Source organism: Cupressus sempervirens, chromosome 1, assembly GCF_028749045.1.
Source record: "Cupressus sempervirens isolate cs-2001-9-10 chromosome 1, ASM2874904v1, whole genome shotgun sequence".
Classification (NCBI taxonomy): Eukaryota; Viridiplantae; Streptophyta; class Pinopsida; order Cupressales; family Cupressaceae; genus Cupressus; species Cupressus sempervirens.
In genome coordinates, this window is record NC_143118.1 from 658,389,689 (window position 1) to 658,461,777 (window position 72,089).

The 72,089-nt window shown below is 33.7% G+C and overlaps 1 protein-coding gene across 1 annotated transcript; it reads left to right on the forward strand.

The window, feature by feature from the left end:
* Positions 1 to 11,169: 11,169 nt before the first annotated feature.
* LOC149579617 (Leucine-rich repeat protein kinase family protein) lies at positions 11,170 to 38,968 on the forward strand. Its single transcript, XM_089786125.1, has 16 exons — positions 11,170 to 12,051; positions 13,353 to 13,890; positions 14,334 to 14,788; positions 14,919 to 15,039; positions 15,180 to 15,251; positions 15,377 to 15,445; positions 15,545 to 15,613; positions 16,657 to 16,728; positions 16,840 to 16,908; positions 17,019 to 17,248; positions 17,353 to 17,552; positions 24,444 to 24,570; positions 24,713 to 24,781; positions 25,324 to 25,513; positions 25,635 to 25,767; positions 38,382 to 38,968. The coding sequence occupies exons 1-16, from the start codon at positions 11,931 to 11,933 to the stop codon at positions 38,598 to 38,600; spliced, it is 2,754 nt and encodes a 917-aa protein (XP_089642251.1). The 5' UTR covers positions 11,170 to 11,930; the 3' UTR covers positions 38,601 to 38,968.
* The last annotated feature ends 33,121 nt before the right edge of the window (positions 38,969 to 72,089 follow it).

The window sequence follows — 72,089 nt, forward strand, 5'->3', positions numbered from 1 at the left end:
AAGGGGGGAAGCTAGTTTACTTCATGTCTATTTTGTTTAGGAATTAAGGTAGTGCTCCCTAGTGTTGGAATGCTGAGTGTTGGCCAAGATTTCTTCATGGAAGAATCCCAATTAGTGGACCAATTAGGTGAGAGATCATTATGAAAATATTGATGTTGACTAACTCTGTTATACTTGTCTCCAATCTTCAAGTAGCAAGTGTAGATTAGAGAGAAAAACTAGCCTCGTCTTCAACAACTTATTCAAAAGTATTTGTTGATGATGGGGAATTGGAAAGACTAAGAAATCTACCCAAATAGCCTTCCTTGTTGTGCATTCAATGGTTGAAACATAATTGCATAGTTTAACACTAGTAATTGTATAGATGATAGCAATTATAATCCTTAAGCCATGTGTTGATATTAGTGGGGGCAATGCTGACCAAGAATCAATCCAAAAATTCACCTCTTCCCCATTATTCACTTCCCAGATGATGTATTTAATAAGAACTTCTCTAGAGTGATAAAGTTCCACATTGAAGATCCATTTGGTGGGTTCAAAACTATGAAGATGTGAGTCTCTAAATTATCATTTAGGTATTTAGCTTTCATAATTTGAACCCCAAGTGAATATGGTTTTGAGTACATTTTCCAACCAAGTTTAGCGCCAAATGCCAAATTTCTGAGAAGTAGATCATGTAGGCCAACACCCCTAGTTCTTTTGTCCATATACATATCTCTAAGAGATACTAAAAGAGTCTTCCTTTTATCTATCATGTTATCTTTCCACATGAAGAGGTTATAATTTCCTCCATTTCCTTAAGAATTGAGTTTGGTGCCTTAAGGATTGAAATATAGTAATTGGGGATAGTTGCCAAACAAGTTTTAACAAGGAGTGGCCTACCAGCCAATGTAAGCCATCTTTCTTTCCAAGATGGCATTTTTTGCTTCAACCTATGAAGGATAGATTGCCAGTAGCATGATTTTTTGACCCCCATAAAGAAATGAATACCCAAGTAAGAGTTGGGAAGACCAATGTCTTGAAATTTCTAAATGGAAAAGATTGTTCTCTTCATTGAATACTTGGCATGAAATATGTACATTGTTTATTTCCTATGGTTGATGCTTTGACCTAAGGCTTCTTCATACATAGTCAACAAGTGCTGACAAATTTCACTAATTACTGATTTAGCAAATAATAGAGTACCACCTGTAAATAATGTATGTGTGAGAGGAATAGTAGAATTTGGTATGGTAATGCCTTTCCAATCACCATTGTCATGGGTGGAAGAAATGGATCTGCTTAGTGCCTTAGTCATAAGGATAAAAAGAACTAGGGAAAGGGAGTCACCTTTCTGAATACCATGTGCGCTCCCAAATGAACCAAAAGAGGGGCCATTTATGATAATAAAAATTGAAGCCCCTTTGATACAAGCCAAGCCCCATTTGCACCATCTATGATAGAACCCAAATGCTTGAAAGATAGAGAGTAAAATATCTCATTTGACTTTATCATAAACTTTGAGCATGTCAAGTTTGATGACACAGGTAGGAAGTTTATGTTGTTTGATAGTATGAAGAGCCTCATGAGCAACCATGGTCCCATCGACCGTTTCCCTTCCCAAAAAAAAACCACCTTATTGAGGAGATATGAGTTTGGGTATTTGCTATTGTAATCTTAAATAGATTGCCTTTGTAAAATTCTTATACATTGTGTTACATAGGGCAATAGGCCTCTATTCAACAAATGTTTGGGGATGATCAACTTGTGGGATCAATGCTATATTATTCCATTGAAATGACTCAACATGACTCCATTGCGCCTGGATTCCTCCATAGCAAGTAGCAAATCAAAACCAATGAAGCCCCATTCTTTTTGGAAAAAGATTGTCGTGAAGCCATACAAGCTTGGGGCCTTGTTCGGGGGAGTGAGAAGACCACATTTTTAACTTCATCCATGGTGAATTCCTTCATTAAGTTAAAATTGTCTTCTACAGTCACTAGATTTCGGATGGACCATAATAAGGCATTTGTGTTGGAAGTATCTGAGGTAGCCAGAACGGGTGTAGGTGCAAGTAAATTTGAGAAAAAATTAATACCCTCTTGCTCAATATCCTCTTGCCTGGATAGGGGAACACTCGAAGATGCATATTATATAGTAAAAATGGTATTAGTAACCTTTTTCACCTTGGGTGCAACATAAGAATAGGTCATGTTTTTGTCCCCATCTTTTAGCCAAGTTTCATGAGATTTTTGTTGCCATTATATTTCCTCTCTATGTGAGAGTTTTTCCCATTCCTCCTATAGTGCTTTTTGCCTATCAAAAATATTTTCTAAGAGACTTTCTAGTATAACTACCACATGAATATCACTTAATTCATTTCACTCGAGTTTTTTTTATTGAATATGTTCTTAAAGACCTTTGAATTCCATATTTGAATCTTCTTCTAAAGATATAGTAGCTTCATATGTAGCTGATGCATTTGAGTGCCATCCAACAAAGGAGCAAAAGTCCACCATTATTTGATGCATGGAAGAAATTGTGGGTGCCTCAACCACATCTTCTCAAATTTAAATGAGTGCTGCATTTTCTTGGAAGTAGAAGAGGCAGTGATAGAAAGAGATATCATTGAATGATTTAACACTATAAGGTGTAAAATATGTGCTTTATTACATATGTTCGATTGACACCAATCCCTAGAGAGGAGAAATCTATCCAATCTCTCTGCAATTTCATGGAATCTTTCAACAATTTTTTTTACAAAAATGTAGGAAATAGATTGAATGGCTAATAGTGATGTGACAAATGGAGAGTCTTGATGAAGTAAACGATAAATAACACAACCTTTAAGTTTTGATTACATACAAATATAACATGTTAAATTAGATTGTTAAAAAATAAAAATCCCACACATCAAAATATTATCACATAAATAATTGTTACGTATATTAGATATAAAAATATAACTTTATACTTAGAAATGAAAACTAAATATATTTCACAGAACAAAAATATAAATAATTCATTTAAAAAAATTTACGTATCAAAAAAATTAATATTTTCATATATCAAACATTACAATATAATTATTTATACAAGAAATTAAGAAATTATAATAAATTGAAAATAAAAAACAATCAACATTTATAGATAATTGAAAAAAAAAACATGGTTTTAAAACTAAGGCAAGGGCATGCAATAATATTCTTACTCCAAATGGAAACTAATAAATTAACACTAAAAGACAAAGACTTTATACTCCATAAGTGCTAATTTCTTCTATTTCAAAACATGAGCATTATCACAAACATGCCGAATTTATAATTCTCTCCCACACAAGAGTATGGTATTATTATTATTATTATTAATTTTGCTTCATATTGATATATTTAAGTTCGTTCAATTAAAAAAATAGCTAGTTATAAAGCAAACTTTATTTTATTTATTCACATTTATATGATAACATCCATGTCTATAAAGTACACACCTCAACATAGACCTACAAATTGTAAAAGCAATCATACAACGAAATGAAAATTATGTAGATCATCAAGTATACTTGCAAGCCAAGAAACTATGTGTAATTTGCCCAATAGCTAAGATAGAGTAATCATTGTGAGATCCCTTTTGTTAAAGGATTATTTTAGACAATGGAATGAGAAGTATACAAAATGCACTATAATTATCCCATTAAATGCTTGGACTTGTATGAATTTGCATGGATTTCATCAATATTAGAGTGGCTTAATTATTAAAAATAATCATACTTTTGGTTATCTTTAATGGCATCCAATATTTTGGCGGTTTCATTTCTTTTTATGTTGTTTTAATACTTTTGTTAGGTTTATTAATAATTTATTTTGATTAATTTTATTTAACTATATAGAATAATAATTAATGAATTATTGTCATATACATTGAAATAGACTAACTAAAATATTTATTTATAAATAGAATATTATTTATTCTCTAAGGATAGGGGAAGATATTCAGTATTGGCTAGAGTTAATTTCATGTATTCGATTGAGGTACCAAACAGTGTCGAGATTTCTTGATTTTTGTTTTTGTTACTGTTGTTTCTGTATGCCACTTAATTGCTTAAAGAAAATGCTTCAACTTCTCACCAATAACGATGCACTTTACAAGAGACATCTTGCACAAAAAGGGCCAAAAAATGGTCGTGAAATAGTGTACACTAATACTCAACCCCCATTGCACCAATAATTATTCATTCAATCACCAATAGTGGTTCACAAACCTCCAATAGTGGTTCATAAATCACTAGTAGTCATGCACAAATGAGCCAATCATGGATCAAAAAAGACAAAAAAAAAAAAAAAAGACCAACTATTGGTATATTCAATTATTAAAACTTAGTGAACCACTATTGGACCCTAATTCACTATTGGGTATCTTCTACTAGTAGGAGATTTTAAATGGAAAGATCATATTGAAATATTGTTGGTTGTGTCAAAAACATTAAATATATTCGTAAAACACATATATTAAGATCAATAATCAATTTGATGATTATGACAAGATTTGTGGCACATATGAATGTAAGATGAATTGAATTTGTAAGAAGGGTTTATATTATTTGGAAATGCTTGACAATGGGGTGGGAGATTTTTCTATGTTAATATTTGGATGATACTTTTAACAGTTCTTGTTTGTGGCATATCTATATAGTAGAGGCATAGGATGGTGGATTGTTATGGCTTTTTTGTCGGTATTCTTATGCTTTTAGTGTATTATTAGAGAGATAAGTAATCATGTACTAGTTTTTTGACAATACATATATGTCATTTAATTATTGCAATGGTAGTTGAGTCAACTCAAATGATTTTGTGTTAATATTATAACACTATCAATACTATAGCTAAAATTATTGCAAATCCAAGCATATAATATACTTTATCTACCATTTGCTAGATGATGTATGCATTCCATAGGATTTAAACTTGTTCTCACACATCAATGAAGACGTCATATAACTTACTTACAAGAGTTGAATGAAGGAGAGATTCATGTTATCGTATACCATGTGCGATTTCAATGAAGGAAGGAATTGTGAAAATAAACATGATGCTCACTTTGACTAGGTTGATCATACAGATATTTAGTGTGCTTTTGTCTTGCCAAACTAAAGTGTGTTAGATGATGTATGCAAGACATTTGAGGCATCAAAGTTCAAGTGATGATTGCAAATGACAAAACTTCCTTGGCAAGGATAAATAAGAGAGTACATGAACCTAATATCCTAATAATGGAAAACAAATAACACACAACTTAACTCACACGGATATTTGTAGCTTGATTAACCAATTTTGTGTCTTCTCCTTACTTGAACTCATATGTGCTTGCACATGTTTCTTCAACACCCAAAGAGTCAAAATCTCACAATCGTAGGAAGATAACTAGATATAGATTGCAACCTAGAGCAAATTTTGTTGTTGTTTGACACTTGCATGACTATTGTAGCAAATTCAACTATTACAAAAGTAAATCTTATATAAATTTAACCTACTTCCTCACAAGACAAAATGACTATGAGATAACAATAGTATTTTCAATATAAATTTAATGTACTATGTAATATCTCTTGGACATATACACATACAAACTATGGTAGCAATTGTAGTAGGGTTTTTTTTTCATTATCAGTTGGTTGTCGACACAAGCCTGATCAGTGCTTCTAGGGCCTTTTGATTTAGTTGTTGATCCAAACTTGAAAAATTAATGCATAGGTATATTGTCCACATCTCTATGACAACGGTGGGCCTTGCTATTGACATTTCATTCTTATAACCGACCTGCTGGTCCACTCAATCAAAATTGAATTTTTCCTTTTTGCGATCTTCTATTATATATCTTTATATTAACAAAACCTTATTAATCAATAATGATGTGACTTTTAAAGCTAGAGTGTAGCTATTCTTTCTCCATTCTATAACTCGTATCTTTGTCTTTGAGCAACATGATGGAAATTTAGTTTTGATGGCGCCTAGTAATAATTCCTATTATTACAACACAGATGAATATTTTGATCCTATCCTGGTTTTGTAATCTAATTATCTTGGCTTGTTGGTCTAAAAATATTGTGTTGGTTGGGGTTTGCTGAGTTTGCATCATTGTTAGCTATTATTTCATAACAAGAGACAAAAAAAATTGTATTAAACACGGTCCATGAGAGGAATTCAAGGGTGATGCCATGTTTGACATATTTGTGGGGTGCCCTAATTCTTAGAGTGTCTTAATTAGATGGCATATGTTAAATGAATTTCTTTTAAAAATAGAAGGCTACTAGAATATCTACTAGAGGTAGGAAATGGAAGAAGCGTACTAGAGTTGTTGATAAAGACATTTTTTCCCTTGTATTTAAGGAGGGAGAGGAATGCACCAAGCTTTACAATAGGCTCAATAGAAAGGAATTTTTGAAGCCATGGGGCCAAGTATGCTTAATGATCATGAAGTTTTTCACTTAGGATGGGAGATTTAAAGTCTATTATTTTTATCATTTTCCTTTTCTCAAGCATTTTCACCACAACTCTCTAATTGCCTTCCCCTTTTTCTTCTTTAAAGTTTATTATTTCTACCCTTTCCCCTTGTGCAACCAATTCTGCCACAATTCTCTAAGTACCTTTCCCTTTTTCTTCTCAAACTCTTTGAAAAGATCCATTAAATATGCTTTCAAGGGCTTATTTTTCATCTCCATCACTTCCATCTTTCTCTATTGCCCCTAATCCTATTGTTCTTATTGAGGACCCTTCATTTTTTTAGTTCTCCTTAATTTCTACTATTCTAGAATCATGTATTGGTCATAATAGAAGAAATATAAATATTGAACACCTAGGCTCTATTCAACCTCCTCCTCTACTAGGAATTCCACTGGTAAAGCTCTTCCCCAACTTGTCACTCATACTACCTCTGACCTTACTACCACTTATTACAAAAAGTCCACTCCCAAAAATTTCCACATTCGACATATCCTAGTAGTTCAAGGTATCTATGAGCTTAAACAAATCTCTTCTTCTCAATTTTCAGAAAAAAAAATGGTAAGCCAAGGAACAAAATAACGTGTCCTTCCAAGAAAATGAAGGAAAACTTGACATAAATATAGATTGATGAAATTAATACTGAGGGGATGAATCAAGAAAAAAGAGGTTCACGATGCTAGTGGTACTAACCCCAAAAGGTCCAATATAATTAGAGGTTTTCTCATGACTAAAGGCAAGGTGATGGCAAATGTTGATCTTGGTAATGAGGGTAAATCTGGTACCAAAGAAGAGTATGAAGAAATTGGCGATGATAAGTAAACCTTGAAAGTTGCCATAAAAAAACTAGTCCAATGACATCAAGTTACAAGACTCTTACAACATTAAGACTATCCAACAAACTTGCCAAAAGATGCCCATACTTGTGCATTATATGATAATATTGATGAATAACTTTAAATGCTCAAGCTTGATTCACTAGACCTAGAAAAGGATTTTGTAAGTGTATTCAAATTTACCTAAAAAATCATACATAGATTGGTCACAATTCTCCACTTTCTATAGGATAAAGAGCTTTTGCAAAATGGTGACAAGGAAGGGAAACATAAGGAATTATTCATGTCCTTTAGTAAAGATCAGGACTAACTCTTTGGCTCACCCCTTGTTGTCTATTTTTTTAAAATCCTTTTGTTAAAGGTATGTTATATATTATTGATTACGTACTCTTTGAGATTTTTTTTATATTACGATTGTCATTAAGACTTTATATGTATGGTGCATGTGTTGTTAATTGTATGTTATATTAAAAGTGCCCTAGTTATGTTACTTTTAATATAAACACAATTTTTTCCTTTATGAGAGCAAACAAAAAAGTTAAAACTTATCTTAAAATAAAAGTTAATAAAATAATTTTTCATTGCATGCAAGCCAAAAATGTCAATAAACTTATTATTACAAATTATGTTAATAATACATTAGTATGTATTTTAGAAAGTTTAAGGAAATTGTAATACAACTATACAATTGACTTGTTAGCTTTCATTCTTGTTCATATATATAGTCTTTGTCTTGGTAGAAATTTCTTCCATTAACATTAAAAAATATGATGCTTTCATTGTGTGTCCTAAATTGCATGTTGACCTTCTAATGGTTCAGGAGTTGACCTTATAGTGCAAAGGTAAGCTACAAGCTTCCCATCTAGGAAGTCCTGGGTTTTGATTGCGGAGTTTTTTCCTTCAATGTTAAAACGATCGATGTTTTGATTGTGTGTCCAAAATTGCATGTTATCCTTCTAATGATTTGGGCGATGACCCTATGATGCAACGTAAGCTGTGAACCGCCTATAAAAAAATGGTAAGCTGCGAACCTCCCATCTAAAAAGTCTTGCATTCAAATATGCACAAATCAATTAAAAAATTAAAAATTAAAATCTTGTAATGATCTAATACCATATTTGTTTAACACCCATATTCACCATAATAACATGTCATTTCAATGATGAAAGCATTATCATTGGATTTCAAAATTTTCAAAGACATCAATTTCGTGAAAACAAAAACAATAGAAAAATACTTTCATTTTATTATCTTTGTATCAAAATTCAACATAGACATGACTATTTCAATATATGAATATTATAAAGTATTTTTCAAACGATTTTAAATATTACCTTTATTTTCAAGTTATATTAAATACAGTAGAATTTTAAGAAATAAATAATAGATAATTAAAAAAATTAACACACAATATGTTTATAATAATAATATTGACAACTATAATATATACATCAAATTATTGACAATAATTATACTAATCTTATAATACAAATAACTGATTTGTTATTGCTCTCTTTTGAATAATTATTTTGTTATCTTAACATTATTTCAATAATAATTGCAGAGATGGGGGGAGATCTTTTGTGAATTGAACCTTCCGTGATAGAGAAGAGTGCTAGGAAGCTGTTGGTGTGGTACATGTTGAAGGAGGGAGGATTCATCCCGTTTATGGAGGCGTTGAATGGGTACGATGAGAATTGTTCCCTGTAGTTTGTCAATTCTTGGGAGGATTGAAGAGTCATGATTAATTGCATTTCATTTCATATCTCAAAGGAAGTCATCTCTTTGGCGACGAGACTTGCTATGAGGGGAAGAAAATGGCAAAAAGTGATGAGGGTCGCTGACGAAGCGAGTCTAAATCGCTTCTTCCTGGAAGGGGAGGAACCTATTTGACACAAAGGAGGGTTTATGCGAGAGAAGCTCCCTGAGCCATGGAATGAAGTTTGTCTGATGTTGATGAAGTACCCAACTCTAGAAGGGAGGTATGGTGTCTGTTATTACTATCATTTCCCTCTCCTAAACCATTTTCGCCATGGTGACTTTATCTCCATTCTGTTCTTTCTGTTACACGATTTAGTGGATACAATTACTGATGTTAAAGAAAAAATGAAGAAGGGAGTTAATTTTACCATTCTACATCAAGGGTTGATGTTCCGGCTTAATCAATTCCACCTTGCTTTGGTCCCCCCTAAGATTGTTGAGATTGATATCCCTGCTCACCCCAATCCCAGTCCCCAACAAGTCCCCCTTAGGATCATGGGCCCTGGAGCCCCTACCCCACATCCTTCGCCCGGTGGGCCCCCTGTTGAGTTGAAGCCCACCCCCTTGAGTAAAAAAGGGAAGTCAAATAAAGGAAAAGAGAAAGAATTGGTGGAATTGGAGCACGAGGGGAGAGGTGGTAGGAGGAGGTCGGGGAGGATTGCCAAATCCAATGCTAAAAGGAAGCTAAGATCAGGGGCCTCGTAGGAGGACTCAAATTCAGAGGAGATGGGCCATACTAAACAAAGGATTAAAGAGAAGGCTTTGAATTTTGGTGAGGGGAACATGGAGGTGAAGGAAGTGGAGGTTTCTGATTCCTCAAGGTCTAGCTCGAGAGATGAGATTAAAGGGAGCAAAGAGATGACACATGTGTCGGCTACCATTGGGTTGGGATATGTGGACTTAACTCGGGACTAGTTCCCTGATATTGTGGATAAAGTGTCCTCCCCTATTACAATTTCCTCTCTTGTAAGCGTTTCCAAGGATAATGTTATACCCAACCTCTCGATTGTGCAGGATGTCACTAAGAAGCAGGTGGATGGCTACCATTGCGACAACTAGGAGGTCTGGAAGATGTTTGGCAATGAACTAAGGGAGAGAATCTATGCTTTGGAGGAAAGAATGTGTCTCTTGACTAAATTCACTGTCAAGGTGACACATGTTGCTACTACCACGTTACATCTACTAGAGGACCAGGAGGGTGATTTGACTAACAAGGACTCCAAGATGCTATTTGACTCCCTTGTAGAAGATTAGGCTAAAATCCTCCTAAGGAGGAAGGATGCCAAGAAGCTTTAGGGCCCTTTTCTCTTGGTCTCTTATGTTATTTTTCTGTTGGTTGTTGAACTTTGCTAGGTTTAAGGCGGTAGTGCCTTTGTTTTTATGTTTTCTTAGTTTTATTAGTTCTAGTACAGGGAGTAGTTGTGTTATGCCCGTTGATACTTTTTTTGTTACGATTCCAAACAATGTTTTTGTGTTAAAAGTGGTAGGGATAATTTTGGTTGGTGGTAATCTGCTGGTGGTTCACTAGTTTCACTGTTTAATGGGCCAGCCCCCTCATTTGACTGCTTTTTAATTCAACAACATTATTTCAATAATAAAAATAAAAATAAAACTAGTTTATTTACAAAGTGCTGATTAAATTAGAATTGATTGATTATAATTTAATATGCAGTTGCTGTTGGCTTGAAGAATTGCATTGGTGAAAGACCAGGACGACGAAGACTTTGTCACCTTTGAATCCTATGCATTTCATTTTCTTTTCAGATACGTAGACTACTGGGCGTGCATGGCCGATTGGCCCAAATACCGTACTAAATACTTAAATAAAACTTAATGATGGCAGGAGCAAGCTTTGTCCTAGATTCACATGAAGTATGCTCCTTTCTGAAATTCCTTTATGAAACTTAATGTTGGAATTTTGAAATTGTTGTCAGGGGCTACCCTGTCACGGTAATATCAAGTAATCGACATTGGAGGAGATTATTTGATGGTGGCCTATTGCTCTCCAGCTGCCTCAAACAGCATTATAATTACTTTTCTTTTCTTTTCAAAATTCACTGAGTTCAATGATATATACTCAAATTTCATTTCTGGTGCTCAGAATTATGCGGGTATGGTGGGGATTTAGATGGGTCTCTCCATTGGTATAAACAAGGAATGGAGAAAATAACAGTGAAGTGTATGTTAGGAGGCTTTAGATCGAATTCTCCATGTTCGTAAAACATGAAATGGAGTAAATAGTTAAGATTTTAATGGTATAAATTGTGTGAATGGTGGGTGTAGATTTTTAATGTTTTCGATTATTTGCAGAGGCTCGTGATCAAAACTTTTTATTATGTTTGTGAATTTATAAGTATGCTCAGGAAGACCATTGACGTGTAGGTGTTTTTTCTTAGGAGGAAATGTCTGGTGTTTGGGTATGTTCTCTTGTACGAGAAGTTCAGTTCATCTTGCATTGGGTGAGGGGAAATAGATTGTGAGATCCTCTGTTTTGGGTGTTGGGTATGCTTTTTGGGTCCAAATGCTATTTAAATTTGTTAAGTTCATCTATTTATTTGATTTTGAATTGGTTAGGCTCAGGCGCCAAGGCCTATTGCTGGGTCTCTCTGTACTTCGCAAGTGTTGTGGTTTCATATGTGGAAGATTTTAATGATTTTAAGCCCAGGAAACTGAGGGCTCAAATAGCAACCCATGTTTATTAGGATGCACAAAATTTCATGATAGCAATTTGAATTCAAGGAAAATAGTCTATTCAGTAGAAAGGGGAAGCGTGTGCAGAGACTACAGTTTTTCTGAGTTAATGCTCATATGAGGTTCTCTTGACAAGGAAAAAACTTATTCATAAACTCTTCTTTGTAAGATGGAGTTCTGCAGCAAGCTGCCAGTTTTTGAGCACTGGAATCTGCTGTTTTTCTGGTTGATTCTTGCAATCAAGTCTTTCTTTCTTGCAACCGGGGCAAGTGGAATTACAGATCGAGAAGGTACGAATCTTAAAAACTGGGAGGTTGGATGCACTCTGTATTTCTATTAATAAATGTTCATAATAGGGGATTGCAGGCTTGATTTCATATGACGGCAGATTAGGAGTGGAAATCTTACCTAAAACTCTTACTATGAGTAGTATGGGCTCCAGAGTACGTGAATTAAGTTAGAAGTTAAACAAGAGGAACATTTTTTGTAGGCAGTTGCATTTGTGCACTCTTTTAGCAAATTAGCAGCCACAGCTCTGTGTGTGCGCGCGTGCGTGGCAGAGAGAGATTTGAGAAGCTTCTACTATTTCTAGAAAACTATTTCATTTCTCATAAAACGCTCCACTAGACTCTTGAAAACACACCTGCTGAAAGAACCCTAGCGCCTACAACAGTATCAAAATGATTGAAGTTTTAAGTCAGTATGCCTTACAGCACAAAATCTGTGATTGCAAAGGCTTCCTCGTTTACTTTCCCTAGTTTGATCGAGTATCTGAAATTGCGGTTTCTTGACAAGATGTGAGCTCCCAGCAGCTAATTGAATGTGAAATTTCATAGCTCTTTATCATGACCCAGATCAAGAAACAAAATGAATACAAAACAGACTAGTTTCAGATTTCTTTTTTCAGCGTGCAGTCATTAGAACTTTAATAAATCAGTTGTCAAGAAAGATAACAGTTGAGATTTTACGCACCCAATTCAACAAGTTGCTTGCCCTTTTCCCGAGCAAACGAAGAAAGTGTTGTCTGTTGTGGCAAATTGGCAGCTGCTGTATTCCATCCAAGGTTTTGTTTGGGGTCCATAAATTGGTCTCTCCATCGAAGTTGACACTTAGCAAATACAAACCCAGAAAACCCCATCATTTTTGAATTCCCACATGCTTAGCTAGCGCGTAAAATAAATTGGAGTTCGAGTATTTTTATTCTATTATTACAATTCTAGTAATTATCTATGCTGCAAAGACAAAATGGAGTAATTTTAGAAAGATATAAGCGCTCTTTAGAACCTTGACTATTGCTTTAAGTTAGCTCTGCGTCTTAACATTAAGTCAAAGTAACGAACGGTTCCTTTTCAGTATGACCAGAAATAATATGCTTCTTGTAATTATTGCACTTTAATGAGAGTAATTTAAGACTTCGAATACTTTTGATCTAATCTATGAAATTTAATGACTGGTGTGAATGTTCCGCTGTGGCACACCAAACCTGACTAAACTATTTATTGGAAAGGGAGATAGGCCTAGTTAGGATGCTTTTGAAGAAAAAACCAGTAAACAGATCGACCATAACCATTCTCCGGGTTGGGTTTTGCAGGTTTTCTAAGCTTACAATGTGGGGCAAACGAAAATTACGCAGATGCTCATAACATTTCATGGATTCCAGATGATCCATATATAACTACTGGTAACAAATCAACTGTAACCTTCCCCAGTGGAAAGTCTACGGTTACAACTACTTTGCGCTTTTTTCCCAATTCAGTGGATAGGATTTGTTACAGCATGCCAGACCAGAGTAGCAGACCTATCCTTGTTCGAAGCACATTTATTTACAAGAACTACGATGGTTTTAGAAACCCTCCTTCATTCAAGGTGTTTTTAGGAAGAACGAAGCCAACCCAAGTGAACCTGTCAGTGTTTGATCCCTGGGTAGAAGAGTTCATAACTGCAGAAGATGGGGACAAATTATCACTTTGCTTAATTGCTACTGAAGGAGGTGGAACACCCTTAATATCTTCCTTGGAAATTCGTCCACTTCCTGCAAATGCTTATAGTGGTGGAACAGGACCATATTCCAACAAAATGCTCCGAAAGATTTTCAGAATCAACTGTGGTTACACTGCCAAAATGCTACGGTAAGCAAGTTTAAATATTCTACGTAGGCCTAGCCTATTGTTTTTGAGTAGCCTTCTTTATCCAAGATTTGAGTGAGGTCTGGAAAGGACTTTTGTTCTCAGTTAAATTCTGCTAGTTGCCTATACAACTCAAGAAAAGCAACCGAGTATTGTCACTTAAAGAACCATGTTCATCTAATTTGAATTTTTAATAAACTAGTTTTGTTTTTGGTAGATATTTTTAGTAACAAGAAGACAAGAACCAATAACTCTAAACAATTCTTTTGCCCCTTTCATTATCAAGGGAATAGAATTGTGCAATGAAGTTATTTGAGCAGAATATTATCCTCCCTACAAAGCAAGAGACTAAATGCCAGACTCTAAATAGTTGCTTGTATGTGCTGGTTGAGGGATTTTTTGACTATAAACAGAGTAAAAAATTTTGAAGTTTGGATTTGAATCAGGTATCCTGCTGATTCCTATGATCGTATTTGGGATATTGATCAAAACTTTTCACCACGTCACCTCTCCAAGGGGTTTGATTTACAAGTAAATATAAATAGTTCTGGAATTCCAGAGAGCCCTCCAGATGCTGTGCTTCAATCAGCAAGAATATTGGTCCGATCACAAAATTTATTCTACAATTTCCATCTCAGCGAGAAAGCAAATTACTTTGTAATTGCCTATTTTACCAAGATTGTAGCTGTGTACTCTACATTTGATGTACTGCTAAATGGAGATATCATAAAATCTAATTTCACTCTTCAAAGAGGCGAGGCAGGCAGAGTTTTAAATTCCACTCATGATAGCACCACGGAGATAAATATCACAATCCACAATGTCAGCTTCCATCCACAAATCAATGCTCTAGAAGTATACCAGATAGCTGACATTCCCTTAGGAAGTTCACAAAGTCAAGGTTAGCTGTTTTATCCTTAACATGTGTCTGAATTATGTTTGAGGCATGATAGCAGGTTTTGCATTATAATCTGATCAAATATTATTATGTATACAAGATTCTAACATGCTTTACTCTGGTTTTATTGCAGTGTCTGCTCTTAAGGCTATTCAACAAGTTTATCATTTCAACATAGGGTGGGAAGATGATCCATGCTCTCCCTTTCCATGGAAAGGTGTTGAATGTGACGAAGCAAATGAAGTCATATCATTGTAAGCAATCAAAGATAAACTAGAAATGGTTTAAGAAATTTGTTGCTCTGTTGTGCAATGTAATTCAGTCATTGGGAATTAGAAACCTGAGATTTGTTCTCAGGTTAGTTCTAATGAGAAGAATAATTCATGTTTATTAGGGATCTTTCAAACATGAATCTTGAGGGACCAATTTCTGTTGCATTTGGAGACCTTCTAGATCTTCAAAAATTGTATGTCAATTTCTTCCTTGGTCAATTTTTATGAGCTGTATAGTATCAGTTAAATTAGTTTTGTTTTCAAATTGACAGCTTGAGACTTTCTTAAGCCTAGCAATCAATTACACTTACTGCTGCAGGGACTTGCACAATAACTCGCTCACTGGACAGATCCAAAACTTTGGCGCTTTATCTAAACTTCAAACATTGTAAGAGATCCCCTTTAATGGTATATAGATGGAACACAGATTTTCTGATCTAACTTGCATACGAAAATATGCAGAAACTAATTATATTATTCTGTACAGGAATCTCAGCTTCAACAGACTAAACGCAGAGATTCCAGATCTGAGTCCATTAACGAGCCTGCAAGCTCTGTGAGTCTTTTTTATCATTCTAAAATTTAAACCCCGTTACACATTGGTCATTTACTTTTGTGGCTTGAGTTTCAAACATGTCTCTATGCAATATATAAAATCTTAGAAGAACTAAACACACCTTGTGAGAGTCTGATCTAGTGGCTGGAACAATATGATCAAATTTTGCTTATTATGGTCTGTTGACTATGGGTCTCTGTTACTGCTTATGCCATACAAGTTGACTGTTTTGGAAAAAGAAAATTCTTACAGAGTGCTACTCTGAGCAACAATGCTTTTCTTGAATCTCTTCTAAAATTTGGTCTGACCAGAAAGAAAATTTATTACTATCTTGTTATGAATCAAATTCAGATAGGATTTATTGGCTTCAGCTTATTCAAACTATTTGTATGATGCTCCTCCTCTTCATTTATCAAAAACAAGAATTGGATAAACTAGATGGAAAACAGCAGCAGTACACAAACTTCTGTTGAAGTAATGAAAATACTGAACAAAATGAAAGTCACAAGATATCTCTAAAGAAATCATCAGTTGTGTTACATTGTCAATATCCCCAAATAAATATCTCCATTCAATACATAATTTAATAGCCCCTTCTGCCTATTCTAATTTTTATTTTTAAATTATTGATCGATTTTCTTCCAAAATAATCATTTGTAATTTCTATCTAGATAATTAATTATAGTGTAAATGAACTGCATTTGATATTCTCTAAAGATTAGATTTGTACCGAGTGGTTTCAACTTCAAGTGATTTTTTTATGTTTAATTGGATAATTTCACCATAAATGATAATTCAAAGCATTTACATAATCATCGAACTCTTTTGTTTTATTCTAAGAATTCTTATAATTATAATTTATTTTCTATGTCTCCATGATTCAAATGAACTGAAACAGCCCAGGAAACAAAAACAATTCTCCAGAGGACCCGCATTGTTGTTATTTTTTGTCGTTTTACTTTTAGCTGGTGAATATGCTTAAGATTATCTATTGGATTTTGCTTTGTGACCAAATAAACAGAAAATTGACTCCTATTGTGTAGGGACATGAAGAATAACAGTTTTCATGGAGCAGTCCCAGAGAGCCTAGGAAGTCTGACAAATCTCCGCTTATTGTAAGTTATGCTGTTTCGAAACTCACAGTGCAATGCCTCTTCAACATGCATTTTATAATATTCATAGTATGACAGTGACTGACTTTCATGGATTACTACAACTTTCAACAGAGACCTGGAAAACAATAAACTAACTGGAATCTTGCCGAGCTCTTTGAATAAGTCCACATTGAGCTTGAGGTGCTTCATAATTTTTTTGCTTAGGTGGTTTGTTTGAATTAGAAATGAAGCATTTTTATTTTTGGTTTTCTTTATATACATGAGTTCTGCTTTTTTTGTCCCGTGAACAGAACATCAGGGAATCTATGCCTTAAATTCCTCGGTGCAGCATGCTCACCTGGACCACCTCCAATTCAAACTCCAGAAGTTACAGAACCTCAGATTCCCAAGAACAAAAACCACATCAAGGCTATAATTGCAGGCGTTGTTGGAGGAGTAGCATGTCTCCTCATAGTTGGTGCAGCTCTACTGGTTCTTTACATTAGAAGACAAAAAGCAGATGATGGCAGCTCCATATCAAGTACGATTATCTAACTGATCTTATCCTCTCTGCTTACACTCAGTTGGCAATTACTGCTATGTTCTTGATGTTTACCATGACAGAACATGTGATTTGATTGACAGGAGCTGATATGAGAAATTGGAATACAGCCAAAAGATTTTCCTTCAAGGAAATAAAAGTAGCAACAAATAGTTTTAAGGATACAATAGGCCGAGGAAGCTTTGGATCTGTTTATCTTGGGAAACTCCCTGATGGGAAACGTGTAGCTGTCAAAGTCCGCTTTGATCCATCCCAATTAGCTGCTGATTCTTTCATTAATGAGGTATGTAAACAGGGCTATTGGATTTTGTGGTGAATGAGTTCATTTAAAACTTGAGAGACCAGCATGAAAATATAAGGGAAACTTTTAAACTTCTGTTACTGATCTTTTAATTCCTGGTAGATATTTTAAATGTAAATTTTCAATCATAGCAAGAAAAAGGATTTATAGTTTATATAATTAAAAGAAATAATTACGACATTTTTAAATTTCAACTTTTCAAGTTCTCTTTGGGACAAGTTAACCGACAATATGTGAAAGAAGAAGCAATTTAAAAGCTCAAATGAAGCTTTTGATATCAGTTTACAAATCGCTGCAGCAATGTACAGCTCATCAGTTGCCAAAATGAGCATGATGCAAGAGCATCGGCGACAAAAATGGAGATTGGCCAAGAATAATGTAGGTATATTAAGACAAGTTGTAATCACTGCCCAATTGTGCTCCATGTAATAGTAAAACTACATGGAGAATAATTCTGTACCACTGAAAATGTAAACTTGCACTAAAGAAGCTACATTCAATATTCCTAGTTAGAGGTAATTCAGAATTCTGTAGCACATAATATTTGAGTGAGCGGATAGGATCTAAAGAGCTAATAGGAAAGGTAGTAAAGACAAAGTGGATAAAAATGGGCAATTTTCTTATAACAGGGGTTGCATTAAAAATAAAGATTAAACTAATCTGAAATGTGTGGAAAGTATAACTACTTGAAATCTTCAAAAGTAATGCAACAATGAACAAATTAAAGGAACAATTCGTACTAGAATTGATCTCACAATTGATGCTATATTAAAAGTAATGTTTATTTACAAAGAATGCAGTTCGTGGAGACCATACATTAAAATCAGTACCCCTCCCTGACCATGGCAATTCTTCTTAAAGTTCCAGTAATTATTAATTCTCTATAACTATTTACTAACATAATATCTTTAACCAACAATTAGATAACAGAATGAGGTTGTTGTACACAAGTATTATAAATATAGTAAAATATCTTGATAGCAACTTAGATTTTATAAACCTTTTTGGTCCTTTGCTTTAGGTGACTTACAATGACCACTTTTTCTTGAGTTCTTGACCATATGTACAACCTCCAAAATCTTCTTCTGAGCTTGATGCTGTAATATTAGCCACCTTTGCCTTTAATTGAGCAAACTCAATAGGGGAGAGATGGATGCATTCAATTGGATGGGAGAGGGCATTTGTACCAATCAGTCATCGATCACTGATAGTAGTAATATGTAGCTGGAGATAGTCATTCATGAACCTGCTATTGGGAGAAAATGTATGTTATATGGACTCGGCTATCTATTGCTGGTTGAGAGGAGAGGGGTTGAGGACCTCTAATGGTTACTGTATGCATGGAGGGTCATGCATGGAGTGATTCCCAATTCCAATGGACAAAATACTGTTGTTGGTTGGTGTTGCCAACTTAAACATTTGGGCCTTAGTAAGATAGGCTTGTTGAGCCAACTGCTACTGAAATCACATCTTTTGTTCCTTCATATTCTTTTGCAAGGTCTCATTAACCAAGGAAACCTTGTCTGCATCTTCAAATGCTTTATGTTGATCACAAATTTCAATTTGCAGCATAAGGTATTGGTACTTGAAGTTGAAATGATGCTCAAAAGAATACAATTCTACCAGGATTCTGCCATCTAAACTTGGAATAGGAGGGGGGCCCATTTGGTTGCTGGAATAGGAATAGGGAATTAGGAATATGTTTTCTATTTTCGGTTGGCGTGCAAATTGGAATAAGGAATAGGAATACATATTCCCATTTTTTCCCTAAAATGAACTTATGTCCATTCCAAAAAATGGCTGTTATTGGAATAGACATTCCTATTCTCAATATCCATTCCTATTCTCAATTCCTATGCCTGCAACCAAATGGGGCCTAAAATGGTAACCACTGGTCTAACATCTCAAGTGTACTCTTATCTGGTCATCCTCGGTTCATAAATTTTCTCACAACACTAAAGTGTTGTCTTCTTAACCAACTACCTGGTGCAAGTGACCTCATGTAAAGTGGAGAAAGAGAAAATTACACACTTTGAATGATGATAGTGACATAAACTGTTGCTTGGGCATGAGATCCTATGCAGTATGAAAAAATTACTGCAAGGTGGTTGATCATCAGGGTCTAGCTAAGGAAATTGTGCTGACATATAATTTATTAGTGGTTGGGAAGATCTACTTGGCTGAGAATGTGTTGTTGTTGTGGAAGAGTGAACTTGTGATATTGGGGCAATTCTGGTTATGGCATTCAGTTATACAGTACTCCATTTGGTGAGGATGTTCTAAATTTTCCACATTCTAAAGCACAGGAAGAGAATGAATGGGGTTCATTGGAAGATTCTTCAATGTAACATTAGGGAAACCCAATTGGTTAAGTCACTCTTCTACAGTAGAAGCCTCAACAATTGATAGATCCGAGGGAGTTAGGAACTGAACACGTATTTGACTGCTCTATACCTCCTTCGACTCTTTCTCCCACTAAATTTATTCTTTTTCACTAGCTACCTCTTCTTCTGACATCGTGTCCTCTACCATTTTTTTCATTTTTTTCATGACACAATGACTGTCCCTTGGGGTTTTCTCTTGGCCCTAAACATCTGGAAACAATGCTCCAAATCCAAAGGATATCCACTGGAAAATAGATGGTCAAGCTGGGCTATAGGAATTCTCCACTCACAAATCACCATCAGGTACTACCTGTGTGTACACAGTATACTGTACCTTATGACATTTTGACAGTATGGTATGTCATATTAAAGTCCATATGTTTCAATGACAAGAACTAATAGATTATGGAAAATAACAACTCTTCCCGATTGCAGATATCCTCTTTGCAGAGATAAATCACGTATTTGGTCATCCATAATACAATATCCAAAGCAAATGTACCCCCAACCAATCTGCTCCTAATAAGTTCCATTATACAATACCAATCTTTGGTACTAGTTGATTCTTTTAAAAATCTTCTATTACTCTTGGCTCACATTTTGCTATGTATCCACTGGTCAAATCAGACCTGCATAAATTCAGGACAGCCAGATATTTTTATGCTTTACTTTGGTTGTTGGTGGTAAACTTCTGAATTGATAATCTGGTGGAAGGTACTCGAAACACTCTAGAGAAGACAGCAGAGGTACAAGTAATTTTGGCCTCATAATATTTCCTTTACAGAAAGTTTTTAAGGTTTGAAATAATATTTTTCTATACAGAGATGTTGAGTGTTAGCATGAAATCCATCTAGTTCTCATATTATGTAGAATAACACCGCTTCTAGAAACTTTAAATTCAAAGTTACCTTGCCTTGAAAGAGATGAGTAGATCACCTTTTGTTTTGACATATCTATGGAGAGAGTCATTCTTCTCTAAGAAGTCATATTTGTAATCAAAAAATTTATTGTTGTACAAGTCTTTGGCAAGTCCAAAATTTCCAGGATTTGTGCTTATAGTTATACATTGAAGCTTGTCGGTGGCTTCTATGACCAATGATGGAAGGAATGTACCTACAAAACCCCATTAATTATCAATCAACAGACCTTCCACTAAAATCCTTACAATTTTAAAAATCCCCAGCTCTAGAATTGTTTGGAATGCTAGTATATCAGTTGTATGTTGAAGCATACATCTTCTCGGAGATATAGGTTTCATTATTTTAACCAATGTCTGATTCTTGTAGTAATATTCAACTAGACAACGTGAACAGTTTATAACCTGGTCTTCCTGTGAATGTTAATCTTCATTACTGGTTGAATAGGTTGCTTTTTTGGTTATATATGGTTGTTCAACATATCTTACAATGAAATATCCCATACAAATGAGGAGGTGTCCCATGATTTTCTATAGTTCTCATACCTATGTGTACTAGCTCCTTATTTGTAGTATTTGATCTATTTATGATTTTTTATCAACTTAATGAATTGGTACTGCCAAGTTGATTGGTTCTCACTAATATAGAAAAAAATTTGAATCAATTTTTATGTGATGAAGGGTTGAAGAAAAATGCAAGGGTTAATGCCCAAAATTACTTTGTGACCTCAATGTGTTTACTGTGGGAGGTTTAAGCAGGTCTGAGCTAGACATGTGGCATGCCCAAGAGGCACAACTCCCCATATGACATGAACACTCTTACATCGAATTAATTCTCAGTTATGTGTCTGACTATTTATTCTTAGATCTATGCTAAGGATCATTCTGTAATGATAACTGAGTATATGAGTGGTGAGATAACTAACTAGATGATGGATCAAGTATTTGACCAAAACCAAAATAAATTCAACATCATATAAATGTACATCTTAGGGTATAATGATTGTGACCTGGGGAAGTTTCACTAAAAACATGAATACGCTTAGGTAGAGACACCCTTTGTCAAATGACTTAATAGATAATTATTAAAGACACCCTTGATCAAATTACTTAATAGATACCTATTAGAGACACTCATCATAATCAATTAAAATTGACTCCTGTATTAAGGTAGAACACCAAATGCTAAAGCACATATGATGAATAACACTTAAAGATGTGCAGTGCACCAGAATGGAAAGCCTGAGCACAAGAGAAGCAACCTTGGAAATCTGTTCAGAATTTGTAAATGTAGGCAGGTTATCCTGTTACATTGTGCAAATCTCATGCAGGGCAATGATTAGTCTATTGGCAAATTGAACGGTGTCTAATTATATTCTAGCTGTCATCACCACAACACAGAGAACACAAGTTATTGGAAAATAGAATCTATATAATTATATGTGCAAACATGGTTTATAGCACCAAAGTAATGAGAATTGGAATCGGCAAGGCCGAATCAAATTGGCCACCAATTGGTAAATTTAAAAAACCCTTGAAATTTAGTAACTTATTTCATAAACCCTTTATCACTGATTCAATTCACCAATTCACAAAAAATTGTTTGGCTTGAATCAAATAGCTGAATCGCATGAATTGCCGCGATTCTCGTTACTATGGACTTTATACAGTCCTTATTTAACCGAAACAATTGTTTAAAAAACACAATATTGTCACTTCTGCATTTGGTAAGGATAACACAGATGAAGAACCCAAAACATGGGAGAAACCAAACACAAACAAAATGTTGTCCTTGATGATCTTCCATTTAGACTCCCAACCCAAATGCTATAGACTGTTGAATTGAACTCAAGCCATTTTGAGAAACTATTTAGATCCCTGTGTAGGCTGAATATAAAAATAAAAAGCGATTCTGAGAAGTAGCAGAAAAGGACACATAAAACCATTTATATATATATATATTTTTAGGGGTCCTATATAAAGATATCAAATTTATAGCCAAGAGTTTTGGCACCAATCCACATTATCTGAACTTTAAAATATTAATTTAGAAACTATCTCTTGATGTCTATATTAACCACAAACTATTCTGACACTTAATTAAAAAAGTTGATCAGCTTCAAATAATATAAATGTTCCTTAGTATTACTATTAACTCTTCCATGAACTTAGACCTAAAGTAATATATAAAGTTATAAACTATTCAGACAGCTGCATTTTCTAAAAAATTTCCAATATTTGTGGCAACAGAAAATATGTGATCTAAGAAAAGATGCAAATATTGTTGTGATATGGAGCCTAATTAGACTCGGAGGTTTATTCGGCGTGGTTTTCTCCCCATATTATTTCTACAAGGGTTTGGAGGCAGCGCCCCCAAGACAGGGTCAAGGGGCAGTGCCCCAGGTGCACTCCTTGTAGCAGTACAGGGTGGGGTCGAGGGGCAACGCCCCCGCGGGGGTTTTTGGGGGTAGTGCCCCCGAAGCAAAAAATGCCCTTATATTGTAAAAGGCATCGGCTACTACTTTTCTATTATTCTAGCCCTAATTTTGTAAGCAGCAAAAAGCTTGTATAAAGAGGCTTAGGGTTAGGGATTTTCATAATGTGTGATGCAAAAATTAGTTCTTGTGGCGGTATTGAGCTGTAAGGGATTATTAATTATAATCAGGTTGTGATCACTGGATAATAATAATATTGGACTTCTTGTTGGTGGACGTAGCCTAGGGATTGGGTGAACCATGTTAAATCTTGGTGTCTTGTGTTCTCTTATGTGCAATCTGTTATTTTTTGATATTGGTTATATTTGCATGTAATTGTTATTTCTGTCTGAGCTTAATCCTAACAAATATGAAAATGCCAAAATATCATCAACCTTCTCTAAGGAAAAAAAAGGTGTTCTCCAAGTATAGATTATAAAAAATGCCATTTAAAATTTATTACAATAAGGCATTCTAGTACCCAAAATTGACCTCTCAGATACAAGGTGAATGTTTTAAATAATTCCAACTAGATACCTTGCGAAGTATTTAAGGAAAAAAATCTTCTTAAAGTTTTTTACAGGATTACATGAACATTTGGTGCATAATAATGTAGAGGTCTCAGGCCAAAGCATTGGTTGGAACTTGGATCTAATTTTAAACCAAATCAATCATTAGATGTAAGCTTGATTGCATGACCTTAGAGTCCTAGACGATTACAAAGACTTTACAATAACCATTCTACAAAGTAGGTATCAACATGCCAAGCTTAATTAGCATTCTATATTCTAACATTAGATAAGTTGGATAAATATCTGACACGCTAATATTTCTGAGCCGCTAACATAACTAATAGGAAAATGCCTTTTTAGCTGCAAATGGCTTGTTATTTTCATGTCTTTGGCCATGCCTGAAACTGTCTGTTCTCTATACTGCAATGCTGTACAAGTTGGTACCAACTACTGTTGGTGGTTGTTTTGATCTCAAAAGCATGAACATATGGTAGAATTGTCTACACGAAGTATACCCTTTCTGCTATCATCAGAGTTTAGAGTGAATTGCTTCTAATTTTTGAAGCCTCATTTGTGTTAACGTGCAGGTATTTTTGCTCTCTCAAGTTCATCACCAAAACCTTGTTACATTGGAAGGATTTTGTCAAGAGTCAAAGCACCAAATTTTGGTTTATGAGTATTTACCTGGAGGGGCTTTGACAGATCACCTTTATGGTATGATATGGATATCTGGTATTTCAGTTTGATTTGTTGTTGTCTTCATTTTGCACTGTGCACATTTTCTTTGCAATATTCATTTTCATTTAACATTTAGCATATACTTCCAGTAATCCATTTTTCATGAACTTATATGCAGGTTCTAGAGGCAAAAGGAAACCACTAGACTGGAAAACACGATTAAAAATTGCTGTAGATGCTGCAACAGGTAAATTGATTGCTAAAATTAGGATTCAAAATATATGTTCCAGTAGACAGTAAATCTCAAGAAATGAAGATCTACCTTTCTTCACAAGTCATCTGAATCTCACAGAATGAGTTTCCCTCCCATACTCATTGTCAGCACGAGTAGGTGACATTTGAGTTAAGAATGTATGACACATTCCTGCCTCAGCTATCCATGTTTGGACTGTACAAAAGGTCATACTTTCATGTTATTTCTGAATATCTTACTGCAATTTCACATACAAGCCCATTTCACTATAATTCTAAGCATCGATCTATTTTAGTATCCAACCTTGAAAAGCATTTTTTTATTAAAAGAATGTTCACGATTTCCTTGAGCACATATGAAACCAAGTAAAATCAGATTAATCTCAGGATGAATCAATGCGAGATGTTACAAAAAGCATAACTTTTAAGAGACTATAACAATTATCTGTTTCAATAATTTCTTATGAAGTCTCTTGTAATATGCTATTTTGCCTAATTATATTCGACTCCCAACACAGCATACCTCTTTTGTTGCAGGTCTAGAGTATCTTCACAATGGAAGTGATCCCAGAATCATCCATCGAGATGTTAAGTGTAGCAACATTCTTTTAGACTCTGACATAAATGCCAAAGTATGTGACTTTGGACTCTCCAAGCAGATGGTTCAAGCTGATGCAACTCATGTGACAACTGTTGTTAAGGGAACTGCTGGATATCTTGACCCTGAGTAAACTTACCATCTATTTTCCTCAAAATTACCACTCTAGTTAAATATTGACTTTTAAACTGAAAAATCCAGGATGTGATTCGTCATCCCTTTCTGAATTCAATTGATTTTGTTCTTGCAGGTATTACTCAACACAACAACTAACTGAAAAAAGTGATGTATATAGCTTTGGAGTGGTGCTTTTGGAGTTAATATGTGGACGCGAACCTCTCAGTCATTCCGGCTCCCCGGATACGTATAATCTAGTTTTATGGGTACTATTTCTTTCCTTTTCTCTAGCGATGTCTATTCCAAATACCCATAAACATGTTTGTGTTCCATCTGCAGATCATATAAAGTATAAGGTGATTGCACTTAATCTGTTCTGTTTATTAAAGATAAAACCATTATAGTTGAGTTCACCAAATCCATTCCATCGAAGAAATGCGGCAGTGTGATGATGATTGAAAAATCAATGCTTTGTACTCTCTACAAGTTATCTTGCAAGTGATCACCATTTGTTCTCATCTTAACTCATTTTCTTATTTTCATTGCTGAAACTCGTCTCAATGTAGAGTTTTCTAATACAAAAGTTTAACATGAAAAATGCTTCAGAGGGCATAGGCAAATTGGTTTGGAAGATATAATCACAAATTTTCCAGAAAATCAAAACCTGCTGTACAAGACTTAAAGCAACAAATACTCTGTAACCAGGAGACACATCCCCACTCCTCTAAGATGCATCTTGGAGACGGAAAAATGTCTCGAAGACTTTTCAAATTTTCTGAGACTTCATTTTCAGTAGGAGACTTCACTTCCACATCTCTTGCTGTCTCCCCATCTCCTGCCAGGTTTTTGGCCATTCCCACAGGTCACATTTGACCAAAGGCATGTGAATAAGTTAAAAGCAAAACATAAAATATTGTTTTCCCTCATTCGACAGCCATGGTGGATGAAGATATTGCACCAGATGGCTTAAATGGATTACCTGCTGTTCTACTAGTACTAAAGGAACTTGAGTTTGAGGGTGCTGATTATCTGTAGAGCATCATAGATGAGGACCTTGCTGTTGATGATCAAACATGTTGAAGAGTAGATGAAAGATTTCTGATTTTTTTTTTGGTTCGCGTATCAACATCAAAATATCAATAATTTTGAAATGCAACGATTATCTTATATGAAATATGTAGTGTGAAATTTGAACTCTTTGACTCTTTGACACAATGACATTTGACATTTTGATTTGTGTATTTAAATTTTAAACATAAACTTTACCATTTCTTATTTTCAAAGTTCTATTCATGATTTTTTTGGACATTAATTAAATTATATTAAAAAAAAATCTCTGTACCCTTGTCTCCTATTTTTCAAAAATACTGATACTAGTACCAACCTCCAAAGTCTCCAAGTACCCTATCTCTTGGCAACCTTGAGAAAATATAAAGGAAAAGTAGCTTGTCAGTTTCCCTATCAGGTGCATGCCAGTTGTTGGTGCTCAAAATTGTAAGTCATAAATCCCTAAATTCAGATTTTCTCCTAAGTGGTATAGTTGTTGTACATAGGACAAAGATCTCAAACTTATGATCAAGGTCGACAATGGATCTTATATAAGGTAGGTAAGACCTTCAACTTTTAGTTCTTCTAGACCAAGGCAGCTTCCCTAAGATGCTCTGTAGATTCGATTATAGGTAACCACTTATATACCTTGCCAAAAACCATATATAGTGCATAGTATACCCCTGATTATGCTGTCACATTGTACCTGTATAATGGTTTGATAATACAAGATCTTGGACCTTTAAGTAGACAAATTATTGCAGAGTATCTAAGAATGTGTTCTTCATACCTTGTAATGTTGTTATGCACATCTAAATATGGTAGCAAACACAACTTATTGCAACACAATGTAGAATAGTATATAAATTTGGTTGTTATGGGTGTGTTGGTAGAATGCATGGCTGAGCAAAGGTTAACGGATGCCTATATTTACTTGCTTGATAGAGTCATATTTTAAACACAAAAGGACACAATGATTCGAATCCATTTGGTAATACCTTAATATAGATGTTATTAAAGACTACACCTTCAAATCTAGGCATAAGCTAGGACATATGCATATAGATAAGAAAATGAATAAAATTGCAAACATTCAAAGATTCTAACTTAAGGAAGATGTCACTAAAGATAACACCTTCGAAAACCTATACTTTAGTTTAGTTTTATGCATACAAATAAGAAGATGAATGAAAAAGGAAAGCATTAAAAGAATATAACTTAATAATCCATGAATAAACCCATTGTATATTCCTTTGAGGAGATACCTTACAAAATCTTTGCAATGACTTTTTCCCCTTTATTTCTTTGCAAACATTGTTCTATCCCTTGGACGATAGAATCATTCAACACATATGTGCAACCTTGGAAGAAGAAACTTGGGTGCTTGCTGTCCATGCTTTCACACATCATCATTCCATGTCTTTGTACAAGAAATTTTGCTTTGGAGGTGCCCAACAATACTAGAGGCATATGAGGTTATAGACATACCACTCATTAATGGTATCTTTTGTTTTGTTGTAGAGGAAAAGGAGGACCTTGTAAAATATTAAAATCCATTAACATGGTAGATTGGAGATAGTGTGAGAAACATTCGGAGTTGGGATACAATCACCATTTTAATGACTAAATAGGTTGACTTCATCTTCCATGGCTTAAGGTCGCATGTGAATCTGTTCTATTGAGACGAGCAACTAATTTTGGGTAGGAAATTTTCCCTACAGTAGGGCAGAATCAGTTCTGGTCATAAATGGTAACCTGGATCATGCACGAAGGTGTGAGAGAACAATGCAAAATGTAAGAGCTGTAAAGTTTTGAGAATTGGGGATACTTTATGAACCACCAAAAAAAAATCAAACTGAAGTATGACTAACTTTGAAAAGACATGAAAAATTTATTGATAGTTGAGAAATGAGGACACCACATAATTCATACCACTTATCAAGGATTACAGATCAAGAGTGCATCATATTTTATGTCTAATGTATATAAAAATAAAGGTATTTGTCCATCTCCTAAAGGATACATGAAGGTAAATATCAGTAGTCAGGGATTAGGGATGCAAAGGAATTAATCTTGTAAGGCATGCAAAGAGGAATTAGTTCAAATTCACAATCTCAATAAGGTAAAATAGTTTGGAAGTCAAGGATTGAGTTAGGAATAAAATCATCTTGTCCTCCTAAAGGATACATGAAGGTAAATATCATTAGTTAGGGATTAGGGATGCAAAGGAATTAATCTTGTAAGGCATGCAAATAGGAATTAGTTCAAATTCACAATCTCAATAAGGTAAAATAGTGTAAAAAGTCGAGGATTGAGAGTTAGGAATACAACCCATAGTAGAGGCATCGTGTTAAGATAAGATAAGATAAGATAATAATATTAACGTCCAACAAAAAACCACAAGGGTTTATGGGATTGAGAATACAAACAAAAGAGCCGGCCAAAGCAGGAGCACTAAACAGTGACTGAGAAGAAACAAAACAAGAAACAACACAAGGAAAACCAAGGTAAGGACTAAGGATCCTTGGTACAAAGAAATTAGTCACAGAAGAATATAACCGTGGATGATTCAGAGTCTTAGATCGTTGCTGAGAGCCACCGAAGGAGTGTCGTTGCCTGGAAAGATTGGTACAGTGTCTTACCAATCTGGGGGGAGTAATACTGGATGGCCTTTTCACACCCCGTAGTAGAGACAAGGGGGAGAAAAAGGCGGTGATGAGCTGATCAGAAGTATGTCCCTGAGGTGTGACTAACTGCAAGGTATGCTCACGAAGCTAGGAGGCCTCACGTAGATAAAGTGCCAAACACCGCTAGTCAATATAGCTGAAGAATGCTGAAAGAGAAGAGCAATCTCTAAATAAACAGTACAATCTCCCTTTGATCTCACTGTAGATAGGACAATGAAATATGAAGTGGGTCTCTGTCTCAACCTCTGCCATAGTACACAATCTACAAATCCGATCATCTCTATCCATATGGTGCTCGGTTTGGGCCCGAAGATGGTGAGAGCAAACTCTGAAAGAGCCCAAAGAGAATCTCAAGGCGTGACACAAACGCTTATAAAGATGAGCAAGACGCATAATAATACCATTCTGAATCTCCAGAAAATACTCTGCATAAAAGGTCATCTTAGGACATAATCCACCAAGAGGATTACTCCAAGTAGTGATAACGTACTGTCTATAGATATCCTATCGGACATACTCATTCAACACTTGATGTGAGGGGAGGAAGTGAATAGGAGCATCCAACAAGAACTGGTATGGAGGAAGACGATCAATCTCAATCCTTATCAAACCCAACAGAGAAGTGGCCTAGGCATACCAACAACGCAATCTAGTACAAGTGTCAGATCTCATAATCTCAACAGAAGAACAATATGCTAGATGAGAGTATCTGTGGCAGTCGATCTCTGAGTCCATAAAACCTCGAAGTTGATGGAAAAACTAGATCAAGTCAAAAAATAGCTGCAAGTTCAAAAGGATGAGATCCAAACTTGGCCAAGACAATGTTCTGGGGGTGAGCCTATGGCATTTGATAATCCGTCATAAAAGCAATGTTTGAACACTCTCAATAGAGGCCCAATCAGGAGCAAGAAGAGAAGGCCCCCAAACTACTGAACCATAGAGAACGGTTGGTCTAACCAAGGAGTCCAAGAGGGACAACTTGGAAGAAGTGTCCTGAAAATGATGTCTGAAGCATTGTCCTTCGAGTTAGGTATGCTCACATGATTCTCTTAAAATATATGAATGTTGGGAGTTAGGGATTTGGGATAATCTATAACTCATAGTAGAAGATAAGTGGATAAGAGGATTAACCAAAAACTATGATCTCAAATAATATAGCAAGATATAAATGATGAATAATCGGGTATCAAAGATACTCCATACTGCATGCCCAAAACTGATAGTTAGAGGTATGCCCACACTTTTGACTTCAAAATGTCAAAAATTGTGGATCGCAAGATAAACATACATGGATGAGAAAGTCAAAATCTAATAAGAAAAAGTTGAAATGCCGATTTCGGTTGAAAGGTATATATGGAATGGAAAGTTTAAAACTCTGACAATTTGCACATACTTTGAAAATTGAATAGGAAATGCTCCGCACTTCGAATTTTTGGATTTGAGCAACTTCCAACTACCAAAGGGAATGTGGGGAATGGTGAAGAGAAACACTTAGTAAACTTTGATCAAGGGACATGAGATTGGTTATAATTGATGGCCAAACAAGGCTAGATGCACAAAGGGGCATCAATTCAAGCAAATTTTGACAAGGTGCAAACATCACCTAGGACCATTAGAACTAGTGCATGCAACCTACAATCAAAATGGTACAATAATTATCATAAAGTTTCAAAAATAGGGGAAAACTATTCAATGATCCATTAAATTGTTGGTAATTAACCCTTAATACAATCACCAATAAACAAGGATATTGGAGCTTCGTAAGATCATTTGATCACATATAGATATGGTTGTTGCACGATTCAATAAACATTAAAATAAGCACATGAAATAATGTGCAAGTCATAAATACACACGAGATAGAGATTAATATGGGAAAACTTATGGGAAGAAAGTTACAAGGCCACTAAAAAAAGAACATTAACAATTGTATAATTTAGGAATATCCATCCAATAAAATAGGTTGTCTTCTCAATCTATAAACCAATAGTACGCAATGTCCAACTTGGACATCAAATCTTTAGAACATCACAAAAACCAATCACATTTTATCTAGTCTTAATGCATTTAAGTGAGTAGATAGATGTAGTAATTTTCTTGGAATATCTATTATCAACCATAAAACTATCTATTTTCTATGTAGAATACCAACAACCGGAAAACCATCTCATGAACAATGAAATTAGTATGATGTACATTACATGTAAGATGCCCTCTTCATATAAATGTCTATTACACATAAGGATTCATTATTGTATACTATTACTACAAGTCCAAAGTTGTTGACCTACATCTCCTGAATCGTAACACATGTTTTCCTACACTAAAGCCAAACAAAGTCTACAACTTGTGGTACAAAGGACAATATATTTGGTTGGTACTAGCTATCTGTGGTGCCTTTGTGCATTTCCTAGAACATTATTGTGCTACTAGGAGTCACTACATGTACTCTAGTAGCTTTGCAAAAGCCACTACCTTATCATACACATTGCTAGTGAATACCTACAATTTCACACTCATGAGCTCTCAAAAAGGACTTGCGGTTGGGTATATTGCAACATTGAACTAAGATAAGCCTCCATAAATCACAATTCTTGAAACTCACCACGAAATTCTAATAACTTTCCACAATTATTTACCAATCTATGATCAAATAATTGTTAAAATTAACATAGAGCAAGGTTCATCAACTTTTATACTTCAAATTATGCAAAGGACTTTTTGCAAGTAAATAACAAAGGACTTACTGTTCTCGATAAAACCATTTCATCTTTCCATCACAAAAACTACACAATATTCATAAGTATTGCTAGAATCAAAATATTTACCCAGGCATCAGTTTTCCAGCAATATTTACTTGAGTATCAATTTTATCCATCTATAGTTTCCTTGTTTCAAATATGTCCCTAACAAAATGATAGTGTAAATCCAAATTTTTAGTCAGAGCATGGTAAACAAGATTCATTTCTAGACAAATTGCACTTTGTGAATCACAATTCAAAATCAATAATATTACCTTATCATTGTAACCATGACATTGGATGCCATCATGTGCTTTGCTTCAATATTGGATAGTGCAAGTGCTTCTTGGTGCTTACTCATACACCTCATTGCTTCTCCAAATAGAGTAAAGACATAAACATTTGTTCATCTCTGGTTATGCAAATCTCCAATACAATTAGAATCAACAAACCCTTGTATGTTCAGCACTTTGCCCGTAGCATTAAGCTATGATAATATAAGCAATAATCTAGAGTTCATTTCAAGTACCTAGACGCCTTCTTCATCTATGTCCTATGTTGTTTGCTAGGATTTGACGTGAACCAATGTAAAAGTGTCACTACTTGGGGAATGTTGAGCCTTGTATAGACCATTGCATACATAAGACTGCCTACTACACTTGCATAATGAAAATCCCTCATCCTCCAAAGCATCCATAGATTTAGGTCCAAACATAACTTAGTCCCTACCCGAAAAAGGAATACTTGTAATTTGTCGGCATGCATGTTGAACTATTGCAGAGTATTCTCAAGATGCCTCATCTATTTTTAACCATAGCTTCTTGTAAGCCTTGTCCTTATGGATCTTCATATCAAGTGAGCAAAGGCATTCACCATCTTCACCATCAACACATAAAATGATGATTAAAACTTTATCACTATCTTGCTTATGATATACATTGTGATCAGCTTGAGTGCTAGCAAAACCTAGCTCTATCACATGTTAATCAGATTTTTGATATCGCATATGTGCTGACTACTTCAATCTATACAAGGATCGTTCAATTTATAAACCAAATTTTGTTTACCCCTTAAATTCTTTAAGCTGAACTGTACAATTCTCCTCTAAATCTTCATGCAAGAATATTGTCTTCACATCTATTTTCTTTACTTCAAACCCAAAAAACACAGCTTTAGACAATAACATCCTAATGTAGTTCAACCTAGCTACAAGAGAAAAAATATCACCAAATTCTATTCCTTCTACACAGGGATAACCTTTTGTAACCAACATGCCTTGAACCTTTCCAATGTTCCATCTATTCTAAATTTCTTCTTGAACACCAAATTGAAGATGCAAGCTTCTGGATAAAACTGTGTGTTTATTTCCAGAAGTTTGCATCTACATTCATGGACTACGGAACATGTATTCCTGTCACCAACTTGTTGTAAGAACCCCTGCTGGTTCTAACTCCAACTACGCTGCAGAAGGAGATTTTTTTATTTTTTTGAAAGTTTTCACAGTTTCTTGTGTTTTGAGATATATGTTTTTGTGGTTTTTGGAAATATAAACAATTGCAATGCTTTGAAATTCAAACTACCAATGCACTTTGCACGAGATTCTTCTATTGCAATTGGTGATATTGAAATATTTCAATGATTACAAATGCATTGAAATGCTTATTAATTTTGCAAAGTAAGAAGCCTGAATGATGGCGCTGAATGCACGATGAATAATTCTTGCTATCCCCCCCCCCCCCCTCCCCAAAAAAAAAAAAAACCCCAACGTAATCATCTTTATGATGAGATACTCGTACTTTTGATATCTATAACTATTATTATTTAATATTTAGTAATAGAACTTAGAAATCTTCATTTGCTAATTCAAGTATTTAAAATTTTAATATTTATTGTTCAATGTCCAATGTTCCACTTTCATGTTCAATGTTCAATGCAATATTCTGAGTATTTAAATTTTAGTAAATTAGTATTTTACATCTTTATGTTTTATATTGTTACACATATTTTCATAACTAGCATTTTAAGTACCACATGTAAAGTATATAGTATATACACCCCCACCCCCGCCGCCGTCCTCTTGCCATCCCCAAATTGAGGCCCCTCTGTTCCCCCTGCCTAGAAACCAGTCACCCCATTCCCCAGGGCAGCGTAACTATGCTCTAAACTATAACAAAATGTACCAAGGAAATAAATGCTGGCCCTTATAAGGCAGACGCAGTTCTGCCAAAACCCACACTGCCCCTTGTATGTGTTTCCTAGTCACAGCAGCCTTCAAAAAATCATAATGCAGCTTCTAATTATATCTGCAATTGGACTGATGAAGCTGTCCAGGTTGTAATACAAAAGTAGAGACCAAAAACGTCTCACACCCCTTCACTATGATGACATTCATTCAGAATTTCTCAGGCACAATTCATCAGCAACAGACACTGATTCAAAGTGACTTCCAAACTTGCACAAATCTTCCCACTTCAAAGTCATTAGCTCACGAGGGTCGCAGTGATGAGCTAACACTACCACACCCTTAAAAAGGGGACATCACAATTGTAGTAAATGGATTTTCTACCTACAGGCAGATCAACTAAGTCCCAAATTTTGTTTTTGTGTGGCACATTCATCTCATCACTTGTTATCCTTGGAAGAGAGAGCTCCTACATACTTTGGTTCATCATTAGTATAAGAGAAAAATACAATCAAAAATTTGTGGATTATATCTATCAGATATCTTTCATTGCTACATAGGTATTCTCATGGTTATTGGTGGAGGACTTCCTCTTGCACTGCACCCTTTTTTCTCTAGAGCTTTTGCTAGATGCACTTTCTTTCTCTCCATCAGAATTGTCATGTCCACTTGAATATTCATTATCAAATATATCTTGTCACTCTTTCTTTTGTTCACAGATGCATCCTGTTACTCTCCTCATCATTTGATTTTCTTCTTCTGATAAAATTCCATGTAGTTAAAATATTACGTCACTTGTTTAGTGAATCTCCAAGTCACCAGAGTCTAGAACTACAACAACTAATATCTACCCACATCAAGAAATTGTTTTTAAATTTAAAATTTAAACAAAGAAATTATCTCTTGTAGCAAACAAACAACACTAGTTCGTGCATCAATATCTAAACTCTTTTCAATCAATTGTCTACTCATTTCCCAACAGCTCAACTAGAAAAAATACTTCAAGGAATGGTGGCAAGCACATGAGTTGTAGATCCTCAATCAACAAGGAAGCAAGTAGGCAAGAAAGCAAATCCAAGCCTTTGAATCAAAACCTTCTTTTCCCAGTTGATTCTAGGGTTTTAGACTCTCTCTCCCTCTCTCTCTCTCTACCCGCCCCCCTCCCTCCACCCACTCAGTAAGGTAGTATGATGTAGGAATGAGGAGATCTTTTGCAAAATAAGAGGAAACTATTCAAAAGGAGATATTTCTAATAACTTAAAACACCAATTTCTAAAAATACTTTAGATGCCCAATATAATAATTTTGTCCTTTTCAAAATAATCCAAAAGCTTAACCTAATTATGGCAGCTATTTAACTAGTTTGCACATATCAAGCACAATCAAAACAAATCTAAAACATCCACAAGAAGATGTAAGTATGGGTCTAATACATACAGCACCTAGAATCGTGATTGTGGTTAGCGACTTCACATGATCCACACATGACATGTCAATTATTCTCAATGAATATGATAGGCTAACAAAATCAAATAAACCAGGTGAATGTCTCAGATTAACCACCATTGAGATTACTTGGGTTTGCACACTCAAGTCAAACACTACAGACATTTGTCCAATATAATGCAATAACTACGGTAAAAGCAACCAATCATCACATATGATTCATGTTTCAATAATAGTATTTAGTTACGAAAATCATCATAACATACAAACAGTACCCAATTTAATCATTTACCTTAGCAATTTTATGGCTGACAAGTAAAAGCTTAAGTTGCTGGGCAATTTCTAGCCCCTCACCTTTTCTACCTGCTGAAATCTGCAGCCTTCAGATAGGGGGCTGCTATTTTTTCGAAAAAAAATGAATTTTTTTATTGTTTTAATTGCTGAACACCTTTGACTTGGATCTATGAACCAGTGGGGTCACATCTTGGGAGACTTAACCCCCATGGTGACTACATTGCAAGTGCCAAGGGATTAACACCTCCTAGATTCGTCTATGCGCTATTCCTTATATCTCCCCTCCTTATCACTCCATATTCACTTATATCTCCATCTCCCTTATCACTCCATCGTAACCCCTATCAGCTGGGACGAAAACTACGATTGATCTTGCCTTTCAAGCAAATGTTTTGTTGATAGCTGTTCATTTGAAATTTCTCTTTGAATATTAAGAGACACATAAATATTCCTATGTAAATTTTGACAGCATGTCTCAAATTTTCCCATTCATTTAAAAAAAAATTGGTTGCATTTTATGACCAAAAAACCTAATATGGCTACATGGCCATCACATTTAGGGCATCGGTCAATCAGTTTGAAGATATTTCGTTGTTTTCTCTGATTTTTGCATGCTTGTTATCTTAGTTACTGGTTCAAGTTCGATTTGAAATACGGGTTTGAAGAACTGGTTCACTGGTATGGCAAAATTTTGAAAAAGGTTCTGAGTTCATTCGTACAAAAACATGTAAAAATTATATATATATACATATTTATGAAGAATAGAAGGAGAAACTTATATAGAACTTCATATATATCTGATTTTGTTTCTAATATAGCTCAAAATCCAATTTTCCAACTCCTCCTTTCACAAACTTAGTTTTGCTCAATCACCTATTTGCTCACAAAATCACCTATAAGCACACCACAAATGATGTTAGAAGCCAAAATAACCTATTTACATTCACTTTTTAGGGCTTCTGAACTCAAAACAATATCAAATATGATATAAAAAATGACTGAAAAGTCCTCCGTCACTGGAAATTTGCCTGGGTTCGAATTTCCAACCTGTGGATTTGAACCACCCCTTGCAAATGGAACCCTGCTGGAGTTTGGATCGAACCACACCAGTGTTTCGAACTGGTTCGAACCCAAACGTGGTTCTGCGGGCAAACCAGTGAACCCAGGTAACTAAGCTTTTTATCTATAATTTTGCAGTGAAAACAGAGACATCATTCGCATCACCCAATCTGAGAACTACATTTTCCTTTCATTCTTGATGTCTTTCTCTAAAAGGAAACAAATGAGTATTGCATATTATCTAAATTGGCTTTCTATTTTCAGTGAAATCTCCCTTTCCATTCTTCCTACAATTTTGATTGTATTTCATCACAAAAACGCCTAAATATGGCTATGCGGCCATCAAATATGGGTCAGCATTCAATCAGTTTTGAAGAAATCTCTTTGTTTTATTTTCCTTCTGTTTGCTTTTCTCTAGAATTTTGCAGTGAAAACTAAGAAACCATATCATTTACATCACCCAAAGCTGAGGACTATATTTCCCTTTCATCCTTAATGCCTCTTTTCAAAACAGAAACAAATATGAGTACTGTGTATTAATTAGAATACGCTATCCATTTTCTGTGAGAGATGGTGACCACCATACAGAGTATTTATTCAAAAAGATAAAACCCTAAAACAATAACTAAACCATTTAAACTTTAGGCGATTATCAATAGCCTCATAAGCTTTCCATAAATTTTGAGCAATAATGGAGCAAAAAGCTGAGGACTATATTTCCCCTTTAATCTTGATTGCTTTCCCAAAGTATAAACAAATGAGTACTGTGTATTGTACAAAACAGGCTTTCCATTTTTGTTAAGAAATGGTGGCTGCCTTACAGAGCGTTTGTTCAATGAGATATAGCTCTAGAACAGTAAATAAACCAATTGACTTTTAGGCGAGGATCAATAGCCTCATAAGCTATCTATAAATTTTGAGCAATAATGGAGCAATACTTGAATCTTGGACGCTAAGCTTCCTCTAAAAATGTCTACTATTACAAACCACTCGAAAGATTTCCTAAAAAAGCCCTTTATATGCATGCTTTCTCACCTCTATTTGCCAAACTCTTCTATGCACTATGTAGAAATTTATCTGAGGTTAAAATCCAATACCCAAATTGGGAAAAATCGCCATTAGGTGAAGTTCCATTGCTCCCAGAGGGATCTCACACAAGTTGAAGTCCTGAAAGTGCCAAGAACATATAATACACATGGAAGGCACAAGGCTTATAAAGTTATATATACATAATTACATCATATAAATGCTCTTTGCGTCTTCATGTTATTGGGTGTATCTAGTATTTTAAGACTTCTTTGCTTTTGTCCTCTATCCATGCTTAGATTCATTAGTATACTCTCTTACAAACACAATCCCATTCCCTCAGTATATTTGAAAAATAAATCACTGACTTCTTTTCGCATTCCATTGATCATGCGCAGGCGAAACCCCACTTACAAGCGGAAAACTATGATGTCGTAGACCCAAGTTTTGATAGCAATTACAAGATAGAGAGCTTGAAGAGAGTTGCCCTTGTTGCTGCAAAGTGTGTGGAGAGAGATGCTTCACAGAGACCAACCATGGGAGAAGTCCTGTCCGAACTGAAGGAGGCCCTGGTTATTGAACAAACTCAAACTGAAGTGAATGAAGAAGCAGTGTGACGAGTTGAAATTGGTAAAGCCCTTGAGAGATTTGAGATCAGTCATTGTTAGCACTATTTTCGCACTCGTGAAATTTGTTCTTAGATCCACTGGGTGAAAGGAGGAAAACCCATTTTGTGTTTTAATATTTGGGGTGAAATCCATTATTACTTTATAAATTTAGAGATAGAAGAAGTATATTGTTATTGTTATTATTGTTTAACTCCCGATTCTATTTTAGAAGTTTTAAATTGTATATATACTTCAAATTTAAATCAGCCCATCATTGTTGATCGAACTATATCATCTTACCTTTACAAGGTTGAGGGGATAAAAGGTGATAAAGCTTCTCTGTTTTAATCTTTAATTTTTTGGGGGTTTTGTTTTGAGTTTGTGTGGAAGCATTTGGTTAGGTGGTTTGGCTTATAACACATTTTGGAACATTTTGGAACTTTTCAATAGGTAAATTGTTTTAAGTAAATCATAAGAATATTATATAAAATTATATGTATTTTTTAAATTATTATTTATTCAATGTTAAAATTTAAATTAGAATTATTTTTTATTAATTAAAATTTGTGTTATTTTTAACTTTCAAATTATTTTAAAACAAGTTATATTGTTGAGACTAATTTTATGTCTATAAATAATATTGTACTTAAAGAAAAAGATACTTTTATTGATAAAGGATTTATATAAATTATATGTAAGTGGGATATATCTAAAATATGTTTTATGACATTTTATGTATATAGTACAAAGACTTTACGTATGTTAATGATAAGAATTTTATCTAATCATTGATGTTATGGCACATGGCAATAAATATTTCATATAGGAAGTAGAAATAATATGTTACTATTCAATAAATAAATTTGTCTCATACATCAAAGAATGTAAACTATTAACAAATATGCGTTTGAATATTTAATTGGATGGATAAGAAAATTATACCCCTTAATGTATATTATATTAGCTTTTGAGTTGAATAATTAAGTATAAATTTAATGTATTTAAAATACAAAAATTGTATAAAATGAGAGATAAAATAATATAAGTAAAGAACATGGAAAGCATCAATTGTGATCAAGAAATTATCTTATATTTTCAAGTAATTGAATTTGAAATTATAATTACATTTGATAGGGATACTAAGAATATAATTATCTTATTAGGGTATACAAAACATCAGTATGCTTTTTTAAGACATTTTATCCAAAGGGATCCAATAGATTAGGAACCTTGAATGGCAATTTAGAGCTCTCTATCTATGACGTGCAAGAGCTATGAGAATGACTCTCAAAAGAATTTAGAATGCAACCTTTACCAGATGTGCCATAGAATGAGATATTCAAAGATAAGAGCAATGGTGCTAGTATCCAAGAATCATTATGCAAATGCAAGTTACACAAGAATGAAATGCAAACTAACAAAGAGAGTTACAAAGCCTCCTACTTAAGCTATGTGATCTAAGCTAGAGTATAAAGAATGCCAAGCTACATGCAAGTAAGTCATGATGCAAGTATGAGAATGCAAATGCAAGAATGCTCCAAGTTCTTCAAAAGCTTCAAAGTCACCAAGAAAACCTACAACATAACATAGCATGAGAGTGTAAGTTATGAGAGAATGAGGAGAGAGTCCCCTTTTAAAGAAAAATGGACGGTTGTGATTAAGAGGCATAATCAAGGTTGGAGAATGAGTCTTGAGTGATCCATGTGCACAAGAATCTCACCTAAGCAAGATCAATGGTTGACTTTAAGAGGGAAAAAGATGTGTGGAGGAGAATTAAAGTTATTTTGAAAATAAAGATTCCTCTCATGTAGAAAAGTGTGACCCTTATGTGAGACAATAATGTCTTTTATTTTATTTTAAAAATATGAATAATGTTTTTCATGTGTACACCTAAGATAAGTGGGATTTTGGAGATTTAATTTAATTAAAAGGGAGCAAGTTCTTTCAATTAAATAAAAGGCTTAGGATAAGTTGGTCAAACCATATGTTAGAATCAAATAAATAGAAAACTAAGGATTTGATCAAGAATAAGGTCAATATAGGTCAAAAGAGTAGATAGATGTGATGATAAGATTAACCCTTTTAATGATAGGAAAAGAAAAAATGATGAGATAAAAAGACCAAAAGAGATGAAGACATGGGTGAGAAGAATCAAGACAATGAACATAGTTAGTTGACACGTCTATGAAAAATGAAGAAGACTCTCTCGACATCTAAATGCAAACTAAGCTAGAATGGACTCTAAAATACGAAGTTGCAATGCAAGGGTTATATAAGTAGGTCATAGTTTTTATCATCGAGCCTTACTAGGGACATCGCAAGATTAGACAATCATCACTAACATAACTATGAGGATTTGAATATGATTTATATTGGATAGAAATGTGGGAATCCAACCTATGCATCAAAGACATAAAGGTCAAGATGACGGTGTAATTAGATTCCCTAGGTTTAATGTAGCAAGAGTATGTTTGCGTCTAGACACAAAATGTCAAGATGGTCATAAGCACACACTTGCGAAAAATATACAAGGATGATACATTGAAGACTTTGTGTCAAGTGGGACAAGCAATATGCCCAAGACATCTAAGATCCACAAAGCACACTCGTAGAAAAAAATCAAAGGAAAACATACCCCATGCTTTCGATCCTCTAGTCCATGACATCCTTAAAAGACTATTAGGTATGGAACCCTTAGCAATGAAATCATCACAGACAATGCATAAAGTAAAATAAGCAAACAAGTCACAACCATGTTTTAGTTTACATGTGTGTGTGAAAGTCACATGACTCTTCCTAGGACTCAAGTCTGCTAGTGAGAAATATTGCAACATCCTAGACTAGACAAAGTATTTGATAAGTGTTGAGAAACACTCGATGTTAGTAGGAGTGTTGAAAAATACTATTTAGAGAGTTGTCAGAGAACACCTACGCAATTAAGAGACCCTGATAAGTGTAAAAAATTCATGCCCCTAGATGTAGACAAGAGTAAGTTCCAAGTTAGGCAAGGCAAAGCAATATGAGATGGGTTAGCTTGGAGCACAAAGCGACATGTTGATAGACATAAGGATACGGGTCTCAAGTAGCATTTTTTTCCAAGTTATCACCACTTGGCATGATTAACTTACTTTTAAGAAAGATCACATCATTTTATTCCAATGTCAATCAAGGTGTAGGATATGATGGACTAGCAAGTTGGTGGACAAGCAAAGATGGATAGGCAAGGAGTATGAAGTGAGTGAAAGTGATCCTCAAGGACTGACCCCTCAAGAGTACTTAAGCTAGGGAAAGGGTAAATTAGCCATATGAAGAATGTTTTGGATAAGCGATAGAAGCAATGAGCAAGATAACATATAGTGTAATGACATGATGTCATGAAAGCATTTAGCCCAAAAGAGTGGGCATGTCAAGAGGCCTCTAAGAACCATGTTTTTCTTTTTTTTCATTGTGATCAAGACCAAGAGGTTGAATGGATTGGATAGTGATAGGATAAAATGCTAAGGATAAAGAAGGATCATGATAGGGAAGCTGATGGATAAGATAGCTAATGCTCAAGGATAGATCAACATTGTCAATATTAAAGGGGAAAGAGGGAATAGATGGATGATGGAAGAATTACACATGATGCTTGTTTGCTAGGGTTTTATCATGGTACTTATCCATGTCACTACAAGAAGTGATTCTCACCATAGGAAAAATTTATTTCTCTTTACTTTTGCTACCAAGGTACTTGTTTACCATGTTTTTACCAAGGCAATTTTTCTCTCTTTTTTTTTTTTGGATGTTTATATAGAATGAATAGTGATCATATTGGAAGGATAAGTCATGATAAGCCAAGATCATAGAAAGGTATGCTCAAAGATGTTGATAGGGTGATGGAAGGGAGTTATAGTAAGAAAAGTAAATGGAGGATACAAGTTCATGCCTTGGGAACCTAAAAGGCATATGGATAGTAGGTAAATATAGATTTGAAAGGATTGTATGTAGGTGAGAAAGTGGGCAAGATCAACATTGGCACACACCTTGAAGGGTGATAGGATGATGGAGAAATTATTGAGGAAATAACTTGAGGTTTTGATGTATGAGACGGTAAGATACTTTTGGAAGGAGTGGAAGGCTTTGACATCATCTAAGGAAGATTTTTAGAAAAAAAGATGGAGTGGAAGCCTCTAGAAGCTTGAATGTCAACTTAGATTTATTTTCGATTTTCAAGTCTTGCAAAGACACTTGGGAATCCATATATCTTCTCAATTTCCTTTGGATGAATTAGAACACATTTCTTCAATAATTGATTTAGGAACCCTTATTTGCTTTGATTTTACTTTTTGGTTAGTGGACCTTTATGGTCTCTTGAATGTTTTTTCTTTCTTTTTATTCACATGTTGATTAGATAGGACATATTTATCTTCATTTGTAGATAGATTCTTGTATTTCTTCTTATGTTATACATCCAAAAGACTTGGGACTTATGGATGAATAAAGCTGATATGATTGGCTCATATGGATAAATGGGTGTGAAGGGTTTAAGGATGTGTATCTTTGTTGAACTTTAGGTATGATAGGATAAGTGGATGATGAGATAGGAGTGGAAATAGGAGATGGAGGAGCATAAGGTCCCAATATGGATGGAAGTTTTGAAGGCTTTAGCTTAGAGGGATAAGGTTCAAGGATAAACTTAGGAGATGCACATTGATAGTGGACAAGGATATCATAATCTTTAGAGTGACCGATGTGACCAAGACCATCAATAGGCTTATGAGTAACTTTGATATGAGCAACATTCTTAGTAGGATCATTTCAAGATTGAGCATAGTTTTGAATTGAGTATGAAGTAGAACAAGAGGGGATACTTTGAACTTGAAAAGTTTCTTTTGATAGCATAGACATAGTGAGTTTTCCTTTATCTTCAATAATCTCAATATAGATAGTGGAAAAAGTGCCATTGTCATATTTGGGAGATGGAAAAGGCATATGATATGGAGGAGTGACATCTTGGAGGAGATGAGAGGGTGCTTGATCTTGATCTTTATTCAAAACTTTATCTTTTTGAGAGTCTTCTTGACATGGAACCACTTATAAGGACAAGGGAGACAATGAGGTTTTCATGATAGGATCTTGAAAGGATAGTGAAGGAATAGCTAAAGTGGGCATAGTAGGCATGACATCACATGAATGTTGAGGATCTTTAGTCTTAGTAGTATTCAAAAGGTTTGCATCCAAGTGAAGATTAGCTTGAATTTTTTTTAGAGGTAGTCCTTGAGGGTATGCATAATCAATATGGAAAGCAACAGGTTCTTTGTTTGATGGAGGCATGTTAGAGAGATTTGAAGTTTTGGAAGATGCACGAGTGTTGGAAGAAGTGGAGGTTGCAAGAAGACCATTACTAGGCACAAGTTCATCAATATGATCTTGCTCAAGAGAAGTATCCTCACCACATGAGTCTATAGAGTTTTCAATGCCAACTACCTTGTCATCAATAAGATCTTGAATTTTATGTTGCAATGCTATGGAATCTAAAGTACTATGGTCATTATTTATATGATATGAATAATAGACTTCCAATAATGGATTTCCAAATGATCTAGATTTAGGCAATGTGATGAGCCCGTTATCAATGAGTGTTGATGAAATGGTATCATAAAAAATCTTCCAAGGGAGTAAAAGTTCTCTCAAAAGTATGTCTAGGCTCTTCATTTTGTTTTTCAAGAGCATTGCATGCATCCATCTCTTCATCATAGTCTTGATCAATGATAGGTTCATCATGAAATCTTGGCATAGGCTCAAAGTGGGTATTACTTTCTTTCTCTCTAAAGAGGTCTTTGAATCTAGAAGTTGAAGATAATTGATGTCTTGAAGTATAATATGTAGACCTTGAATAAGACGACTCACATGTATGTAAAGGTCTTTAGGAAGATGCATGTGAGGACGTAATTCTTTCCTATAATCTTTTCTCAAGTTTAGACTTAATAGTCATAATGTTCTTAGTGAAGCTAAGGTAAGCGGGACAATTTGTCTCTTCTAGTTCTTAGTATCTAGCAAATAGGTCTTGAAACTCCTTAACATTGTAGAGGAAACTCCTTAACATTGTAGAGGAACTCATGATCATCTATACTTGTTGAGGTTTAGTAGAAAAATATTTGAAGCCCATAGTGGTAGATAGAAAGTCAAGCATGAAGGAGACTAGAGGAAGCTAATAAAGTGAGACAAGATAACTTGATATCTAAACTAGAGAGGTGTGTTCACTTTCCAAGATAGTAGATAGACATTAAAGTGACTTGTCAAGAAAAGTGTCCAAGTAATTTACAACACCAATGACTTGAGTCAAGAGCTCGGAAAGAAGACAAATATCCAAGTAGATAGATAAACAACAATAAGTGAACAACTTTTCCAATCAAGTAGTGTAGTCAAGAGATCAAGGTAACCATTTCAACAAAAAGAAGGTTTTGGTATTATTGACATAGACCATGAAGATGGAAAAGACCAAGAGCAGTAAGTCCAAAGAGCCATTTTAAGCAATTTCAAGCACTAGAGACATAGCAAAGCAAAGCCAAATGATGAAACTTGATAAATGTTTAAACTTGATGCTTGGACATGGAGGAATTTTTTTTGGACTTTTGTTTTTTGTTTTTTTGTTTTATGATTTATTTGGGATTTTAAAATATTAATTTACAAATGAAATAAAACATCATATAATTTATTAATATATTTTCAACCTTTTAAAAGAGACTCCTTATAGTTACCCCTCTAAAGCCACGTAGTACTATCTTCTTCCTTAAATTTTCAAAACACTTAGACTTGTGTCTCTTTTATGATGTAGAAACATTCCTTCCTTGATTCATATGCATGGAAAATGTTTTTTATTACCTTCTTCATTATTTTGATTTTTTTATTCTCTTTTTTTTTTTACTCGGATGGAAAAATGTATCCCTTGACTAAATATGCACTTCTTCCAAATCTACAATAATTATATAAATATATAATTTGTTTCCCTTCATAATAAAAGGTTGGTGTATATTAAGCATTAAATTCTTCCCTTTAATTGATTCTATGTCCACGTTTGGTTTTGGAATTTAGCACAATCTCCATGTAAGAAACACCCATCGATTATTTTTTGTATGTTCCTTAATTCTTTACTGCTATCCACTCAATGCCCTTTCTTTCAATGGTCAGTGCCACATTTATACATGTTTCCATCCTCGTTTAGGAGTTGTGTCTTTTGCCATGTTAGTTGACTTATATTTACATGTTGGTTAATGAGTTTAGGGTATATTTTAGTTATAGTTTACTTAGGAATATTTGATATGGATTTACTTGTTTTTAGCATTTCTTTGTATTGAACCTTTTCTTTTAATAAATATTTCTTATTTATATATTTTTTATTTGAGTAATTCAATCAATTAATCATATATAGGGTTATTATAGTTTACTAATTAGTTATAAATGTTATCTACTACAATTCTATTATAAATAAGTTGACAAGGTATTTATTCATTTATATTCAATTGTTATGATCTAATGTTAATATTTCATTAGTAGAGGGGATATTACAGTCCTACCCTTTGAAATTGCTTGTCCACAAGCAATAACAATTTTTATTTCACAAGTAATTGTAATTTTCATTTCATATGTTGGATCATTAAATAATTCTTAAAATTTTGTTACTGAACTCTCTTTCAATAATTTGATTTGAACAATATATTTGAGTATTTAAAAGGTAAATTGGCAAGTACATATATATCAATTGATATGAGTGATTCACCTTAGAGGGGTTGTGTGTTTTGTGAATGTATGATCAATTCGTATTTGATGATTGAATAATATAGAATACAAGGTTGTGCATTGATTGATTGATTCCATAATATGTTAGTGGGAGAAATTGATGAGTTTCCCAAATGATTCTAATATGATATGAGTCAACTTCTTTCGTGTATCAAAAAAATATAATTATGTTTACCCTACAAGATGGCAAGACCATGCCATAGCTCTGATACCATTATAATGTCCCCACTATTAGGGTTGTCTTGGGATAAGTAATACATGCAAAATGATTGTTAAAATCATATCAATAAAAAATCTAACTATACTACTCTAACCTCCAATTTAACCCTAACCTTAATGATGTTTCAAAATTAGGGATGTTTCAAGATCAAGCTTCCTAACCCTTAGCTATTCCACCATCTTCTCATGGAGTGCTCCCATTAAGATTCTTCTTGGATGAGACATCCTCTATCTAAGGCCAATCACATATGCATATGTTGACATCATCATCATACTTTGGCCATTATCCACTTCTCATATTTCTATTTATGTAGGGTCACTCATCTATTGCATTGGCATGATAACCATTCATATGAGGATCTCACTTCCTGCATTGACACTATGAGATCACATTTATCATTCATTTAGCCATTTATATAGTGACAATCCCAATACCTACACTAGCACTATGGATACTCAATCTTTAACTTCTTGTGTAAAGAAATATATTGATGCCTTATAATGTTTTAATTGATTTATCAAATCCTCAAAAAAAATCTTTACATTAATATAAGTTTTCACTATAATAATATTAAAACTTTAGATAAATTTCTTGTATATATATATATACATATATATATATATACATATATATATATACATATATATATGTATATATATATACATATATATATGTATATATATATACATATATATATGTATATATATATACATATATATATGTATATATATATACATATATATATGTATATATATATATATGTATATATATATATATATGTATATATATGTATATATGTATATGTATGTATATATATATATACATATATACATATACATACATATATACATATACATACATATACATATATACATATATACATATATGTATATATACATATATATATATGTATATATATACATATATATATACATATATACATATATATACATACATACATATATATATACATACATATATATACATATATACATATATGTACATATATATAGATATATATGTACATATATATAGATATACATATATATATAGATATATACATATATATATATATATATATATATACATATATATATACATATACATATACATATATATATGTATATATGTATATGATATATATATATATATACATACATATACATATATACATATATACATACATGTATATGTATATATGTATACATATACATATACATATACATATACATATATGTATATATGTATATATATATATATATATATATATAGGTTGGCAACATTATTTTATTTTATTAATAGCTTAAAAAACAAATACAGAAGGAAAATGGGCCGCATATCTTGGTCCTTATCATCTTACTACTACACTATACAACCTGCTACCATAAAACATATAAACAACTATAACCACTTAATTACAAAGGTGAAATGGCTCCAAAAAGACTTAGCCATATGAATTCTAGCACTATTTGTTGCTAATGTCACCATCCATCCTTATGCTAGTTCAAAATATGGGCTTTACTTGCCCCCCCAAAATGACTATGTCTACGTCCTTCATTTCTTCGTCACACTACTTCTATTGTTGCACCTTGGATTCAAAACACTCCCAACCCTTGCTTTATAACAAGTGAGCATGAAAAACCCTTTCAATTAGCTTGCAAACTTATAATTTTTCTGCATTTATCATTTTCACATCCAATTCTCTTATCAATTTTCATATTCTCTAATTCTTTTAATAATAAGTTATAATCTAAAACTATCAAAGCTTTTAATTTTAATTTACAAATGAAATAAAACATCACATAATTTATTAATATTCTTTCAACCTTTTAAAAGAGACATACCTTTTACTTACCTCTATAAAGCCACACGGTACTTATCTCCTTCCTTAAATTTTCAAAACACTTAGACTTATGTCTCTGTTATGATGTACAAACATTCCTTCCCTAATTAATATGCATGGAAAATGTTTTTTTTATTGCCTTCTCAATTATTTTGGTTTTTTAATTCTCTTTCCTTTTTACTCCCATGGAAAAATGTATCCCTTGACTTAATATGCACTTCTCCCAAATCAACAATTATCATATATATATATATATATATAAAATTTATTTTGAATAATTTTATAAAGGTTCACTTTCAAAATCTACCTCAATTTTCAATATAAGAATAACTTATATTATTAATCAATCAATGGGTTAGGTTCATTTACTTCTCATTTTTATTTAGTTTTATAAATAATACGTACTAATTGAAATTAGTAATTCTTCAATGAAAAATATGAAAGTGAAGTGTGTGTGTGTGTGTGTGTGTGTGTATTCCCTTTGTAATAAAAGGTTGGTGGTTATTAAGCATTAAATCCTTCCCTCTAATTGATTCTATGTCCCTGTATGTTTTTGGCATTTAGCATGCTCTCCATGTAAAAGACACCCATCGACTATTTTTTGTATGTTCCTTAATTCTTTACTACTATCCACTTGATGCCCTTTCTTTCAATGGTCAGTACCACATTTATACATTTTTCCATCCCCGTTTAGGAGTTGCATCTTTTGCCATGCTCATTGACTTATATTTACATGTTGGTTAATGAGTTTAGGGTATATTTTAGTTATAGTTTACTTAGGAATATTTGATATGGATTTATTTATTTTTAGCATTTCTTTATATTGAGCCTTATTTATTGATAAATATTTCTTAATTGTATTTTTTTATTTGAGTAACTCAAATCAATTTATGATATTTAGTGTTACTATACTTTACTAATTAGTTATAAATATTATCTATTATAAATAAGTCGACAAGGTATTTATTCATTTATATTCAATTGTTATGATCTAATGTTAAAATGCATATTGAGAAAGAAGGTGAATAAAGCTTGTAATATTAACTTTATTATGTGATAACAAATCTTACAAGATTACCAAATTTTAAAATAAATTTATGATTGCACCATTCAACATAAATGTAAAATTAATTATACCAAAAGAGAGACCGAATTTACATGGAAAAATCCTTTGGAAAAATAAACAATACCAAAGAATGAGGGAAAATATATTATCATTCTATAAAAGAGAGAATGCCACGATAATAAAGATGTATTGACAAATAAAAAACTACATCTTAGCTCCAATTTATAGCCAACTAGAAGAGGAATAGCCATTGTTGTTTTCCCAAAACAAGGAGCCAAAACCACTTGCAAAAACCAATGCCTTGGGGAATGAATATCTAATAGGCATATTAATTTTAAAAACTCTTCATTTGAATCCTCGTGAATGTCAAACCCAAAACCACTTAAACTTTACAAATTTTGACTTGTCTATAGCTTTTGGTGACTATTCAAATTCCCAAGTGACACCTTTTGACACCCAAATTTTCTCTCCTTATGCATGACCATTCATGTCTCATTATGAATGTTGTAAGGAGTATATTTTTTCTATTATAATTTATATTTATAACATCTTCTAGTTTCCCTCTGGAAATACAAGTATAAATATCTATAAAGTGGATATAATTAATATTTTTCTCACATGTTATAGGGAACACTTTCCAAAGAACATGTAGGCATATGAATGGTTCAGTATTTCAAGGTAGTGTCACCTTATCCTAACAATGATGCAAAAAAAATAATAACCTTTTTGTAAAAATTAGTGCAAAAGCTTAAAAAATTATGTTTAGTATTATAGAATAGCCAATAGACATCTACAGGTTTGATGAAAACCTTTGAACCAAATCTAGAAATTCCCTTGCCGAAAATTGATGGAATTATGCAACCAAGGTAAACTACACATTCAATACTCTTGATCACTAACTATAAATGAATAAAGACCAACTTTCTCAAAGTTGAGATTCATTAATGTCTCATTTAGAAATCCCTTAATAAGAATGTTTCAAATAAAAGTTGCACATTCTCACTAAATTCATGATAATAAAATATTATACATACATTGTTTCCTTACACTGTGATAAGTAGTATTGTCCCTATAAATCAAGTAATACTTAATCTATTATATAGATTCATATGTTGTATGTAATATGGATCTACCAATTCTATTTCACACTTCACTATAAAATCTTGAAATCCAACATGGTAATGGCTCTCACCAATATCATCCATATGGTATTACTTATAATTAATTGAACAATATTCGAAAGCTATAAACTATTGCCCCTACAATATCACCATGTATAATCAAATTGTTCATCCTATTTTCTATTTTTACCTTCTATGCACCACTCACTAAAGCTCTTTCAACTTAATATTCTAAAATGTTTTGCTTATCATTACTAACTTATTGCAACCACTTGATCCCTAGAACCATGTCGGACTCACCATTCTCAATCACATAGAAATAATCAAAGACTATAAATTTATTCAAATAAATACTCAACTAATGAGCCTTTGTACAAAATCCATTTTGAATCCATTGAGACATTGAATCCTAGAACATCCTCAACTTGCAATCATCCATTAACTTAACATGTAAACTTTTGTTTATGTGTTTCCTCTCACTCTAAAAAGGTGCTATTTAGAAAATTTTAATGATAAAACAATAATACTATTTGAATATTTTTTTAGTTGTATCATCATTCTCTAATTATAGATTCTCATTATTATTACCATCATTCATGGGCAACAGTACAAAGCAGTGTCACCTTTCAAGTTGACTTATCAGAACACATGAGTTTGAGTATGTTTATCTAAAAATCATTTTTGTTCAGACATATGATCTAGATAAATTCATTCTAGCTAAGTTATATATATTCTCACACTTTTCTGATTGGAAATGTCAATTGAATGCATGGTTTATACTATTTTGTGTCCAATTACTAAAGAAATAAAATTATTTTAAAAAATTGATATTTCAATAACTCTTACTCTTTTTAATGATATTTTTTTCAAATAACATATAAATATCATTTTATAGAGCTCAAAGTTAATAACATTCTCATATAGAGTTTATAGTGTTTTACTTAGATATAGTATATTATACTTAAGAAATACTACAAGTATTTATTTTAACACTTGAGAAGATGTTGATTTTGAGAGAGAGAAAAATTGTAAATCTTATCAGAAAAAATTAAAAATTATATGATGTTCTAAAAGAAAGAGTCATCTTCAAAATTGTATAATTTTTCTTTTGGTTAGACTAGATTTATTTTGAAAATTGTGGTGGGAGATGAAAACTATCGATTTCAGGTGAGTTGAAATTTGAATTGTTATAAGAGAGAAAATATAGGTCAAAAGTCAATTTTATTATTATTTTTGATTGATCTAGCTATATATGCCATCTATAAAATAATCTAAGATCAAAGGGAAAAAGGTTTATTTCCATATAGTTTTGTGGTGGGAACTAAACCCCTCATTTTCAACATTTTTTATCAACTAAAAAATCATCCTTAAAAATTAGGAAAATGTATCAATTCTTATTCCAAATAATCATTAGTAATAATAATCCTAAATATTGGGATTAAACCATAAATAGAAATAACAATTACATGCAAATATAACCAATAACATAAAATAATAGATCACACAGAAAAGAACACAAGGCACCAAGATTTAACGTGGTTCACCCAATCCCTGGGCTACATCCACCAAACAACAAGTTTGATATTATGGATTAAACCACAGATAGAAATAACAAATACATGCAAATATAACCAATAACAAAAAATAATAGATCACACAGAAAAGAACACAAGGCAAAAAGATTTAATGTGGTTCACCCAATCCTTGGGCTACATCCACCAAACAATAAGTATGATATTATTACGATTTAGTGATTACAACCTGATTACAATCTGTAATCCCTTAAAGCTCAATCCCATCACAAGAACCAATTTTTACATCACCACAATGAAAGCAATCCCTAATCCTAAGCCCTTTTATACAAGTATTTTTATGCCACTTTAGGGTTACAACATGTCAATACAGTACTTTTCTGATCAGTCACCACAAACTAACAATCTCCCACTTGGGGAATGATCAAGCTCCACACTAAAAAAAAATCTCCCACTTGGAGATTAATCCTATAGCTATACCACTACCACATGGGGCTCTCGCTAAATCAAACCACCCTGGACTTTGTTGTTCTTTTATTCATGTTTAGTCTAGAAGACCAACCGAAGTAGAAGAGGAGTTTAGCTTCTCCCTTGTGACTACCCTTGTAAACATATATGTTGGATTGTCATTTGTATGTATCTTATCCAGCTTTAACTGTCCATCCTCCAAAACTGACCAAATGAAATGATACCGCAATTGTATGTGTTTGGTCTTTGAATGCATAGCTAAATTCTTTGCAAGATGAATGGCACTTTGATTATCTGTAAACAAATAACTATCCCTCTGAGGGTGTTTGAATTATTCCAAGAAGAACTAAAGCCATATCATCTCCTTGGCTACCTCTATAGCAACTACATATTCTGCCTTTGTAGTGGATAAAGCATTAACATTCTGTAACCTAGAAACCCAGCTCACGACTGCCCCACCAACAGTAAAGACATAACATGTAGTACTCCACCTAGTATCAATATCCCCTACCAAATCTGAGTCAACATAGCCCTGTAAATTAGTAGTAGATCTCCAAAAGTGTAAACACTTATTAGATGTTCCTCTCAAATATCTGAGAATCCATTCGACGATATTCCAATGCTCAATTCTTGGATGACTCATATACCCATTAACGACTCCCACTACATGTGCAATATCTGGCCTAGTACATACCATAGCATACATCAAGCTTCCTATAGTTGAAGCATAGGGTACCTTGGACATCTTATCCTCCTCTTCTTGTGTCTTAGGATACATCTCCTTAGTCAAATTCAGATGAATAGGTAAATGTGTGCTGACAGCTCTAGCATTCTCCATGGAGAAATGTTGCAACACCTTCTCAACATAACCAGCCTGAGATAGCATCAATTTTCTATTTTTTCTATCTCTACAAATCTTCATACCAAGGATTTGTTTTGCTACCCCCAAATCCTTCATAGAAAATGCATGTGCAAATTGGCATTTCAGCCCCTTAATGTGATCCATGTTAGATCCAGCTACAAGCATATCATCAACATATAAACATAAAATAATGTAGTTGTCATCATCCAACCTCTTAAAATAAACACAATGATCTGAGTGACACCTATTATATCCATGCTCATGTATAAAACTGTTAAATTTCAGATACCATTGTCGAGGTGCTTGCTTTAAGCCATATAAACTTCTCTTCAATTTGCACACTAAGTTCTTCTTACCTTTGACAACACATCCCTGTGGCTGAGCCATATATATCTCTTCATCCAAATCACCATGAAGGAAGGTTGTTTTAACATCAAGTTGGTCTAAATGCAAATCTTTGGTAGCCACAATACTTAAAACATTACAGATAGAAGTCATCTTAACAACAGGAGAAAATATCTCATCAAAATCAATGCCCTTTTTCTGTGCAAATCCTTTCACAACTAACCTAGCTTTAAATCTTTTCTTACCTCCTTCCTCTTCTTTCAACCTATAAACCCACTTATTCTCTAAAACTCTTTTACCTGTAAGCAACTTGCATAAATCCCATGTCATATTCTTCAGCAAAGAGTCCATTTTGTCCTTCATTGCAGACTCCCACTGAATCTTAGTATCCACTTGCATAGCTTATCATAACACTCAGGTTCACTAGCAACAATAAGTAAAATTGAATACAAAGAGGGAGAGAATCTTTTTGGAGGTCTAATTTGCCTTGTTGATCGTCTAACATTCACCGGTGTGTGTGGTATTTTTTGTTATGGTTGTTGCACATCATGAGGAATGGCTAGAACATCAGCTTTTGGAGTATCATCTGACACTACATAATCATCTTATTTCTTCTCATGTTGCTACAACAGATCTTTGTGCAACACTTTATCATTGAATATGACATCCCTACTTCTTAAAATTTTATGATTTTCAAAATCCCAAAGCCTATAACCAAATTCATTAATGCCATATCCAACAAATAAACATTTCTTTGACTTAGCTTCCAACTTGGTTCTATTGTCGTAATCTATGTGAGCAAATGCTTCACAGCCGAAGGTTTTGAGAAAATAATAACTCACCTTCTTACCAGTCCATGCTTCCTCTGGAATACCACATCCCAAAGGAGTAGAGGGACCTCTATTAATCAAATATATAGTAGTATTGATAGCCTTCACCCACATGTGTAAGGGCAACCCAACATGCAACCTCATGCTCCTTGTACGCTCCATTATAGTCCTGTTCATGCATTCAGCCACTCCATTTTCTTGTGGAGTCCTTGGAATAGTTTTCTATCCATGAATACCATTAGTGGAGCAATAATCTTCAAATTCTTGACTACAATACTCACCACCATTATCAGATCTGACACATTTTAATTTCTTACCAGTCTCATTTTCAACCAAGCATTTCCATTTCTTAAAAGTTTGAAATACATCAAATTTTTGTCTAAGGAAATAAACCCATAATTTTCTAGTTGTGTCATCAATAAATGTAACATAATAATGAGAGCCACCAAGGGAAGATACCTAAGTTGGTCCCCATACATCTTTATGCACAAGCTCTAATTTCTCCTTTTTGTTTTCCTTCCCAGTCTTTACAAAACTCACTCTCTTTTGTTTTCCATACACACAACTTTCATAGAAATCCATATTAACACATTTCAAACTTGGTAAAACTTTCTTTGAATGAAGTACTTTCATACCTTTCTCACTCATGTGCCCAAGTCTATTGTGCCACATCGCTATATCAGAATCTACAATAACTATTTGTTCTCCCTACTCAACTACAACAATTGTTCCTGAACATTCATTTTTCTCTGAAATAGTTAAAGTAGAAGGAACAATATGACCTATACAAAGATATAAGGTGTCTATTCACACCTTTTTCTACTATAAGGGAACCTTTTGAAACCTTCCAATTTTTATCATTAAAAGTAACTACACAACCCTCATCACCAAGTTGCCCTACTGAAATTAAATTCCTACTCAACCTTGGAACATATCTTATCTCATGTAGCAGCGAATGATTCCCATTCTACAACTTAATCTTAATTTTTCCCTTTCCAACAATCTGATAGGGTTCATTATCCCCCAAATAAACAAGCTAAAAATCCCCTTGGACATAATCAATGAAATAAACTCTATGAGGTGTAGCGTGAAATGAAGCACCAAAATCTAAAACCTATGAATCAACACTTTCTAAAGATAGAAGCAAAGCATCCTCTTCAAATTTTTTACTTACCACATTTGCCTCCTTGTCTCCATATGGTTTATCTCCTTCATTTTTCTTTCAATTCCAACAATTTTTCTTTTTATGACCTGGTTTCCCATAATACTAGCAGGTGTTCAGTCCTCTTGATTGAGACCTCCTCCCCTTTGACTTTCCTCTTGATTTCCCATGATTTCTAGAATTACTTCCTCTCTCAGTCATTCTACCCTTGCTTTGTGCATTTAAAGCACTTCTTGATGTAGATCCACTTGAGGATTTCCTACGAGTTTCCTCACTCAAAAGAACATCGATCACATCATCATATTTTAGGGTACTATATCCAGGAATAGAATTACTCACAGCCATTACCAAGCCATTCTAGCTTTTAGGCAAAGAATACAAAATCAAGAGAGTCCTAATTTCTTCTTCAAAATTGATACCCACAGAAGATAACTGATTAGTAATACTATTAAACTCATTTTAATGATCTGCAACAAATCCACCTTCTGCCATTTTCATATTAAATAAATGTTTCATGAGAAATAGCTTGTTTGAAGTGGAGGGCTTTTCATACAATATCACTAGGGTTTTCATAAACTCTTCTATTGTCTTCACTTGTGTAATATTAAATGCCACCAATGATGCTAGGCATAATTGAATGCTTCCAAGTGCCTTTCTGTCTAAAATATCCCATTCATCATTTGACATAGATCCCTAATCTTGGCTTTTCCTTCTAACGACTTCCATAAATCCTTCTCATAAAGATAGACTTCCATTTGCACCTTCCATAACTGGAAGTTCTGCACATTAAATCTATCAACCCTTAGATTACCCTCATCTGCCATCACTCCCACTCAACTGTCAGACTCTCCTATAGAGCATAATGGAAAAAACAACCTCGCTTTGATACCACTTGTTAGGATTAAACCATAGATAGAAATAACAATTACATACAAATATAACCAATAACATAAAATAATACATCACACAAAAAAGAACACAAGGCACCAAGATTTAATGTGGTTCACCCAATCCCTGGGCTACATAAACCAAATAGCAAGTTTGATATTATTATGATCTAGTGATTACAATATGTAATCCCTTGCAGCTCAATACCGCCACAAGAACCAATTTTCTTATCACCACAATGAAAGCAATCCCTAACCCTAAGCCCTTTTGTACAAGTATTTTTATGTCGCTTTAGGGTTACAACATGTTAGTATAGTACTTTCCTGGTCAGTCACCACAAACTATTACTAAACTTCATGCCATTAATGGGCTTCCAAGGGTTGATCCTTCCCATAGAAGGGAAAAATGCTTTTCGCTATTGCTAGAGGAGGGGTGGATAAAGATAAATTTTGATGGGTTAGCAAGAAGAAACCCCAGTCCATCGAGATGTGGGTGCATAGCCCAAGACCATGAGGGAGACATCTTAGCTTCCACAAAAAAATGACCAAGGGATGACACAAATAATGTGGCAAAATGTGAAGCTGCCAAAGAGGCTCTCACCTTAGGAATGAAGCTTGGCATTAGAAGAGTGTAGTTGGAAGGATACTTTAAGCTCATAGTCAATGGAATCAAGCAAGGGAGAATGGAATCATGGTATCTTGACAAGCATATAAGCTAGATTAAGAAACTACTACAGGAGTTTGAAGATTCTAGGATCTCCCATACCTATCGAGAGACCAACAACTTGGCAGATAAGTTGGAAAATTTGGGTGTGGATGGCTCCTTGGAGAGCTAACATGAATTTTTTTAAGAGCTTAGGCATCTTAATTAAGTTTGATGTTTAGGAATTTGGAAGTGGTATTATCATTTCCCACCCATGAACAACCACTATTTTCAATGATAGGTGATTATGCTTGAGTTGAATGAGCATTAAATTATGATTTCCCCTTCATGCATGGCAAAGGATTTTGAATCATAAATTGACACCCTTCATAGTTTGTGCTTCCAAATATTTTAAAGGAGAGATTAAGGGAGGACTGGATTTTTCTAGACAAAAAAGGGATTTGTTTGCAATGTGAAAATGGAGGCTAATTTTGCATTGGAATTGGACAACCAAACACATTCATATGAAGGGAATATTTTGATGAGAAGCCTGAAGAATATCTTTCTATTTGAGGATAAGAAATTCATGACTAGTGTCCTTGAGATGTATGGTCCATAGTACGTCAATACATTTTGGAGACATAGGTCAAATTTGGATATATTGTCTCTTTTTGTGGCAATATCCTTAATGGTGGGTGAATCCAAGGAGGAAATTTGATGGTGTGTGGCTTCTTTCATAGACACGCAATGGTTGTTGGGGATTGATGACATTATCTATAGGAGAGTCATCTTGGACATGGGTCAAGGCCCCTAGTGGTTGATTGGTGGAGGTGACACTCAGGTTCAACCTCTTCTCATATGGTCTTTTGCCTCCCCTCACAAAGAACATGTTTCGAAAGAAGAGTGAGGTTAGAGGAACGTGATCACATTCCTAGAGGAAACAATGTGGTACAAGGAGGGATTTCAGAGGGACTTTATGAAGTTGAATCCACACAAGAGCATGGGGATTCTAGGGGAACCTCTAAAACATGAGATTGCACAAGAAACCACAGGGGAAAAAATGATGGCGGGTGTGTGGACCGATCCAATGGTGGAGGTTGAGGATATTGCTACTACAACAGGCTTAAAGCACCCTCAGAGACCTATAAGAAAGGGCAAGGTGTGGATGATGGGGGCTGATTATGGAATCACAAATTTCACCAAAGAAGATGGAGTTAAGTGTTTCAAGTGAAATGGGTTTGAGCTTTCTCTTCCCTATTTTTGGTTTTGTCATGTCATCTTTCCTTTACTTTAGGTGATAAGAAGAGTGTTGGTTGTTTGTGTTGGGTTCTCATGCCCATTTTGTCAAATGTTTATGGGGCTTGGGGGAATAGTAGTTGTGGCTTAGTCTCAAGATGTTTAGAAATATGGCAAGCTTGTATTGCCTAAGCAACATGAATCCTTACTTCTACTTAATAAAGTAAAAGTTACCTATCAAAAAAAAATCCTAAACTTTGTCCATTTCTAAACATTTCATTAGTTTACTTCACTTTGAAATTCTAAATAATAATACTAGTTTTATGTCATTGAAATTGAATAGTTATACTTTTGTTATCCTTTTCCTTTATAAAAAGGTGACATAGGATTGTGATTTTACCCTCATACTAGTGTCATCTATTTCCTCATTAATGTTGGAAGTGACCTCTATGTAATGTGTCTTGAATTTCCAGTGCACCTATAATTGGTATCCCATAGTTCCTTACAAGTGAAACACAACTTATTTCTATGCAATACATTCCTCAACTCAATGTCCAACATAGTTGGCATATTCTTTAGATGACTAGAATTTATCCCATGTAATTCTCTTCATTTGGGACTTTTATATAAGAGATGTAGTCTCAAAATCAAGTGTCATTGAAATAACTTTGTGTGTCTTCTTAGGATTGAAAGCTCTCACAAATTTTGCAAATTTGCATTCAAAATTTATATGAACATCATTACAACTCTCTTTACTCACACAATAGGGACCATGACAATAACCTTTTAAAAATTATTTAGGTAGCTATCAATATCAATACTTTGTCTAATCAATTTGAGATCATAGAAATGCATCTCTACATGCTTTTGATAAAATCTAGTGATAAAATTATTATTTAACTCATCATAAAATTGAATTGAAGTATGATTTTATGCGAGAAAACCATGGTACCACAAATCATATGTTTATCCCTCCAATTCAAGGTTGAAAACTTAATCACCTCTTCTAGCAAGGGGTTAAGTTTGAAAAAGGTGTCCAACTTTTGATTCTAATCATATGTTGTACTTTTTCTAGTACCATCAATTGAAATTTAAAAGATTTATCTTATTCTAGGCAATCTTATACTCTTTATGTTGGCTTCATTTTTTTGTTCATGTTTTTTCTTATTTTTTTATCCTTTCATTGGTCTCTATTGGATCAATGATATCACATTTTACCTCATAAGGAAATATATGGTACTGATTATGTACTATTAATACATCGTCAACCAATGTCTTATTCTATCCAGGTTGAGGCTCTACATCTTCTCTTAGTATGAATATAGATTAAAAGGGTCTACATGAGCCACATGTACTAGATCTCATTTGAATGCATTTTCCTGCATTGATACCATCACTAGTTGTTGAAAATAGATTGATACAAGTATGAGAATGTGTTTCAATCATTGTTTTGTCATTGATGTCAAACCTGCTACTTGTTGGTAAGATAACAGCTTATTTGATTTGAGTACTATCATTTGTTTAATTGATGAGGAGGTTTTGATCAAATGAGATAACAAAAGCACCTAGAGGACAGGTTGAGTTATGATATGAAAAATGAGTAAAAAGATAAGTTATGACAGTGATGTTATAGCGCATTGATTATCTACTTAAGGCTACAGAGGTTGGATACACTAACTAAGTCTAGAAGAACAAGTAAGAAGAACTAAGTCTTCCAAGCTTGACCAAGTGGAAAGTAGGTATTGAGAAAAGTTAGTGCAAGCCAAGTAGCAAATCAATTCGAGCTGAGAAAAAAGAAATTTTAGTGTATGTTGAGTGTACAATGTAAGCCAAGTAAAGTTTAGTTGATGTCGAGCACCAATTGACTTTAGTGTTTGCCAAGTTATCTAGTTGAAGATGAGTGGAAGAACAATTTGGAAGCTGAGTGACAACATATTAATGTCGAGTTCCAGTATTCATGTTAAAATTATAGATTTGACAAATCTAAGCTAACTAATTTATTTTCTTGAATTTTGTAAAGCTTGCAGAAGATAACTATGATGAGTTGGTGGCACAAAATTCATGGTAAAACATTTTGAGGAGAATTCAAAGAGTATTGAAGGAGAAGTTTCTAGAAGGGACTCCAATGAAAATATGGGTAGATTTATTGAATGCTACCTAATCCTACCTAGCCCTAAAATGGATAATAGAGGATGAATGAAAAAAGATCTTAATTTTATATTTATAGAGAATGGATGGAAGAGAATGATTGTAAGCAAAAAAAAGAGTGGAAATAAGCAAAGCATAGCAAAGGTGAAGGAAACTTTGTTGCCAAGTTTTTATTGTATGATCTAAAGTATGATACTTGGATACTGGGATGGGTGACCTTCCGAGAGGTCCTGACGCTTCACCTGAATCACCTCTGTGAGAATCACCTAGATCTAATGAGTGCTAAGTGTTCCATTTATTCTCATGAGAGATGGATTTGTGTTGAATCACTACTCATGAAATATGGTTCAATGAGTTTGACTCAAAAACTACATAGTTAAATCATGATAGCAATATCACAATTATCATTTTTATTGTTTTTCATGCTTAGAATAGAAATGTGTTTTTTAAGAGACATTTGATCTAGGCGACCCTCTTCCTTTTTCCATATAATTGTATATGGATTAATTTTCATTTTGGAGTATCTTTCAAAAGTGAAAGAAGGTTGAATGTGAATCCCATTTATTGATTTTACTTTGGATATAGCTGTAAAAGTAATGCCTTGTCACTCAATCACAACAATATCCATTGTTGCTTTATGTAGCATGAGTCCTTGAGATTTGTGTATAGTGATAGCCCACAAAATGGTGATTGGAAGTTGTCTTTGGCTACATAATGTGATAGACACTATTTGCACACATTTGGCATCCTCTTGGTTCCATGGTGGTCCATCATAATTTTTGGCATGTCTGGTGGCTTACTAACCAGTCTATAAATGATATCAGTAATCTCATCAATAGTTCCATTAACAAGGCCTACTTATATCCAAATTTTCATTGTAAGCATTACACATTTTCCTATACAGAGCGATAAATATTTCTCTAATTTCTCATCATACATTTGGTTGTTAGCTTTGCTTGCAGAAATTATTGTTGTACTTGCAACAATTGGGCACATTAATTCTTTTAACATATTTTTATTGTGTAGATTTACTAAATCATTAATAGAAAATAAATGTAATCTATCAAATTATTTTTTATCCGTTTTACTCAAGTGAATGTCTGTACAACTCATTAGAAGCTCTCAATCATGTTGTGTCAAGTTTACATCACGCATATTGTACAAGAGTTGGTAGAATTTTTCTTATGTGCTAGTCTCACCTTGTTGTCAAAAAATTGTTTGCAATGTAACAATTGTAATAAAATGCTCCCAAAGTAAATTGGAATTCAAATGTGATCTATAAATTGTCTTGTCCATAACAAGGGGCAGGTGTGCCAAGTCACCAAAAGAAAATTAATACGCCACCAAAGTATACATGTTGTCAATCAGGAAAGGCCTCTCCTAGTTGGGTATAAATTTAAAGGAGGAGCTTTGGACTGATGAAGCTCATCTCATCAATAAGAATGTAATTGATATATTTTAATTCTTCTTGGAATGTTATCAATGTTCGGTCCTGTAATGGTTTCATTTCTTTGATATGGATTATGAGCTTTGAATGTATTTTTGTTGCATGTATGTGGAATGAAACAATGCTTGTGGGGGCTAGTAGTAGTAATTGTCCCTTTTGATTATGTTCTTTATTATTAAACAACTCTCCTATTAATGCAATTAAGTAGAATTTTCTTGTACCCATTGTACCTTGTACTATCATGTGTAGTGGTTCATGTGACTGATATGGGTCATGTTCCATAATTATTTGAAGTACTAGCTTTTACTTAGAAGATAATGTGTATTGAGGATGTTTGAAAGACACGTGTATAACAAATGCCTGCTTCAGATGCCTTGCCTCATATACTCCATAAATTAATTGCACAATGTTCTTCTTTTACATTATTATAAATATGCTTTCATTATTATGCAAGTTAGTTGGCACATGTTCTTTGCATCATGAAATGGCTCTATTTTATGTTCTTCCAAGAGTTCAAAATTTTCAAATTCCTTCCTTAGTTTCTCAGCAATTTTATTACAATTTTCTAAGATTTTAGTTGTAAGGTCTTCCATATTATGCTTAATAAACACATGGGATTCAACTGGAGTGGATCCAATTGAACTTTGTGGTGATGTGTTATAGTTGAGGAATGTCAAAGCATTGTTAGATGTAGAGTGTGATATAGTGACAACATCATTAAAATCATGATTAAGTACTTTACTTTTTTTCCTAACATAGAATTCAATGGTAAATATCAATATCATAACAACCTAAAAAGATGCACAATCTAAAAATCGTTTTTAATAGAAATGATAGGTACTTCAATTTTTTGTTTTCTGTTGGATATTTTCACATGGCACTACAAGTTTAGCTTGTTGCAAGTCAATAAGTTTCTATTTAATCTATGTTAAATAATCTTATTAAAAATTAGAGAGATGGAACATATGTTTTCAAGTCAATAAATTTCTCATTAAAATCAGTAAAATAATCTTATTAAAAACTAAAGGTTTCTATTTGATATATGTTAAATAATCTTATTAAAAAATAAACAGATGGGATAAATTTTTCACGTTGATTGCTTAATTTATTAATACAATACTATTTATAATTTTATAATTTAATTGAAATAAATAATAATAGGTACCATTCATCTTTTTATCTTATTATAATTTATTTATCTCTTCTAGTAGCTTTTTATTAGGAAACTAGATTTTGAAAGGGCTTTGAAACCATGTACAAAAGATAATAAAGATATAACATTAAGTCCATAGATACATATATAAAAAAGAACTAGAGCCAAATCCTAAACAAAGCTAGATATAGAAGGACAACAAAACTAACAACAGCAAAAAAAATGAAAAGACATAGAAGGAAAAGGAAGAGGGACAACAAATGGGACTTAACCCATTTTCTTGATCAACTCAGCTTCATGCTCCTCCGGTTGGTTCATCTTCTCAATTTCTTCTCCAATCTGACTAATATCAAAAGAGGCCCCAATAGTCATTTTCCTAGTGTTTTCCCTAGTCCTCCACTATGTCCTTTCCTTGTTATCAGTAGCAACACCTTGTTCTTCAACAATAATGACAATGGATTTCTCCTCCAGACTATCTTCTAATTTACTAATAAGGATTTTGACATGCTCATTGGAGGCTTTGAGGATTTTATAGCTTTGATCTCTATGTTCTAGAGGGGCTTCTCAATACCATTCACTTTATTATCTAGCTCTAGTACTTGGTCCTCTAGCCTATAGAAAGTAGCCATTCCAATTAGGGAATCCATAGGAGGTTCTCTCGCTCAACATCCTGAATCTTATCACCATTAATTATCCCTTCTACAACCCCCATCCTATCCTTCAAGTCAATGAACTAATGAAACAAATACTTGATGGACCTGAAGTTATCCAAAAGACTATTCTTGGAATTGTTAATTAAATACATATCCTCCTTCTTGTTGTCACTAAGAATGATCAAAGAAGGAGAAATGAGTGCTTGGAGATGCACTTTACCTGGTTCATCCTTGGTGCAGGAGCATCCTGGGTGTAAGAGAAATCTTGCATCAACCAAAATTATTTCATTTTAGTTGGTTTGAATAAGGGTTGTCTTAATGCAAAGTTGCTATCTATGGAGGCTTACTAATTAGCAAATCAGTCATACAAGCTCAAAATGTACTAATTTCAAAGGTAGATGTTCATATATGATATATCAGCCTACCAATTGGGGCTCAATGTTATATCATGCATATTCATGGATTTATTGTGGATTCTTGGTGTGCAATTTTGATATAAAAACTCCAGGATCATAGTTGAAGACCTAAATGTGCCCAGATGAGGCTTGAAAACTCAATGGATGGGTGTTTATGCTAATATGAGCTTGTAGATTAGAAGTCAAGGATTCTAAAAAGTGGTTATAATAGCTAATTGGAGCAATGGTTCGAGAGTTATGGCCTTCCAAAGTTGGGCCGACCAAAACTTCAAAATAAATGTCAAAAATGTATTTGGCCAACTGTATATGTATTGTTAGAGTCTACCAGCCATACATATTAAGTTTGAGTTTCTAGAACCTTCTTGGGTGGTATAAAAATTTCCTATTTAAGAAATGCCCAAACATTATCTAGGACAACTTTGGGTGACAATTCACATCTTTGTCTTTCAAATTACTATAATCAAGGCACCCATGTGGGTTAGCATATTGTAATTCTATAATTCTACATTTGTGGTGATAATAAGAAGGCCATATTTTGTTCTCAAAAATTATTGTTATTTCTTTGTTTCAATTATGTGTTTATGGTATTAAGAGTGGCACCCTTCATCAATCCTCTTCAACCTTTATGTCAATCTTCTCCCTTACAATCCCTAACCTCATTGTTTCCATACGAATATTGTTCCATGCCATTTTCCTACCTTTGGAAGGTGTAGGGGTCTCATCAATAGACACGATATTTATAGTATGGGTGGGTACTAAAAAAATGTCACGTTCCATTGGTATGGAAGCATCTCCATACCAATATTTAATGAAATCCAGTGGGGAAACCAAGCTCTTCTCACCTTTCATCTTACCTATACCAATATTCTATTTCTTCTTAGTCGTCTTAGTAGTCTTGTGTTAGCATGAATCTTGATGATTTTCCTATGGGGAGTATTTTAGCATTGTTGGAGTGTTGGAGAGATAGTTACCATGATTGTGTGTCACATTCATGACTATGTTTATCATTAATGTCAACATACTGAGAAGATTAGCAGAGTAGCAAATAGAGATTAAGGTCATACAGATTGATCATTAAAGATAAGATCAAGCATAGTTGAGGACATGTTTTATGATGTGTCTTGATTCAATGGTCAAGTGCATGTACTGAAAGTCAAAGACTAGATGAAGTTATTTGTGATTTACAAAAGATAGGTTGTAGGCAGATTTCCTGAGAAGCAATTTTTGTTGATTAGATTATATCTCCTAAAATGGATAGAATCTAGCTGCACAAAGTTAGAAAGAGATAGAAGATATCCTAATGACAACGTCAGTGAGTGCATGAAGTCTGAAGTTGCACATGTGAGAAGTTATGAAGACTATTCCCTGACAATAATTTGTAATTATGAAAAGATGTAATGAATTGTATTATGTTAATGAGGTCCTATTATAATTGTAATTTGGAAAGCCTCAAGCCCAACTCAATGAATTATTTTGAGGAATTGATATAAAGGAAGGGTTGTCTCCTTAGTTGTAATATGGATGTAAGCGAACTGTATTGGATTTGTGAAAATTGGTAAATGAAAGTAAGCGATCAAAGGGATCATTATGATTTAAAGTTGGAGATTTGGTATTGAGATCTCATAGAAAGAGGACAAAGTAAGATTTTCATTTGTTGGGATCAGTTGCATTTCTATTATGTTGAAAGGAATAATATAGAGGCCAATTAGATAGTGAGTTTGGTGGTCTTTCCCTTGAAGCTATTTGGACAGTGGGTCCATCTTCCTTCTACAAATCCTAATAGGGTTGACACAACTCCTAACAAGGTTGGAATCTTCTAACAAGTATTCAAAGTCTCCTAAGAGGGAGTGATATGTATTGAATATATTTCATTGGGTCCTAATAGAGTCCATCCTCTTACAAGAAACTTATATATTAATACATCATTTTGTGGGTTCCATCCCCATCAAGGTTTTCCCTTTGATTGAGGGTTTCCCTAGTTAACATATCTATTGTTATTGTGTATGTGTATTTTCTTATGGTTACTATTAATTGTTGAGCTATCATTTTTCACGATGCTTAACAATAGGAATCCTTTCCAATTCCTCTCTTGAAAAGTTAATCTTGGGGATCAACTCCAAGGTTTCAAGTGATCTTGCGACTTATTGGAATCTACTCAATTGAAGATAAATGTGAGTGTTCACGAGGAGGCCTTTGCTGGTTCTAATAACTTTGGATAAGATGTAGAATCTATTTGTTGCTTCAAACAAGTAAACACTATATATATATATATATATATATATATGTATTTATGTATGTATGTTGTATCTTCTATTTTATGATGAATGTGATCTAACAATGCAACTATATGAAATCCTAATTTAAACAAGGGGTTAGTAATGCAAATAATGAAGATAGGGTATCAAGAAATTTAAGCAAATGACATGAAAAATAAAATCCTAATGGACATAAGCCATGAGAACAATGCATCTATGTGTTAAGCTTTCGAAGAGATCAGTGGCTAACCAATGAAAATAGGAGCAACACTTCCTTAATTCCACTAATGCAATTGTCGATGGGAATTTAGTAACTGTAAGATGTTTCACTTCTCATCAAATCGCAAGGCCATGGAAAGTGCACTCATGCAAGATGAAAAGCTATGCAGGAACAATATGGCAATCTCTTCTCGAACTAAGTATGTCAGCCAAATTTGTAGACCCGTAGAAAACACCAGAATTAAAAGATCGCACAACCAAAAAAATACAATAAAAGTATTGGCTCAATTACACTCCAGGAACATATATTCACAAAATATAACACACTTAGGCAAGAATCACTACACTCCAAATGCGAACCCCAATAGCATATATTATTGCATCAAAATAATGGCGGCCGGGAATACATATTACATTCCTGAATTTATAAGAAATCTTCTCCTTAATTTGTGTTGAGAGTAAGAGATATCTTTATGCAATCATATGCTTCTAAACTAATAAAACAAATCTATTTATGTACAAACTGACTCTCTAATTGATGCTTAGGAGGACTCCATCCATATTTATATCATTAATTGGATGCATGAGCCTTTACATGTCTTAAAAAAAAAAGAGAAAGCCTTTAGATGATGTAGGAGTGCTTGGAAGTTTCATCTTGACTAGGTATTTGTCAGAGTTAAACTATTGTCAAAATATGTTTTTGATGCACGGAAAGCCCTAAATTTAGAACTGGTAGTTAACTATTGATGAACCTCTAAATTCTTAAAAATCTTCCAAAACACCACTAAAAAAGTGCACCCACTCACCTAGCACACCTGCACACAACAATGCACCAGTGCACCTGCATGAAATTTGTGCAAGGTGCTCAATTCACCAAAAAAATCAAAGTTATCAGTTTTGAAAATGATTTCTAGGTTTTTCTTAGACAAGGCCTAGGAACACTCTAGTTTACTTATTTTCCCCATTGTTTATACCCTATTTTTAGCCAAACACTTTCATACATTTGAACTCCTGCTTCTTCTATCTAAAATCCCAAGGCACCCATTTTGAATCTTGTCATTAATAACTGCATAAGATGAGGAACTTTTTTTGGTTCATGTATCCAATATCTATATCTTTGATCTTTTCTTCTCTCCAACTACCCTATCCTTCCTAGTGAGAGACTAGGTGATCCAAGTTATCCAAAATGATCAAATGTTTGAAACTTTTTTACAATATTTTCTTGGCATTTTTAACTGACATTTTCGAAGGACTTCTGCTCAAAATTTCAAGTTGAAATTTTCAATCAGTTCCTAAAACTAGGAAATTGAAGGCTCACTATTTTAGGGATTGAAATTAGATTTTTAGTTTCTCTTTTCAATGGTGTAAATGGTTTTAATTTTTGAGCTCTAGGTCAAAATTTATGACCCCAACAATTTAAGATGCCTTTTCATCTATATAAAGAAGCAAACATTAGTATGAGAGATTAAAAAAAATAATTTAAATATACTCTAACTACGACAAAATTATGACCCAAAAACCCTAATTCTTAAAATTGTGACAAAAACTCTAACAATCTAATTTAACAACTCTAAAAAATAAAATATTGGCTCACCTTGCACACCTCAGAGGTGCGCTAGGTGCACATTCCTAAACACAATTTCACCACTAAGGGTGTGTACCTAATGCACTTCATGGAGTGTGCTATGCGCACACCTTGGATAGGTGAAAGCTCAACTTAGGCTAAGGTTTACTTATAGTTTTTGTAATGTTGATATTTTCACTAGATGAAAGCTCAACTTAGGCTAAGGTTTACTTATAGTTTTTGTAATGTTGATAAACAAGGTGCGCACCTTTTGGGGGTGCATAGTTGTGCAGGTGTGCTATTACACACTTTCCAAGGGGAATGTGCTCTTCTTCCTAAATGACCAACACACTAGTGCACTTGGTTAGGTGTGTTGGTGCACCTTCAACATGCAAACTTGATTTTCTCTCTTAGAAACAAGGTCTCTGGCATTTGGGTTTTTAGATAGAGACCTAGATGAGATGAAAACACCATAAAAAACCCTAAAAAAGACTAAGGCCTCGAACTAGGGACCCAAAAAGCTAAAAAATAAAGGGGTCCCCATTTCTAGGCAAAATGGGGTGTGCATTGTGAAACTTTAATATTGATCACATTTTAAAGATTTAATTTGGTTGATAAAAGTTTTATTGATCTAATAATTGACCCTCCACCCCACCCACCCCCCCCCCCCCCCCCCCCCCTTCTCAGTTATCTTGGTGGACTTTACTTTCTAACAATTGGTATCAAAGCATCAAGTCCTTAAAATAAAATCTTAACATCTTAAGGAGATCAATGATAGGTCATTTCACAAAAGACAATCCTAAGTTTGATGGAGTTAACTATGATAGGTGGAAAGAGAAGATGAAGACACATATACTATGTATGGATCTAGGATATTGGTTGATTATAAAGAATGGAAAGACCACTGTGGAAGAAATCAAACTTGAAGGATGTAAAGAGGCTTAAAGAGATTTGTTCATTTGTAACATGCTTTGTAGAGAAGCACTTTTATCTAATCTTCTTGAAAATGAATACAATCACGTAAAATATTTGGCATCATCTAATGAAATTTGGAAAGCATTGGAATCTAGTTTTGAAGGTGATAAACATGCTAAGAGAATCAAGTTGCAAAATTAGATTTGTTTATTTTAAGAAGCTAAAATGATGGAAGATAAATCTATAAGAAGTTATATTGGTAGAATATTATAAATTCTTGAAGGAATCAAATATTATAATGCAACTAAAGATGAGGATGAGATCATATGGAAGATCTTGAAGACTTTGACATGACCATTAAAGAAAACATCACAAATGATTGAGCAAGTGATACCTTGTACTGGATTTTTGTTTCTAAAGAGACTCTTCTTGGAAGATTGGAAGCAACATAAGTAATTTTAAAATAGTCTGGAGATGTGCCTAGAGTGGAGATTTCCTTTAGTGTACTAAGTATTCACCCTTCCTTATCAAGGAGTACAAGCACAAGTAAAGATTATGCTAGTAGGAGTAGATGAAGATCTGAAGAAGAGAAAAAGAATGAAGAAGGAATTTCCTTGCTTGTAATAAGAGAACTAGATGGTAAGAAAATTTTTAAATGTTGGATTTATAAAGAATTTGGTCATTATGCTTCTAAATTAACTAAAAGAGTAAAAAATTATAACAATAATTTCAAGTCTAGAAGGCCCACATAATGTTTTTATGCAAATGATGATGATGTATTTGATGAAAAGAGTGAAAGTGATGATGAGTTAGGATTTATTTCTATGAAAGAAGAAAATTTGGAGAATGAAATAAGAGAAGAGAAATTCCTAGTATCACAAGTTGAGAAGAAAGTTGGTTGGATAATGAACATTGGTTGTTCATGTCATATGACTAGTGACATGAATAATTTTTTTAAGTTCAACAACCATGATGGAGGAATTGTTAACGTTGGTAACAATGTAGCTTGTCACATTAAGGGAATAGGATCTATTACTCTTGATGGTAAAACTAAAACATGTGATGTTTATTTTGTTGATTGACTAAAACATAATCTTCTAGCATTAGACTTTTGGTTGACAAGGGATATCAATAACAGTTCAGAGAGAAGACGTGTATCATCAAGGACAAGAATGGTAAGATGATTGGTACTAGCACAATATATAGAGGTAATGTTTTTTAGCTAAATCCTACAGAGATGACATGTTTGGTTGCTAAGGTTGAAAATAGTTGGTTGTGGAATAACAAGTTTTTTCTTATAAACTTTGATAATATTGTGAAATAAAGTAGTACACTTGTTGTTAGAGATTTACCAATTTAAAGCCTACTAATATTGTGTACAAGGAATGTGTTATGGCTAAGCAGAAGAAAAGTTATTTCCCTAGCAAGAAATTAACCACAACAAAAAATTATATTTTTTTATATATTGATTTGAGTGGTCCCACAAAGACAAGAAGATTCTATGGTGAATGAGTGTAGATCAGGAAAGTTATGAACAAGACTCCTTAGGAATTATGGTTTGGATATGCACCACCAGTAAAATATTTCAAAAAATTTGGAAATAAATGTTATATCAAGAGAGATGATGACATTGGTAAGTTTCATAGAAGAAGAAATGAAGGTATGTTCCTTGGTTAGTCATTGAAAAGAAAAGCTTATAGATGTTTTAATCAAAGGGCTGAGACTATTATTGAGAACAAAAATGTGAAAGTGGATGAGAAGTTTGGAATTCAAGAGAGAATACTTTATTATAATTCTAATAACGAATTTAATCCTAAGACTAATCATGAGAACCTTGTGTTGTTCTATGAAACTAACAATAATTTCAAGAATGACATTCAAGTTCTAGAACAGAGAGAGGAAACAGGATCTGAACCTAGATCAAAAGTAAGAGTTGAGATAGTGATGGCAAGACCAAACAAGAATTTGACAAAGAATCACCCTACTATTCAGATTATTGGAAGAAAAGACAAGGGGGATATGACAAGAAATAGAGTACATGAAGACTTGTGGTTGATTTCTCAAGTTGAACCAAAGAGTGTAGATGAAGCATGTAAAGATGATCATTGGAGTCAAGTAAGGAAAGAAGAACTAGATAAAATTGTGAAGAACAACACATGGGAATTGGTCCCTAGACCTAAGGACAACAATATTATAGGAACTAAGTGGGTTTTTAGAAGATGAATGAACAAGGTGAGGTTGTGAGAAACAAAGATAGACTGATATGCAAAGGATATTCACAACAAGAAGCTATAGATTATGAAGAGACATTTGTACCTATTACCAGAATTGAAGTAGTAAAAATGTTCTTGGCTTATTCAACAAACAAGAAATTAAAAGTGTATTAGATAGATGTAAAGTTAACATTTCTGAATGCAAAACTTGAAGAAGAAGTCTATATTGAGTAGCTTGAAGGATTTTCTTTAACAAAAGAAAGAGATACGGTATGTAAGTTGAGGAAAGAATTGTACAGATTAAAGAAAACACCTAGAACTAGGTATGCAAGGTTGGATAAGTATTTGAAAAAATAGGGATTTGCTAAACGTACTGTAGATAGTAACTCATATTTGAAAGAAATTGAGAATGGCTTGTTGATTATTGTGATATTTATGGATGATATAATCTTTGGAGGCAATGATGAAGCAACAAAATTGTTGATGAAATAAAGAATGAATTTGAGGTGAGCATGATTGGT

Coding starts and splice junctions, on each gene's coding strand:
- LOC149579617 (XM_089786125.1), top strand. CDS start 11,931: ATGGAGTTCTGCAGCAAGCTGCCAGTTTTTGAGCACTGGAATCTGCTG. Junction 15,446..15,544: donor TTATCTAAACTTCAAACATT/GTAAGAGATCCC, acceptor TATTCTGTACAG/GAATCTCAGCTTCAACAGAC. Junction 17,249..17,352: donor TGATGGCAGCTCCATATCAA/GTACGATTATCT, acceptor TTTGATTGACAG/GAGCTGATATGAGAAATTGG.